The sequence below is a fragment of the Anomalospiza imberbis genome, chromosome 5 (assembly GCF_031753505.1).
Source record: "Anomalospiza imberbis isolate Cuckoo-Finch-1a 21T00152 chromosome 5, ASM3175350v1, whole genome shotgun sequence".
Taxonomy (NCBI): Eukaryota; Metazoa; Chordata; class Aves; order Passeriformes; family Viduidae; genus Anomalospiza; species Anomalospiza imberbis.
Window position 1 is genome coordinate 1,278,580 of NC_089685.1, and position 60,928 is coordinate 1,339,507.

The 60,928-nt window shown below is 45.6% G+C and overlaps 2 protein-coding genes and 1 long non-coding RNA gene across 3 annotated transcripts; 2 read left to right on the forward strand and 1 right to left on the reverse strand.

Annotated features, from left to right (window-relative positions):
- The first annotated feature begins 12,184 nt into the window (after window positions 1-12,184).
- On the forward strand, window positions 12,185-21,155 carry IL15RA (interleukin 15 receptor subunit alpha). Its single transcript, XM_068189392.1, has 6 exons — window positions 12,185-12,363; window positions 19,293-19,484; window positions 20,110-20,163; window positions 20,379-20,567; window positions 20,750-20,779; window positions 21,094-21,155. The coding sequence occupies exons 1-6, from the start codon at window positions 12,291-12,293 to the stop codon at window positions 21,153-21,155; spliced, it is 600 nt and encodes a 199-aa protein (XP_068045493.1). The 5' UTR covers window positions 12,185-12,290.
- Window positions 21,156-21,222: 67 nt separating this feature from the next.
- On the forward strand, window positions 21,223-22,168 carry LOC137473579 (uncharacterized). Its single transcript, XR_010998872.1, has 3 exons — window positions 21,223-21,516; window positions 21,804-22,057; window positions 22,088-22,168. It is a non-coding gene; the product is annotated as an uncharacterized lncRNA (long non-coding RNA).
- Window positions 22,169-23,402: 1,234 nt separating this feature from the next.
- Window positions 23,403-58,764, reverse strand: FBH1 (F-box DNA helicase 1). Its single transcript, XM_068189349.1, has 20 exons — window positions 58,597-58,764; window positions 55,610-56,097; window positions 53,333-53,463; window positions 49,380-49,509; window positions 48,183-48,373; window positions 46,061-46,156; window positions 45,540-45,634; window positions 43,063-43,231; window positions 42,194-42,422; window positions 41,279-41,366; window positions 40,602-40,688; window positions 39,161-39,297; window positions 37,791-37,890; window positions 34,909-35,030; window positions 32,411-32,486; window positions 29,743-29,940; window positions 28,111-28,236; window positions 25,866-25,972; window positions 25,207-25,347; window positions 23,403-23,967 (listed from the first exon to the last, which is right to left on the reverse strand). The coding sequence occupies exons 1-20, from the start codon at window positions 58,760-58,762 to the stop codon at window positions 23,848-23,850; spliced, it is 2,997 nt and encodes a 998-aa protein (XP_068045450.1). The 5' UTR covers window positions 58,763-58,764; the 3' UTR covers window positions 23,403-23,847.
- Between the last annotated feature and the right edge of the window lie 2,164 nt (window positions 58,765-60,928).

A 60,928-nucleotide genomic window follows, 5' to 3' on the forward strand; every position in this document is an offset into this window, starting at 1 on the left:
TGTCACCTGCGAGGAACTCCCACGTAATTCCCAGTCAATTCCAATGTCAATTCCCATGTAACTCACGTGTCACCTGCGAGGAACTCCCACGTAATTCCCAGTCAATTCCCATGTCATTCCCATGTAACTCATGTGTCACCTACGAGGAACTCCCACGTAACTCCCAGTCAATTCCGAATCAATTCCCATGTAACTGGTGTGTCACCTGCGAGGAACTCCCACGTAATTCCCAGTCAATTCCCATGTCATTCCCATGTAACTCGCGTGTCACCTGCGAGGAACTCCCACGTAATTCCCAGTCAATTCCCATGTCATTCCCATGTAACTCACGTGTCCCTTGCGAGGAACTCCCACGTAACTCCCAGTCAATTCCCATGTCATTCCCATGTAACTCACGTGTCACCTGCGAGGAACTCCCACGTAATTCCCAGTCAATTCCCATGTCATTCCCATGTAACTCGTGTGTCACCTGTGAGGAACTCCCACGTAATTCCCAGTCAATTCCCAATCAATTCCCATGTAACTTGTGTGTCACCTGCGAGGAACTCCCACGTAATTCCCAGTCAATTCCCATGTCATTCCCATGTAACTCGCGTGTCACCTGTGAGGAACTCCCACGTAATTCCCAGTCAATTCCCAATCAATTCCCATGTAACTTGTGTGTCACCTGCGAGGAACTCCCACGTAATTCCCAGTCAATTCCCATGTCATTCCCATGTAACTCGCGTGTCACCTGTGAGGAACTCCCACGTAATTCCCAGTCAATTCCCAATCAATTCCCATGTAACTCGCGTGTCACCTGCGAGGAACTCCCACGTAATTCCCAGTCAATTCCCATGTCATTCCCATGTAACTCACGTGTCACCTGTGAGGAACTCCCACGTAATTCCCAGTCAATTCCCATGTCATTCCCACGTAACTCACGTGTCACCTGCGAGGAACTCCCACGTAACTCCCAGTCAATTCCCATGTCATTCCCATGTAACTCACGTGTCACCTGCGAGGAACTCCCACGTAATTCCCAGTCAATTCCCATGTCATTCCCACGTAACTCACGTGTCACCTGCGAGGAACTCCCACGTAATTCCCAGTCAATTCCCATGTCATTCCCATGTAACTCACGTGTCACCTGCGAGGAACTCCCACGTAATTCCCAGTCAATTCCCATGTCATTCCCATGTAACTCACGTGTCACCTGCGAGGAACTCCCACGTAATTCCCAGTCAATTCCCATGTCATTACCATGTAACTCGTTAGTCTTTTAACTTGTGTGCTCACAAAAAGGTCTACAGAGAGAACAAGGGAAATTTAAAGTTCCAAAGAAAGGAATGCAGCCATTCCTAACTATTCCTAAACTAAAGAGAGGTAAGGAAAGGCCCCACCAACCCTGAAGCTGAAGCAAACAGAAAAACTAAATCTTGGTTGTACACCCCACAGTACAACTACGCGACTAAAAATCTGCACAGGCTCGCAACATTTGAAATTTAAAATTTTAAAAATTGATAAAATTGATAAAACCGTTTAATGCGCATGCATATACCTTTTATGCGTATTCAACAAAATTAGGGGATAAAGTAAACTTAAGAATTTTCAAAGCTGCCCGCGTCCTCGAGGAGCACGTGTCCCGCACTAAAATAAATCACACCACCTTTACAACTTTTACGAGTTGTAGAGAGTCTTTTTTCCACAAATCAGATACTTACCTGTTATCAAATACCAATTACTGGTAGATATTTACAATAGAGACTTGACAGGGCAAGGGCCGTGTTTAGCCTCTGAAGGGGAGAAATGATGCCTCAGGTCTGGATTTTATATTTTCAGACTCTGAGCTGCTTTAGTGTGTGGGTCTGAGCTTCACATTATGGGATGGTGAGCTCTCTGCACAGAACAGGAGACAAAACCATTCCTGCTCCAGCTGGGCACCAAGGACAAATGATCCAAACCTCAGGCCCCGGAGCACAAACATGGGCTGAACCTCAGGCGGATCCAAGTCTGGGGTTTTGTTGCGTCAGATCCCACGTGTGACTCTTGAGTCCACGGAATATCCGTGTGGGGTTGGCACAGCACCCCTGGCCCCAGGGACAATCCAGCTTTTGGGGCCAGGTTTGGCTTTGGTCCCACCTGGGTCCTTCTCCAGAGGGTGCCGGGAAGCTCCGTAGGGAACACGGCGTCCGTCTGCGGAGCTCCATGTCCAGGACAAGGGACAGGACAAGAGGGGACAGCCTCAGGCTGTGCCAGGGGAGCTTTGGGGCGGATGCTGGGGACAATTCCTGCGTGGAAAGGCTTTCCAGGCATGGCAATGGGCTGCCCAAGGCAGGGGTGGAATTCCCATTCCTGGAGGGATTTCAGAGCCCCGTGGATGCGGCACCCGGGGCCGTGAGTGCGAGGCCTCAGGTTTGGCTTTTATATTTTCAGACTCTGAGCTGCTTTAGTGTGCGGGTCTGGGCTTCATATTATGGGATGGTGAGCTCTCTGCACAGAGCAGGAGACAAAACAATTCCTGCTCCAGCTGGGCACCAAGGACAAATGATCCAAACCTCAGGCCCAGGAGCACAAACAACGTGGGCTGGGGAGAGAAAAACAAGCAGGATGGGACTGCATGGGCTAAAGCTGGAATGGGACAATGAACTCCAACGTGCCAATGGAGCAGAGCTGATCCCAGTGAGAGCCCCCGGGAGCGCTCGTGCATTTTGGGACCATTTGGGTTCATCTTGGGTGCAGCCCTGGCTGGGCTCTGGTGCTGCCCAAGGTGGATCCATGAGGAGATCCTTGCAATAAATCCCTGCTTTGTTCTTCAACTCCATCCAGCTGTGGGAAATGACTTTGTAGAGAATTTTCCCAGTTTCATGGAGGGCTTATATGGTATACACTTGTATGTAAATTTCGGGATGAGAAATGTTGATTTAGGAATGTTATGGAATAGGATAGATATTGTTGAGAGACAAATGGAATTAGAAATAAGTTTTCAAGGATGGTTTTGTAAATAAGATTAGATATTTTGGAGAAAGGTAATTATGAAAGATGTAGTGTAGTAGGATTTCTGAGGGGTAATTTAAAATGATTGTTTTTAATGTATTAAACCAGTAATAAAACCAATTAATTAAGGTATTAAATGAATACATTATAAACATTTCTTAACCTAGCAACTTTTACCTCACCAATACTACGGTATGGTAAAAATTATATATTATATTTACATATTATTATATTATATTTGTGTATATTTACCCCACTATGGTGTGGTAAAAATGAATAGGGAAAGAAATGTTTATAATGTAATGTAATTAAGAAATAGTTATTTTCTGATTGTAATGGTGTGAATTATAACATTAGTATTGTTTTAATTTTTATGTGAGATTGAAAAGGGAATAAAAGTTTTGAAGATGTTTTTTAGTTGTTTCACTTTGGGGTTGGAAAAGGGTATATTTTGATAGATTTATTTTGGAACTGTTCCTCTTCCTGCAGGTGGCTGAGATTACAAAACCATGGCGAGGTGTTTTGTGTGAGAAAAAAGGGTTTTTTTGGAGAATAATGATGTGTTTGGGGTTTTTTTTTTTGAAGAGTGTCAGTGATCGTTTAAAGGGTTTTTTTGAGTTTTAAATGTTAAAGTTCTGGGAGATTTGATGTTATAGGTTTTCCACTGGGAAACTGGGAAAGAAGACTGGCAATGCTGCAAGACCTCAGATAAGATTTTATGGGATGACCCAAGGGATTTAGGAACTTCCATCGAAAAGCTGCCCCACTTTTCCCTTGTTTTTCCAAGTGGGAATTTTTTGCTGCATTCCAAACCCCAGTGACCAGGAAATTCAGAGCAAACTGGGGTTTTTCCAAGGGAAAATTTGAACTGGTTTGTCCGAATTCCCCGATATCAGCCTTGTTTCCATGGAACAGCGGATTTGTGCCCTGTGTGGGGAAAAATTCCAGTGGTTTTTCCTTGGAGCACAGGGTTGTAAGGGAAGGCTTTCGTTTTACTCCTCTAATCACCAGCAACAAATGGGCTTCTGAAACAAGGCGGGTACAGGATGGGTTTATTTCCCAGAATAAAATGTGAGATACATTATCTATTATCTATTATTTTAAGATATATTTATATATAATATATACTATATAACATATAAAATAAAATTTTATATATAATATATGTTATACATCTTATGCATATAATATATAGAATATATACTATATATTTTATATATATATTATATATATATAAATATATATTTATATATATATAATATATATATTATATATTATATAATATAATATATATAATATATAATATTATATATTATATAAAAATATAATATAATATAATATAATATAATATAATAATATAATATAATATAATATATAAATTTTATATCTTTTACATAATATGCATAATTATACATTTTTATATTATTGCTCAAATTAGATGTACTATATATTATATTACATATATGTATAGCACTTATTACATGCATTATTATAATATATAATAGGTATTCTATATTACAATGCAGTAAATGTTATATTTATCTTATTGTTTAGTAGAAATTATATTTTATTATATAGTATTATGTATTAAATATGTTATATATTATATATTATGTATAACATTAGATATATTACATATTGCAATGTATGATATGATATAATATAATATAATATAATATAATATAATTGATATGATATGATATGATATGATATATTATAATATATTATAATATATAATATATATTATAATATATATTATATTATATATAATATAATATACATATATTATATATAATAAATAATTATATAATATATATTGTATATTATTAATATAATATAATATAATATAATATAATATAATATAATATGATATATTATAATATGTTATATATTTTTTATATAATATATTATAGATATTATATATATTATATATTACAATATATTGTAATATATAATATGTTATAATTATATTATATATATTATAATATATTATAAATGTATAATATATTATATATAGAATATATATTATAATTTATATTATATTATATATATTATACATATATTATATATATAATAACAAATAATTATATAATATATAATATATAATATAATATAATATAATATAATATAATATAGTATCTGTATGATATATTCTAGATTCTTTTAATGTATGCAGTTATATATTACATGTCACATGTGTTATATATTGCATTGTATTATATAATGTTACATGATGCCATTTTAATCATCCCTGGGGGTGACTGTTTATCCCATATTTGCTGCTCTGGGTCTGCTCAGGAGCCCCAGCTTCTCCTGGAATTCAGATTTCCTTCTTGTCTCCTGGCTGGAGTTGTCCCACCCTGAACGTGGCCGGGGTGAGGTTGTGGTGTCACCTCTGGTGACATCCCCTTAATCCTCTGCTGAAGAGCTTTCAATAAAAAAAATCTTATTTTATCCTTTTAACTGCTCTCTCCACTGAGGTTACTCTGTCCGTCCTCACATTTTACTACACCCCCAAAGACGTGGTGGGGACAGAACCACGGAAACCCCCAAGTTTGGAGCCCCAACCTCTTTTTAGCGTCTCCCAACGCCCAGGAGCCTTCAGGAGAGGCTTTTCTGTGGGCGGGCAGCACAAGCAGGACGTTTCTCCCCAGGATTTATCATCCCAGGGTGGAGAGGGAAAAACAGCCATCCCACAGGGACAGGCTGTGGATGCTTCCCAGCCTTCCTCCCACTTCCAGAAGCTAAAAGCTGTTGCTGCCACGCTCCCAACTCTGCGTTCTCCACCTACAACTCGAGGTTTTGTAATCTCGGCCACCTGCAGGCAGGGGAATTGTTCCAAAACAAACCCCTAAACAAATCTCACAAACAAGTTTTTCCTGCCGTTTTTCTTCCTCTTTAACACATTGTTCCCTTCAAGTGCTTGTAGAGGTCAAGGAGAACATCACAGCTTTAATTCCAAGGGGAATATTTGGGTTTATTTACAAGTTTTTCCAGTGATTTAGCACAGGCTTATATTCAAGATTCCCAGCCTATCGTAATTCACAGCTCTTGACAGCAGAGCCAAGTGGAATTTGATAATTACTGACTTTAAAGATAAACTTTAAAGAGGAAAGATAAACTTTAAAAGGAAAGGGTTTCCCCAGCTGTCTGGAATTAATTATAGAAGGGGAAAATGAACCAAACCCCACGTGATGGACATTTATTTATTCCTAGAAACTGAGCCTGGAAAATCTTCCCCCTTCCTTCTCACCCTCAGAGAACGAAAAAAGGTCTGAATTCACTTTGTTTCAGGAGAAACCCTCTGGGAATGTTATTTGCAGGGGAAAGGGGATGTGTCCAAGCCTCCAGCGGGAATTTTCACAACCTCATGTTTTGTTCAGTGCTCTTCCTTCCTTGAATAATTTAATTGGATTAAATAAAGGCTTGGGACCGAAATCTGCTCATTCTCTTTGGGAAATGGCTGGCTCTCAAAAGCAGCCTCACATCTGAGAACTGGAAGTCCCCAGACCAGAAGCTGAGACCTAGAGCAACCCCGTGGCCAAAATCCCCCGGGTGGTTTCACAGCTGCTTTCCCCTCACACGGAAAAGGAGCTGAAGTTCCAAAAAAATCCCACCGGAGATCCCCTGAGCCGAGCACAGCCCACCCTGCTGCTCCTCTGCCTCCTGCTGGATTCCTCAGCCGTAAGGTCACACTTCTGACGCTCCAGCAGGGAGAGGTTTCCCTTGGAAAGCTCTGGAAAGGCTGGAATCTCTTCAGCCCGAGGCCATAAATGCTGCAGTGGCTCCTTCCCACAGCCTGGGTGTTCTGTTGGGCAGCAAAGACACCTCGTTTTTACCAATTCTGCCAAATTCCAGCCAAAAGAGGAAAACTGCCGTTGTAAAACTGTAGCAAGTGTTACATGCGGTGTATTTTAGCTTTTATGAGAGCTTGACATTGACTGCAATGCTTAGCACTGTATCTCCTCCTTCTCCTTCTCCTTCTCCTTCTCCTTCTCCTTCTCCTTCTCCTTCTCCTTCTCCTTCTCCTTCTCCTTCTCCTTCTCCTTCTCCTTCTCCTTCTCCTTCTCCTCCTCCTTCTCCTTCTCCCTCTCATCCTCCTCCTTCTCCTCCTCCTCTCATTAAAAAAAAAAAATTCATAATTCCCATAACACAAAATGTTGCCACTGGAATTTTTTCCTTTCTCCATCCCTCTTCATTTCCAAGGCAATATTTTGGCTTTTCCAGGTGCCTCCAAGCGCAATGTGCAGCGCTGCTCTGGGACAGAATCCAGGCCCAGCAACTGCTTCTTGCTGGATTAATAGCAGGTAATTAAAATGGAAGTAATTAACCTGATGGGAAACCATCCCAGGCTGCCAACCTGAGCTTTACAAACTGTTTTTTGGGATCATTTTCCCTGAGCACATGGAATTATCAAGGATTAATCACAAATACTTCTGAGAGGATGAACTCACATCCTGAGCTTTTATGTTTTATGCACTCTGTGCAGGAACCTGTGAGAGCTGATAAGAAATTAAGTAAGCCCTGCTTAAATCCTCACAGGAAAACAAAAGCTGATTAATTACTGGAGTTTGGACCATTCTGCTCCTTGAGGCACAGTTCTGGTTTCTGTTTCTGGAAAATGAATGCAAAGGAATATTTTTGCCCTGGAAGAAGATGGATCCTCATCCCTGGTGCCTTGAAACAAGGCATTTGTCTCCCTTTGGACACTGGGCTAATCTCTACTCCTGACTTAAAATCCAGCTTTTTTTTTACCCAGAAATCTCCAGTTCAAGAGTCATATCCAAGACCACAACCCTTCCATGAGCAGCATCCACGGAGAAACCTGGAACTCCCCAACCACTTCCACTTGTGGTGCTGCATCCCCCCAGCTTCCCCTTCCTTGGAGCTGCTGGGGGGCCTCAGGAATTCCCACCGGGATGGTGAAGTGTCCCTTGACCAAACCAGCTGGGCAGGGAACATCCCTTGACCACACTAGGTACTTGTGCATGGAAAACGTGGGAGAATTGTCCTTATCAAGAGCCCCAGTTGCCTGAGCAAGGCGAGGAACGAATCCCTTATTTCCTGAAGGCTTTGGAATACCACAGCCTGGAATCATCCCAAGTGAAAAAGTACCATTGTTAGCAGAGCTTTGAAAAAAACCTCTCCTGTAATTCCCAGCTTGGGTGGTACGCAGTGTGGAAACTTCCTGCTTACTTATGGGAAATCATGGAGACACAGAATGACTTGGAAAGGATCTTAAGGATCATCCAGTGCCACCCCATCCACGGTCACCTCCCACTGTCCCAGGCTGCTCCAGCCCCAGGGTCCAGCCTGGCCTTGGACATTCCAGGGATCCAGGGGCAGCCCCAGCTGCTCTGGCAATTCCAGCCCAGCCAGGAATTCCTAATTCCCAAGATCCCATCCATCCCTGCCCTCTGGCAGTGGGAGCCATTCCCTGTGTCCTGTCCCTGCAGGCCTTGTCCCCAGTCCCTCTGCAGCTCTCCTGGAGCCCCTTTAGGGGCTGGAATGTGCTGGAAGCTCTCCCTGGATCTGTCCCTTCTCCAGGGGAGCACCTGGAGAACAAGGACACAGGGAATGCTTTCCACTGCCAGAGGGTAGGGATGGATGGGATCTTGAGAATTGGGAATTCCTGGCTGGGCTGGGATTGCCAGAGCAGCTGGGGCTGCCCTGGATCCCTGCAATGCCCAAGGCCAGGCTGGACCCTGGGGCTGGAGCAGCCTGGGACAGTGGGAGGTGTCCCTGCCATGGCAGGGGTGGAAAAAGCTGATTTTAAGATCCCTTCCCACCCAAACTTTTCCATAATTCTATAAAATTTACATTAAAACCTGGTTTTGCCAATACCACTGATGGTGGCAGTGACGAGACAGTGGTGATAACCCAGCCCAAAAATTGCTTCTCAGACCTTCAAAGCACTTCAAAAGAGACAACCCCTAATGCATGAGCTTGGATGTGGGGTGGTGAATTCCTTTGGAAATCCGGATGCTGTGTCCAGCCCTTGGTGTTCTCCCTGCCCCAAGGGAGGGATGCTTTAGGATCACATCCTTGTCCTGGTGCTGGATGGGAAGGATCCTTTGGTGCTGTGCCTCAGGGAGTGCACGAAGGGCTCCCTGAGACAGGGACCTGGCAAGGCTTGGTGGGATGATCCTACAGATCAGCCTGTCAGGGAAAATTCCCCGTCTGACCACCCCGGAGCTGCTCTGGAACTCACAATCCCTGAGCTGGGAATTCCTTCCCAGCTCCACCCCACACTCACAGGGTCAGACCACTCACTCCACGTTTCCCACGGCAGCGCCTCAGATGTCCCAGCCCTTAAAATAATTCAATCTCAGTGCAATAATTAAAAAATAAAACCACAGCTCGAGCTGGTGCCTCTCAGGAGGCAAAGGACACCCTGGGTTTGCACACCCTCACAGCCCAAGCATGGAAAATTCTGGATTCCTCAGCTCCCGCCATGGCTCCGAGTGTCCGGTCACTTGGCTGGACCACAGCTCCCTGTCCCTTTGCTGGTCAGTGCCAGCTCATGTCCTCTTGTCACCCCCCAGAGCTTGACCAGCCACGTGCACTGAGTGTATTCCTCAACAGCCAGTCGTTCCCTAGCTCAGGTTTTTCATGGAAAGGCTCGAGGATTTCCATGGAAAGGTATTGTGAAAATGTGCCCTTCCCAGGGATCACAACCCTCCAATCTGACTAGTGTAAACTCTCACCCAGGTTTGCTTATCTTCTGGAAGATTAGCAGCTGCAGGGCTCATTTCCATCAGCAGCACCAAACCCTCACCTGGAAATTTCAGATTGGATTTTTTACGTCTTTTGAAGGAATTCTTGAGAAGAAAGGCAAAGTCTTCCCAGACCGAGTTTTCTTTACCACAAGCTGAGAGGATCACGCCCGGCTCTTGCACAAACTGCTATGAACCCTGCCCTGCTGACTGTTTTTTATATCTCTCACCCTCTGGCGTTCCAGCCCATCCAGAGTACAGCCACAAGCATCACCAGGTAACTGTGGGGACCTGGGGTGGTCCTCAGCTGGAATGCAACTGTGGGGATGCTTTGTTTCTTCTTTCTTCAACATCTCAATGTTGAATTTTTACTCGTTTTGTTTTGTTTTTTTGTTAGGGTCGGGATTAAATGTGTGAGATGGTATTTCTTGTTTGGACTTAGATGTTTATTAGTTCTTATTTATATGACAGCTTCACAAATTGGGAGTTTTATAGTATTTCACGCTGAAAAACTAAAAAGTGCAGTTCTATCTCTTTCTTTAGAAGGTTTTTTAAGGATGAACTGTTTAATTAAGAAATGATACTTAAATTATTTTTACTTTTAACTTAATGACTAACTAGCTGTGCCCTGCAATGTGGACTTTTTTATCCAGTTACACAAAACCACCCAAACCCATGGAGAAGGAGGTGAAGAAGAAGGAGCAGCCTCTGCCCCAAAACCTCCATCTTGCTTTATAGATATTACTGTATTCTAAACCCTTAAACTCTGAGTTTCCCACCCTGTGATGTCACACACTTCCATTCAAACTCCACCCCCACAATCCCAGTTCTGCCATTCCATTTTGGAAGCTTCTGCATGGCCTCAGGTCAATGCAGTGTTCTCTTGGGGGTCAGTGCCTGGCAGCTCAGAGAGTCTCAAATTCCCAGCAGCCAGGGTTCCAAGGAATTAATTGCTGATTTCCTTTGGGATAATTAGGAATTGTGGGACAGCAGGTTGTCAAGTTTATTTTCTTTTTTGCCAGGGTCGGGATTAAATGTGTGAGATGGTATTTCTGGTTCGGACTCTGATGTTTATTAGTTCTTATCTACGTTACAGTCTCACAGACCCTCAGTTCTACAGCACTTCACTCTAACAAGCTAAAAATGGAGCCCCATCTCCCTCTCTACAAGGCCTTTTGAGGATAAACAAAACCACCCAAACCCATGGAGAAGGAGGTGAAGAAGAAGGAGCAGCCTCTGCCCCAAAACCTCCATCTTGCTTTATAGATATTACTGTATTCTAAACCCTTAAACTCTGAGTTTCCCACCCTGTGATGTCACACACTTCTATTCAAACTCCACCCCCACAATCCCAGTTCTGCCATTCCATTTTGGAAGCTTCTGCATGGCCTCAGGTCAATGCAGTGTTCTCTTGGGGGTCAGTGCCTGGCAGCACAGAGAGTCTCAAATTCCCAGAGCCAGGGTTCCAACAGAACTCCTGCAGCGTTTTCATGTGGGATGTTCCTCAGCACCACCCTCAGGCATCTCCTCCTGGTTCTCCAGGCTCACGCTGCTCTCTCTACACATTTGGCAGGGTCCAGAGGTTTGTTACAGGTGCAGCCTCTCTTCTGCTTCAGGGAGGTTAATTGAGGTTAATTCTCTTTCCTTCGTGGCAGAGGGAGAATTTATTCCCCTGACATGAAGACTTGGCGATTGGCCATGAAATGTTACCCAAGTTACCCTTTGTTTTTCCTTTTCTACACATGTGGGGCTATTTGCTGATGCTCACTGACAAAACAAAACAAAAAAACACCCACATGAGAATAAACAAAGAGGCCATGAGCAAGGAGCTGAGTTGGGGAGGATTTGTTGTGAGTCGAATCTGTGGGATCTGAGTCCTACAAATGCTGTGGGATGGAGACTGCCCGCAGGAGCTCTGCAGAACTCCCAGGGCTGGATCACAGCTTGTTTTCAATTTTTGAGATTTGTGTGGGGACCGGCGTGTTCCAGCTCCAGCACTGGAATTCATGGAATCCCCCCAGACCCACGGCCAGGCACAGGAGGGAGGAGCTGCACCCCCCAGGACACCGCGATTGCCTTGCATACCGCATTCCCCAGGGCAGGGAGCGCTGCCTCTTCTCCTGCCGGGATTGCATCCCTTCCCAAGATGTTGCATCCCAAGAGAACCACGACCCTCCTGCGTACTGCAGGGGCTCCCATATCGCATCCCCCCCGGCACGGCTTTCTCCAGGGGCATCCCATCCCCTCTCCCCCGTCCGATACTGCGCTCCCCGGGTCACGACCCAAACATTTCATCCTTTTCCTCCCGGGGCTGGATACTGACTGCATCCCTCTATTTCATCCCTTTCCGGGTACTGCGTCCCGGACTTCCCCGGGTACCGAAGCCCCGCCAGGCACTGCCACCCCCACTCGCCTCCCCCGGACACCGCATCCCGTCCCTGGCCCCGGCTGCCATTCCGGCAGGGCGGTGCGTCCCACCCGGTGGCCCCGGTTCGAAAGCGAAAGCGAAACCATTCGGGCCACACCGGGACGGCGACAGCGGCAGGGAAGCGCCACGGAGCTCCCGCTGGAGCCCGGAGCTGCCCCCGGGCCGGTCCCATGGCACCGCCGCTGCTGCAGCTGCTCTGCGGGACCGCCGCTCTCCTGCTGCTCCGCGCCGCCGCCGACACCGGTAAGCGGGGCTGCCCCGGGCTCCCCGCCTCGCCGCCGGCTTCTCCGAGCCCAGCCCGGGGCGCCCACACCCTCCCCGGGATCTCTGCACCTTCCCCGGGGTGCCCGCACCCTTTCCGGGCTCCCTCCGCCTTCCCCGGGCTGCGCGCTCCGTCCCCAAGGAGCTCGCTCCGCTTCCCGGGATGCCCGCGGTACTCCCGGGATCCCCGCCCCGCTCCCAGGTGAGCCTGCTCGACTTCCGGGGGGAATCGCGCCGCTCCCGGGGGTTTCCAAGCTCCCGGTGCCGTGCCCACGCTCTCCCTGGGGTGCCCGTGCCATCCCTAAGGTGCTTTCTCCGGTCACGAACGTGCTCGCTCCGCTTCCCGGGATGCCCGCGCTAATCCCCAAATGGCCCGCGCCGCTCCCTGGTGTGAAAAGCACCAATCACTTGGTTTTTAAAATCTTTAAAGTTTATTAGTAATAAAATAGTTACAAAAAATAGTAACAAAATTAGAGTAATAAAAATTTGGACAGTGAGGATTAGGACACTACGAGACAATAAAAGGCAAAGAATTACGGACGTCCGGCTGTTTTTGGGCACTGAGCTGCCAAAAACATGCCTTGTGAACAAAGAAATAACCCTTAAAAGCAATAGCCTGTTGAATATTCATATATCTTGTACATGATGCATAAATTCCTTGCAAATTAAGAATTTTTCTGTTTTTTGTCAACTTCTTCCCCTTAATCCTGGTGGTTCCATAAAGACGGAGAGAAGGTGGAAGAATGTTTGTATTTTCCGATAAGGAGGCAGTAACTCTTTATGTGTCCTGCCGCTGTTATCTCTGTGTGAAGAGTTTCTTGATTATCTCATCCCTTTCTTGAGCTAGTAAAAAATATCTTACACCGCAGAGTTTCTATTTTAACATTATGTTGTAACCTAAAACTGTATTTAACACACCACTTAACAAGGATGAATACAGTATTACAAAATAACCCTCCATAACACAGACAGTATTTAATTTCGTATTTGTGAAGAGCCAGTGATGAAATACACATTTTTCACACTGGGATGCCCGCTCTGCTTCCTGGAGGACTCACACTACTCCCCGGAGTACTTGCGCCCCACATGGGGTGCCCATGCCATCCCTGGGGTGCCCATGCCATCCCTAAGGTGTTTGCTCCAGTCTCTAAGATGCTTGCTCTGCTTCCTTGGATGCTTGCTCTGCTCCTTAGGGAGTAGCCCCCACTTGAGGTGCCCAGGCTGCTCCCTGGGGTGCCCAAGCCATCCCTGGGGTGCCCATGCCATCCCTGGGGTACCCATGCTGCTCCCTGGGGTGCCCAAGCCATCCCTGGGGTGCCCATGCCATCCCTGGGGTGCCCAGGCTGCTCCCTGGGGTGCCCATGCCATCCCTGGGGTGCCCAGGCTGCTCCCTGGGGTGCCCATGCCGCTCCCTGGGGTGCCCATGCTGCTCCCTGGGGTGCCCATGCCGTCCCTGGGGTGCCCAGGCTGCTCCCTGGGGTGCCCATGCCATCCCTGGGGTGCCCATGCTGCACCCAGGGGTGTCTTTGCCATCCCTGGGGTGCCCATGCTGCTCCCTGGGGTGCCCATGCTGCTGCCTGGGGTGCCCATGCTGCACCCTGGGGTGCCCAGGCTGCTCCCTGGGGTGCCCAGGCTGCTCCCTGGGGTACTCAAGCTCCCACTCAAGGTGTCCTTGCTGCACCCTGGGGTGCCCAGGCTGCTCCCTGCATTCCCAAACCTCTCCGTGGGTGCCTCATGACCCCCCCAGAGTGCCCAGGCTGCAGCCCTGCGTTCCCTGGGTACTCACCTCGCTCCTGGCATTCCCACACCACCTCCTCACAGCGTTCAGGGAGGCTGGGGGTGATTTTCAGGGTCTGTGTGATGGACCCATGGGAGCTGCGTCACTGTGGGATTTCGGCCTGGGTGCGCTCCGTGGCTTTTCCACGGCACTGGGAGTTGTCCGTGGCTGCTGAGCCTGGAATGTCACATCACTGTCTTGCTTCTGCAAAAGTCCGTAATCCTGGACTCACTGGGTCACGATGGCTGAAAGCCACCTTCAAGGTCACTGAGTCTAACAATCAACCCAGCACTGCCGAGGCCACCACTGCCCCCCACGTGTCCCCAAGTGCCACCTGCACAGGGCCTGAAATCCCTCCAGGAATGGGGACTCCACCCCTGCCCTGGGCAGCTCATTCCAATGCTTTACAGCCCTTTCCAGGAGGCAATTCCCCAAAATCCCCCTGAGGCCATTCCCTCTCCTCCTGTCCCTGTTCCCTGGAGCACAGCCTGACCCCCCCGGCTGTCCCCTCCTGTCAGGGACTCGTGCAGAGCCACAAGGTCCCCCTGAGCCTCCTTTGCTCCAGGCTGAGCCCCTTCCCAGCTCCCTCAGCCTCTCCTGGGGCTCCATTCCCTTCCCAGCTCCCTCAGCCTCTCCTGGAGCTCCATTCCCTTCCCAGCTCCCTCAGCCTCTCCTGGAGCTCCATTCCCTTCCCAGCTCCCTCAGCCTCTGCTGGGGCTCCATTCCCTTCCCAGCTCCCTCAGCCTCTGCTGGGGCTCCATTCCCTTCCCAGCTCCCTCAGCCTCTCCTGGGGCTCCATTCCCTTCCCAGCTCCCTCAGCCTCTCCTGGAGCTCCATTCCCTTCCCAGCTCCCTCAGCCTCTCCTGGGGCTCCATTCCCTTCCCAGCTCCCTCAGCCTCTCCTGGAGCTCCATTCCCTTCCCAGCTCCCTCAGCCTCTCCTGGAGCTCCATTCCCTTCCCAGCTCCCTCAGCCTCTCCTGGGGCTCCATTCCCTTCCCAGCTCCCTCAGCCTCTCCTGGAGCTCCATTCCCTTCCCAGCTCCCTCAGCCTCTCCTGGGGCTCCATTCCCTTCCCAGCTCCCTCAGCCTCTCCTGGGGCTCCATTCCCTTCCCAGCTCCCTCAGCCTCTCCTGGGGCTCCAGCCCCTTCCCCAGCTCTCTTGCTCTTGGAGCTTTGGGAAAAATCTCATCACAGCTCAGGCCTTGGAACTGCGCCTTGGCTCATCCTCCCCGGGAGCTGCTGGAAGCAGCAAGACCATTAGGAAATATTTCACTTGCTGATAATGTGGCAGCTGCGAAGGATTCTGTGAAATAAGGATGGAAGGAAATGCAAAGCGTTGGGACAGCTCCAGTGCTCACTCTTCTCCCAGCTCCTGTGTGCTCCTGAAGCCCTGGTAAAGGAATTTTTCCCTATTTATAACAGAATGACGTGAATGGCCAGGAACGTAAAAGTCTTGGGTAACAAAAAGAAGCCAGAAGAGCCCCATGTGCTGGGAAGACACCTAAAAGTAGCCCCCCCAAATCATTCCTCACTGACCACCGAGCCCAGACATCCAGACAACATTCCAGGCAGCAGTGCTGCCACCAGGATCCTTGTCTGGGGCAAAAACCGTGGGTTTAGGGGGTGTTAGAGAAAACGAATAATAGTTATTTCTTTTAGTTCATGTGATGGATAATTCGGGATGTGCTGCTGCATCCCACAATGTCCCCACTGTGCATCCTGTCCTCTCCTGCTCAACTGGAAATATTTTTGAGTTAAAACGTGAAAGTTTTATTTATTGACGCAATTTTGGCATTTCTCATGGATTTTTCTTGCATCAAGATTTGTGAAATTGCTCTTTTCTCCTCTTTTTTTTTTTTTTTCTTGGCTCGTGGCTTTTAAATTTTGAGCAGAAAAGCCCCACCTCTCTGGGCTTTTTCCTGATAATTTTTTAAGGAGAACAGCCAAGTTTTTCCCGGTGTGGATTTTCATCCTCAGGAAGCTGTATTTGGACATGGAATGACATCACATGGCAGCATCTCCATGCCTGGGAGCATCCTGGCTGCGTTGCCTGTTCTGCTTCCCACCGTGCCGGAATGAGCTCATCCTCCCCAGCTGGCATCGTTGGAGGTCGCTGGTGGAGAAAGACCAGAAAAAAGTGAAGTAAAAAATCCATGGAAATGCAAAATCCATGGGTATCGGGCACCTTTCAACCTGGATATTTTATCCCAACAGGATCCAGATGGAAATAAGGCAGCTAGAGGTGTTTTCCTGGGATGGTCGGCTCCCGGCACCGCAGCTCCTTTGGGAGGTTGGCCAAGAATGGGGTGAGCCTATGAGCATCTGGGATGATCCATCCATGGGAAATTCCAACTCACTGCTGAGGAATTAAAGCCTAAATCCTGCATCTCCAGCTGATTCCTCCCCTTTTCCCCCTTGGGATGTGCTTGGTCTCATCAAACAAGCTGAAATCCATGGATGGTGATCCTGGAGAGTGGCGCTGCTGGGATCTTGTCTGAACAACTTGGGCATTTTTTGGAAGAGAAGATTCCAACCAACTGGGAAAAACAAAACAAACCCTCTTTGGAGGGATAAGGAGAGCAGGAAGGCCTAAACAGAGCTTGCAGATCCCTGCTTTTCCTGAGTATTTTTGGTGTTTCCGGCTGGATTTCTTGCTGTGCTCCCTTCGGAGGCGCAGCTGGAATTGGAGTTGGGAACTGGGGCCATTCTCATTAGTCACTGAGAGACCGGGAGTGTTTCTCATTGACTGAAGGCACAGTGCCAGCCCTGGTGAGCTGTGACACTTGTGAAACATCCCCCAGGCAGGGCGGATTTCCTCGAATCCTGGTCCCAAGAGTTGCTGATGCCAGGAACGTCACCCACATCTTGAAAGAAGACCAACAGCTGCTGTGCTCAACACATGCGTGTCCCCAAGTCACTCGCGTCCTCCGGCCAAACCGGCCAGGATCACACCCGGATCCACCCGGGCACTGAAATGGAGCAGATTCCCCCTGGGATGTTCTGGGCATACACCAGAAATTGGGGCAGGAGTTTTTGAGGATGGAGATTTTTATCTCTGGATGTTTTGGGTGCTGTGGGAGCATGTTGTGTTCCTGTCCCCACTGCTGCTGTGCCACTGTCCCCTTCCCATCCTACTCCCATTCCCACAGCTTCCAGTTCCCCATCCTGTTGCCATCCCCACGGTTTCCAATTCCCCATTGTGCTCCCATTCCCACTATTTCCATTCCCATCCTGCTCCCATCCCTGCTGCCATCACACTCCTGTCCCTGGTGCCTGCTGTCCTTGTCACCGGCACGTTCCCATCCCTGTATGCTTCTGTCCTCACTGCCATGCCATTCCCATTCCCATTCCCATTCCCATTCCCATTCCCATTCCCATTCCCATTCCCACTGTGCTTCCATCTCTATTCCATAATGATCCCAGCCCAGCTGTGTGTTCCTCCTGGCTGGACACTGCTCCATCCCAGCTGGACATCGTTCCATCCATGGCAGGCATCAATTCATCCATCCAGCCCGGCCATGCCTCATTCCATCCTATCCATGCTTCCCATCCCAGATATCCATTGCTCCATCCTATTCCTACTTCCCATCCCAGTTATCATCATTCCATCCTATTCCTACTTCCCATTGCTCCATCCTAGCCATACAGCATATCCCAACCCTGCATGGATCCATCCCATCTGTGCATCCCATCCCAGATATCCATACTCCCTCCTGCTCATCCATCCCATCCCAGATATCCATACTCCCTCCTGCTCATCCATCCCAGATATCCATCACTCCCTCCTGCTCATCCATCCCATCCCAGATATCCATCACTCCCTCCTGCTCATCCATCCCATCCCAGATATCCATCACTCCCTCCCGCTCATCCATCCCATCCCAGATATCCATCACTCCCTCCTGCTCATCCATCCCATCCCAGATATCCATCACTCCCTCCTGCTCATCCATCCCAGATATCCATACTCCCTCCTGCTCACCCATCCCAGATATCCATCACTCCCTCCTGCTCATCCATCTCATCCCAGATATCCATCACTCCCTCCTGCTCATCCATCTCATCCCAGATATCCATCACTCCCTCCTGCTCATCCATCCCATCCCAGATATCCATCACTCCCTCCTGCTCATCCATCCCAGATATCCATCATTCCCTCCTGCTCATCCATCCCATCCTGGCCATCTGTGGCTCCATCCCAGCTGTATTTTGTGTTATTCCCATTGTATATCTCTCCATCTCTCCATGCTGGTTCCCACTGGGATACAGGAGCTTCCAGCAGCCAGGATCATGGATAAGCCATTCCCACACCACCGCAGGGATCCAGGTGCTGGCAGAGTTTTGGAGCAGCCAGATTTTGCCCCTTGCACCAAAAAAGATGGGAAATTTCATCACCCTGGCACGGAACCGAACTCATCCTGAGGCCGAAGGGGAAGCGGGAGCTCGTTTGGGGAAAAGCAAAGCCACAACTCAAAATCCATCGTCGTCCCTCTGTCTGGGATACTTGGATTTCAACTGCCACCTTCCAGAGGGGAAAAACCCCTGGGAAGTGGCTGGAGAACTCACCAGCAGCTGGAATTTTTCCTGTCCAGCTGTGAAATGAGTGGAGAAGGACAGGGGCGGTGACCGCAGCTGGAATTCAGCAGCTGGAGGCAGCTGGGACTTCTGCCCTGGGACAGTCACTGCAAGGGGATGGAATTCCATAAAAACGCCTTGCTGGCTGGAGGAGCTGCTACAAGTGACCACAAAAATGCCGGAAGTGTCTTCCCTTTCTCCAGCCTCTGGAGGAGCTGCTACAAGTGATCCCAAAAATGCTGGGAATATTTCCCCTTTCTCCATTCCCCGTGTCAGGCACGGGGTTCCTTTGTTTCTGCAGGATGAATGAATCCCTAGGCAGGATTTTATAGAATCGTGGAAAGGTTTGGGTTGGAAGGGAATGTAGGGATGGCCTCATTCCCTGTCCTACCACGGGCAGGGACACCTTCCACTATCCCAGGCTGCTCCAAGCCCCGTCCCACCCGGCCTTGGACACTTCCAGGGATGAGGAGTGGGGAATTCCCCAGCACAGCCAGAGGTTGTGTGATCTCCCTGTTGTGATTCCATCTGCTTTCTTCCCCATCCCATTCCCATTCCAGCGCACTGCAGCCGCCCCAGGGCCGTGGCCAACGCTCACATCGACGCTGGGAATCGCACGGAGCTGAATTCCCGCCTGCGCTACTCCTGCAACCCCGGATACAAACGGAAAGCCGGGACCTCCAGCCTCATCCAGTGCATCCTCTGGAATGGCTCCGAGCCCCGCTGGACTGACCCCACGCTCCAGTGCATCCGTAAGTGCTCAGTCTGGGAACCTGGGAGCTGGCACACCTCCGGAACCGGAGGATGGGAAGAAATGTGAGTGCCACCCACGTTCTGCTTCTTCCAAAAGAATCAGAAATGGGGGGAGAATTATGGAGAGGAATTTAATCCGTGGAATTCCTAATGGATCGTGGGTGATGTCCATGGGTTGGGAAAACGAAAGTGTAGGGCCTCGCATCCTTCAGTGTTCCCAGACCTGGGGGAGGAATTTATTGTTGAGGATGGAACGCCAGGAACGCGGAATTTATAAACCACAGAGACTTTGCATAAATCAGAAGTGCCCAGTCTGGGAAAACATAATTAAAAGGCTGAAAATGTGGATTAATTAGGATAATTAAAAAGAGACAAATTATTAATCAATAGAAGACAGAATGGTAATTAATAACTTGAAGCCAGTGGACATTAATTCCTTTTTTTTTTTTTGCTAAAATGAAAAAAATTGTTAAAATTTGACAATGAACATCCATTTTTTGGAATTTGTGGAATTTCCCCCAGACCTCAACGCTGGATAAAATAATTTGGACTCTTTAACTTTCCAAAACACTTAGAGAGTTCATTTCCCAGCTGACGGTGTCTCCCTGTTGTGTCTTCCCAAAGGAGATCCAGCTCTTTCCTGGGAAACCCCCGGCCCGGAGAGCACGACCCAGACAGGTGAGGAACAGGATTGGGATTGGGTTTGGAGCTGCCACGGCCACGGCAAAGCCACAGCTCCCAGGGTGTGGAAACCACAACGTTCCCGTGCTGGGATCAGATTCACCCCATGGGGTCAAATCCCAGCGTTCTGTAGCTGTTGGATGAGGGCATGGAAATAACGGCGCTGCCTCTTGATTTTGGGAATTTTTAAACATTTCCCACTGTTTTCCCAGCGGGTACCACCGGTGCCAGCCTGAATTCCAGCCCCTCTCCAGCTTCCAGTCAGTCACCCGTGCCACCAGCACCTGATGGGCTGTCACCAGACGGATCCAGGCCACCAGAGACGATTCCAACACTGGACACATCCACGCTGGGAGAGGGGACAACCCCGCAGCCCATCCCGCCCACGGATTATGCCGCAGGTTGGGCCGATTCCCAAGGGAATACAAACCTCCCCTGGGGCTTGTTTCATCCACAAAGGCTCTTTCGCTTTTCCAATGGAATTCTTCCTTCTCTCCAGCCTCCATTCCAGCGAGGTTCCTCCCAGCATCCACCCCTTTCCTACCTCTGCAGCTCAAAATTTCTTTTCTCTCCTCTTTTCCAGTTTCCATCCAGTCCGTGGCCTCTTCTGTTGGTAAGCTGAGGGGAAAAAAAAAAAACCTTATTTGGGAAACAGGAGCTTATTTTAATTTTTTTAAGCTTCAAATCCCTTTTGGGGGCTGTGGGGGCTTTATTCCATGGCCAATGGGAATGCCACTGAGTGGGGGAAGGATTTAGCACCCAAATTTCCTCCTGGAAAGAATAATTCCCAATTCCCTTCCTCCGGGGGTGGGGAGGGCACCTTGTGATGGTGCCCGGAGTGGTTTTGGCTCCTTATGGAGCTATTTTGGTGGAATTCATCAGCCATGGGTTGGGAGATGCTCCTCACCCCGAGTGTCCATCCCTCAGGACTCCTGGTGCTGCTGGCCATTGGAATTGCGGCCGTCTGCTGCTGGAGGAGGAGGAAGTAAGTGCCAAACCCCAGGAATGAGTTTTCCAAAGCTTCTGTGCTTTCCAAGGAAAAGCCTTGGAATGCCACTGATGCTCCTCTTCCCTCCACAGGCGCACCAGGCAGGGCTACGTGGTGACAGAGATGGACATTCCTATGGAGGCTCATCCTTCTGGGAATGAGGAGGTGGCACCTCCTGTCATTGTCCCCACGGGCTGAGCACCCACCCTGGGGACACTGGGCGCACCCACCATCCCGAGGGATGCCGGAGGATGGAATTCTGGATGCTTCCCTGAGGAGTGGCGGAGCACACGGAGCAGCCAGGGATGCACGGCTGCTCTTCCCGGCCTGAACACGGATGATTCCCATGGATGATCCCAAAGGTGGGTGGGTGTCTTGCACCGGGAGCTGGGATTTGGCGGAATTGGCCCTGGGGATGCTGGTGGTGGGTAGGGAGAGGGTTGGGATGTTGGGATGGGGTTTGGGATGAAGCTGAGCTGCCCTGCCCCAGGAAATTCCCATTCCCTGTCCAGGAGCATGGATAGAATTGGATTCGCTGGATCCCTGTCCCATCCCTTTCCTGGCTTTTCCCCAAATCCCAGAAAATGGATGGAGAGGGACCCAGCCAAGCATTTCCCCACATCCTCATCCCTTTCCTGCTCTCTTCCAGCCACTGAGCCAGAGCCAAAGGTGTTGGGACCATCCCACCCCACCCCACACACAGCTCAGGGATCCTTTGGAAGCACTTCCAGCACCGATCCCGGCTCTGGATCCCGACGCCCACCGGCTCACGGGGAATCCAAGCTGGAGCAGTCTCTCTACAGACACCATCAAGGACCAAGTAACACAATTCAGGGAATATTTTCCTTTGTGTGTTTTTCCTTTATCCATCAGCAGTTTTTAGCCGCTTGTTTCCTTATCCAGGTTTTATCCAGTTGTTGTTTCCCCATCCAGGTTTTATCCACTTGTTTGCTTACACTCTGGAAAAGACAGCTATTTATTTTTGTGTATAAATAAATATATTTTGCATAGAAAATAACAGAGCAGTGGATTCTTTAACTGGATGTCTCAGCTGGGAAGGACTGGACTGGGATGAATCCATCCCCACAGCACCAAGGGCATTCCCATCGGACACCATGGAAGTGAAGGGTTCATTCCCAATCCTCTGAAGCTGCCAGTTCTCAAAAAGCTTGGGAAGCAGTAGGGATCCAGCAGCTGGAATTCCATGGCTTTTCCTTGCTGCTCCTGTCCTGTTTGTGCCTCTGATCCCGGGATGTGTGACAGGCACAGCACTGGGCACATCCCTGTTCCCAAGGAACTTGGGATGCTCGGGAAACAGGAGAGGCTGGAAGGGAGCACTGGAGGTGCCCGATCCAATGCCCACTCCAGGCTTTGTGCTTCCATCCAGATCCAAGGGTTTGGGAGAATTCCTGCCCACGATGGGAATGCATTCCTGGAGTTGGCTTCGATAGCGAAAGGAGAGGGAGGGAAGCAGCTCCATGAATGGAAAAAAAACCAGGATGCCTGAGATTCCTGCAGCAGGCACGGCCCACAGCTCCAGTCTGTGTCCAAGGGCAGATCCCTAAAACCACTTTCAGTTTTGATTTCCCTTGGCACAGGCTCTGGAATTGTGGCACAGCGCACTGAGAGCGTGATCCACCTGAGCATTCCTGGGAAATGAAGGTTATTTAAGGGCAGGGAAGAGACACGAAGGAAGTGTTAAGGCTTTTTTTGGCTATAAATTTAATTTTAGGATTGGAAATCCCCCTCCAGTTTGTCCCTGAGTTTGGCTGGAACCAATCCAGAGGAATTTTTCTGCTGTTGCCTCATTTCTTCCTTCCTGGTTGGCTGCAGGAAGAAGGGAAAAAATCCAGGGAAACCCCTCAGCTGCAAGGACGGAAAATTAATGCACTGGGAGAGAGTCATGATTTCCTCCCATGGCTGGACAGGAGCAGTTCATTTCCAAGAAATAAACTTCCTTTGGATACTTTCCAGCGTTGTGTTTCCCCTTTTTCCAGCGGGTCAGAGGGATTTCCAGGAATGATGAGATATTCAGGAATATCCCCCTGGTGACAGGGGAAAGAGAGGGAATGTTCCAAAATTAACCCTGTTCTGTCTGATCCATTCCTAAAGTGCAGATTCCTCTGGATATCCCATTCCCAGCTCCTGGAGGATGAGGCAGGGCTGGAGGAAGGGCATCACATCATCCCCAGGGAGCCTGGAAGTTCCTCTGGAGCTGGAACATCTTGTTCCAACATCCACCTGATTCTGGAGCTGGCTGAAATCCTGCTCCAGCATTCACCTGGAATTTGGAGCTGGGCTGAAATCCTGTTCCAACATTCACCTGGCATTTGGAGCTGGGCTGAAATCCTGCTTCAGCATTCACCTGGAATTTGGAGCTGGGCTGAAATCCTGTTCCAACATTCACCTGGCATTTGGAGCTGGGCTGAAATCCTGCTTCAGCATTCACCTGGAATTTGGAGCTGGGCTGAAATCCTGTTCCAACATTCACCTGGCATTTGGAGCTGGGCTGAAATCCTGCTCCAACATTCACTTGGCATTTGGAGCTGGGCTGAAATCCTGCTCCAACATTCACCTGGCATTTGGAGCTGGGCTGAAATCCTGCTCCAACATTCACCTGGCATTTGGAGCTGGAATGTGCCAAGAGGATTTGTCCCACATCCAGGATAGCTCTGGGAAGCTGGAGGGCTTTGTTAGAGCTGGATGGGCTCCTGCTGGATTGTTGGGAAAGAGGTGAGTGGAGTCAGGGAGCCGAAGAACATCTGGGTGCAAGCCTGGCAAAGGAATCCCCCTGGATCCTGGCTGCCGTCGCTCTGTGGGAGGAAAAAGGAGATTTCAGGGAAGAGGAAGCTGCAGGAACACAACCTCAGCTTCCCAGCTCTGCCACAGTCCAGGGAAGGGAGCCATGATGTGCCCAAAGCAAGGAAATCCCACACAGAATCATGGAACGGTTGGAAAAGATCTTTAAGGACATCGAGTCCAACTACTCCAAGGTGAACTGATGCCTTGGGAAGGCTGAGCTGGAGCAGAGGCTGGGCAGAGCTAAAGAACAAAGCAGGGATTCATTGCAAGGATCTCCTCATGGATCCACCTTGGGCAGCACCAGAGCCCAGCCAGGGCTGCACCCAAGATGAACCCAAATGGTCCCAAAATGCACGAGCGCTCCCGGGGGCTCTCACTGGGATCAGCTCTGCTCCATTGGCACGTTGGAGTTCATTGTCCCATTCCAGCTTTAGCCCATGCAGTCCCATCCTGCTTGTTTTTCTCTCCTCAGCCCACGTTGTTTGTGCTCCTGGGCCTGAGGTTTGGATCATTTGTCCTTGGTGCCCAGCTGGAGCAGGAATGGTTTTGTCTCCTGCTCTGTGCAGAGAGCTCACCATCCCATAATATGAAGCCCAGACCCACACACTAAAGCAGCTCAGAATGTGAAAATACAAAAGCCAAACCTGAGGCCTCGCACCCACGGCCCCGGGTGCCACATCCACGGGGCTCTGAAATCCCTCCAGGAATGGGAATTCCACCCCTGCCTTGGGCAGCCCATTGCCATGCCTGGAAAGCCTTTCCACGCAGGAATTGTCCCCAGCATCCGCCCCAAAGCTCCCCTGGCACAGCCTGAGGCTGTCCCCTCTTGTCCTGTCCCTTGTCCTGGACATGGAGCTCCACAGACGGACGCCGTGTTCCCTACGGAGCTTCCCGGCACCCTCTGGAGAAGGACCCAGGTGGGACCAAAGCCAAACCTGGCCCCAAAAGCTGGATTGTCCCTGGGGCCAGGGGTGCTGTGCCAATCCCACACGGATATTCCGTGGACTCAAGAGTCACACGTGGGATCTGACGCAACAAAACCCCAGACTTGGATCCGCCTGAGGTCTCACATGGGATGTTCGGGATGGAGTGGATTTGTGGGAAGTGCAACACGACCTGGAATTACCCTTGGAATTCACCCCAGGTTGTGAGCACAAGAAAATGGATGGGGAGCTGAGAACCCTGCTCGGAACAGGGACTGGAATGGCTCGGGAAGGCTCCCAAATCCCAAATCCCAGGAATGGACGTACGCGAGTCAATGGGAGCTTCTTCACCACCAGCCCGGAGCTGAGTTCCAGGGATTTTGTACATCCTGACATGCAACAAGCAACAGGAGCTCCATCCTTGTCCTTCCCAGCCTCGCTCAGCAGCTCCACCCGGAGGAAACGCTCCTAGGAAACAGGAAAAAAGGGAATTTCACCCCTCAGGGGGAGCTGAGGGAAGCTGAAGGTTGTTCCATAAATTTTTTAACCCCTAAGGAAGAGACTTGGAACATGATGGGATTTAAAGAAGGAACAAAACCCCAAATTCCTGGAGATCAAAAAACTCCAGAAGCCAATGGAGGGAAGGGAAGAGGGAGGGAAGCGGGAGGAAGGGAGGAAGAGCTGGGAGTCCCTACAGGCAGGGAAAAGGGAACTTCCACACTTCCATGGAGATAAAAACCCAGGATCTGTGGGAAACAACATCCAAATGCAAGAACTATGGAAAAAGCCCACTGCAATCCTACTGGAATCTCTGATGGAGCAGCAAAATGCAGGAATAAAAGTGATTCCTGCTATTCTGGTGCATGCCAGCACAAGGAGCAGTCCATGGCCTGAATCCTAGGATTAGGGTGGATTTTAGGATTATCCTTTGGTGCCTTGAATCACCCCACAGCAGGATTCCCTTGCCCTGGGAAGGTTTCACTTACTCCAGCCAGAGATAAAAGGTTTTCCAGGGATTTGGACATCAGCAGGCACTTCTTGGCTCTGGTCACGGCCACGTAGAGCAGGTTCCACTCATCCTGAGGGGTCCTGTCTAGGAGGGAGGAGAGACAATCCATGGATTTAGGGAACGGGGATGAGCAGCTCTCTCTGTGGTCCTTCCAATGCTTCAACCAGTGTCCCCAGAATGAGCTCGGAGGTTCCCTCCCACCCAAACCATTCCAGGATTCCAATTGGGATGAATCTCTGGCATTTTGTGCTGCTGGATGTGCTTGGGGTGGGAATCTGATCCTGATTTTCTCCCCGCTGAGGATTTCAGGCTCTGTCTCCATGGAAAGCTGGGAAGAGACCTGGGACATTCCCACTCCTGCTTGTCCTGGCAGGAGAAGGAGGAAAACAAAGCCTGGAGGGATTTGGGATGGCTGGAGGCTCCTTTCCATGGAGAAATTCCCAAATAGCTAATCCAAACCTGCCCTGGCCCAGGCTGAGGCCGCTGCCTCTTCTCCCGGGGCTCATTCCCTGCATAACCTGGATGCACTGGGAATTCTCATGGGGCTATGAACACAGAATTCCCAAATTATTGAGGCTGGAAAAGAATGCTTCAACCAGGATGAGGCTTGGAGCACCCTGGGATAATGGAAGGTGTCACTGCCCATGGAAGTGGATGGGCTTTAAGGTCCCTTCCAAGCCAAACCATTCCAGGATCCAGTTCTGGAAGGATAGTGGGGGTTTCTCTGGGAAAGCAGGAATTTGCAGCTCCTGCCTCATCCCACATTTCTCCCTCCACTCTGCAAGGCTGGAGAAGCCACTCCCAAATTCCTGTTTTTCTGTTTGGAGCCCAGGCTTGGCTCTGGAGGAGCTTCCCAGTCCCTGGATTCCCTCTGGGAATTCATTGGGAAGGGAAAGCTCCAGAACAGGAGCCTCAGGGAAGCAGTGGCTTTCCCAAGGCTGGATTGAGCTTTGCTGCTGCACAGCTCCAGGATTGGCTGTGGGAATATTTATGGAATAGGAGAATCCATAGACTTGGAAAAGGTGTGCAGGAGAATGAGGAGGCAGAAGTTGTTTTAATGGGAAAAACCACAGGGAGGGCTCTAAAAATAGGTACCATAAAAAAAGGGAGTTGACCTTGCTTTTCCTTGTTCTGTTTGGACACAAGATTGTGGAATCAGGGAATCATGGAATTATTTAGGTTGGGAAAGGCCTCTAAGACATGGAGTCCACCCATCCCAGCACTGCCAAGGCTGCCGTGTCCCCAAGTGCCACATCCACAGGGCTTTAAATCCCCCCAGGAATGGGGACTCCACCCCGGCCCTGGGCAGTTCCAGTGCCTGACCACCTTTTCCATGGAGAAATGTTCCTAAAACCCAATCCAAACCTCCCCTGGCCCAGCTTGAGGGATCCAAACTGGGATCAGGGAACGCTGAGCTGCTCCAGAGCACGGAATGCCCAGCTGGAATCAGCCCTGGGCACCCCTGAGCCTGGCTCAGCCTCCCACAGCCATGGGTGGGATGAGCCTTCCACACAAACCCCACTGGGAATGGTTTCTCCAGCTCCCTTCCTTGCTGGGATGGGATTGCTGGAGCCAGGGAATCATGGGGGCTGGAAAAGACTTCCTAGGATGGAATCCACCCATCCCAGCACTGCCAAGGCTGCCGTGTCCCCAAGTGCCACATCCACAGGGCTTTAAATCCCCCCAGGAACGGGGACTCCACCCCTGTGCCAGGGCTGCACAGCCCTTTCCAGAAGGGAATTCCCCAAAATCCCCCCTGAGGCTCCCCTGGCCCAGCCTGAGGCCGTTCCCTCTCCTCCTGTCCCTGTTCCCTGGAGCACAGCCCGACCCCCCCGGCTGTCCCCTCCTGTCAGGGACTCGTGCAGAGCCACAAGGTCCCCCTGAGCCTCCTCTGCTCCAGGCTGAGCCCCTTCCCAGCTCCCTCAGCCTCTCCTGGGGCTCCATTCCCTTCCCAGCTCCCTCAGCCTCTCCTGGGGCTCCATTCCCTTCCCAGCTCCCTCAGCCTCTCCTGGGGCTCCATTCCCTTCCCAGCTCCCTCAGCCTCTCCTGGGGCTCCATTCCCTTCCCAGCTCCCTCAGCCTCTCCTGGGGCTCCATTCCCTTCCCAGCTCCCTCAGCCTCTCCTGGGGCTCCAGACCCTTCCCAGCTCCATTCTCACTCTCCAGCCCCTCACCCCGCTTTTCTTTCCCGCTTTTTGGGGTGTCCAGGGAGCTGTTCCCTCACCAAGAGCAATGTTCATTCTCCTCAGGAAAGCCCCACTGACAGAAGGGATTTGCACAAAATCATCCGCGATGCAAACGGTGTCGAATTCCAGGCCCTTGGCTTGGTGCACGGTCCCGATGAGAAAATCTGGGAAAAACAAGGAGAAAGGGCCAGTCTTGGCAGGAATTATGGCATTTCTGCATCCATTCCCCTTCTCCCAGAGTTAAATCAGGAGCAAAGCTCCTCTGTGGGGAATCCGGATGGATGAAGGGAATTTGTACCAAGCGAGATTCCTGGCTGGCATCCAGCCAGCTCCAGCCACATTCCCAAACAGGAATGCTCAATATTTGAGGAATTTCCTCTCCCCAAATTCCAACAGGAATCCTAAATGGGAAGGGCTCCACTTTCCACTGCTCCAGGCTCCAGCTTGGCCTTGGGATCACTGCCAGGGATCCAGGGGCAGCCCCAGCTGCTCTGGCAATTCCAGCCCAGCCAGGAATTCCTAATTCCCAAGATCCCACCCCAATCTCCCTTTCCTAGGGAATCCCCTCCATTCCCAGCTCTCCCAGCCTGGGATTGGATCCAGCCCGACCCTGACTCCGCTCCAGGAAGGAATTTTGGGATCCGGGGGTTTCGCTGGGAATCTCGGGACTCCAGGAAGGGTCTCTCCTCTCTTTTCCATCCCCAACTTCCATAAAAATCCCTCGGGATGGATTCTGAGCCCCCTTGATCCCAGAATGGTTTGGGTGGGAAGGGACCTCAAATCCCATCCCATTCCAATCCCACCATCCCGGGCTGCTCCAGCCTGGCCTTGGACATTCCAGGGATCCAGGGGCAGCCCCAGCTGCTCTGGCAATCCCAGCCCAGCCAGGAATTCCTAATTCCCAAGATCCCATCCATCCCTGCCCTCTGGCAGTGGGAGCCATTCCCTGTGTCCTGTCCCTGCAGGCCTTGTCCCCAGTCCCTCTGCAGCTCTCCTGGAGCCCCTTCAGGCCCTGGAATGTGCTGGAAGCTCTCCCTGGAGCCTTCTCCTCTCCAGGTGAGCACCCCCAGCTCTCCCAGCCTGACATTGGATCCATCTCCTCTCCAAGAAATTCATGGACCCAGGGGCTTCACTTGGAATCTCAGGAAACCATGAAGGGTCTCCCTTCCCTTTTCCTCTCTTTTCTGTCCCCATTTTCCATAAAGATCCCTGGGGATGGATCCTGAGTGTCCCAAATCCCAGAATCCCAGACCAGTTTGGGTGGGAAGGGACCTCAAAGCTCATTCCAGGGACACCTCCCCTATCCAGGGTGCTCCAATCCTTCCTTGGACATTGCAGGGATCCAGGGGCAGCCCCAGCTGCTCTGGCAATTCCAGCCCAGCCAGGAATTCCTAATTCCCAAGATTAGGAATTGCCTAATTCCAGGCAGGAATTCCTAAGTCCCCAGTCCCTCTGCAGCTCTCCTGGAGCCCCTTCAGGGCCCTGGAATGTACTGGAAGCTCTCCCTGGATCCCTCCCTTCTCCACAACATTCCCAACTCTCCAACCTGCCTCCAGAGCAGAGACATTCCAACCCCAAAACTTCCCATTCCACCTGTGTTCTCCCTAAAAAAAACCATCCCAAGCCAGCCCGAGCCTTTCCGCAGGATGGAAAGCGATCCCGATGTTCACCTGCCAGGGATTCCTGGGACACGTGGCTCCCTTGGATCCTCTCCACCAGCCCCGGGATCCTCTCCCTGTATTTCTCCACGATGGAGATCTTCCCCTCCAGGTCTCTGTCGTCCACGCGCGCCGCGTATTCCTTCAGCGCCACCAATCCCTGGGATTCCTCCCATTTTTTGATGAAGGGATCCTCAACCAGCAGGTTTGCTGCCAGGCAGGACGGATTCGTTTCACACATTTGAATTTTTATTCAAGGTTTCATTAGGGTTTTTCCATCCTGTATTGATTTCCCTCGCTTTCCAGCGGCGGAAGGAATTCTGCCGGGAGTTCACCTCGCAAAAAAGCGGGAATATTATTCATGGAATCAAATACTTGGGGGAAACTGGGGAATCTTTTGTTGTCTCCATTACAAAAAAATTCATCTGTTGCTGCTGGATTTTAAAGGGATGCTTTTTATCCTGAATTTTATCCTGAATTTTACTCCATATTTTAAAGGAAATAATGAATTTTATAATGATTTTTTTCCCTGAATTTTATCCCATATTTTAAAGGAAATCCTGAAATTTTATCCTGAATTTTATTCCCAATTTTAAAGGAAATCCTGAATTTTTATCCTGAATTTTATTCCCATATTTTAAAGGAAACCCTTCATTTTTAACCCAAATTTGATCCTGAATTTAAAGGAAATCCTGAATTTTTATCCTGAATTTTATTCCATATTTTACAAGAAATCCTGAAATTTTATCCATTATTTTAAAGGAAATCCTGAATTTTTAACCTGAATTTGATCCTGAATTTAAAGGAAATCCTGAATTTTTATCCTGAATTTTATTCCCAATTTTAAAAGAAATCCTGAATTTTTATCCTGAATTTTATCCTGAATTTTATCCTGAATTTTACTCCATATTTTAATGGAAATCTTGAATTTTATAATGATTTTTTTCCCTGAATTTTATCCCATATTTTAAAGGAAATCCTGAAATTTTATCCTGAATTTTATTCCCTATTTTAAAGGAATCCTGAATTTTTATCCTGAATTTTATCCCATATTTTAAAGGAAATCCTGAATTTTTATCCTGAATTTTATTCCCTATTTTAAAGGAAATCCTGAATTTTAACCTGAATTTTATTCCATACTTTAAAGGAAATCCTGAAATTTTATCCCATATTTTAAAGGAAATCCTGAATTTTTAACACGAATTTGATCCTGAATTTAAAGGAAATCCTGAATTTTTATCCTGAATTTTATTCCATACTTTAAAGGAAATCTTGAATTTTATCCCATATTTTAAAGAAACCCTTAATTTTTTCCTGAATTTGATCCTGAATTTAAAGGAAATCTTGAATTTTTATCCTGAATTTTATTCCATGTTTTAAAGGAAATCTTGAATTTTTATCCTGAATTTTATTCCCATATTTTAAAGGAAATCCTGAATTTTTTCCTGAATTTTATTCCATATTTTATAAAGGAAATCCTGATTTTTTACCTGAATTTTAAGCTGAATTTTATTCCATTTTTGAAAGGAAATCCGGAATTTTAACCTGAATTTTATCCCATATTTTAAAAGAAATCCAGAATCTTAACCTGAATTTTATTGTGCTTTTGAAAGGAATTCCTGATTTTTCTTCCTGAATTTTATTCCACATTTTAAAGGAAAACCTGAATTTCATTTGAATTTTATTCTAAATTGTATTCCTTATTTTAAAGGAAAAATTAAAAACTGGAGCTTTACACCCAAAACAATCCAGGGAACACTGAAAATAAATTGAAAATTGATCGAAAATTTGAAAAATTTTGGGAAAAATATAACCCAATTTTGAGTTTACTTACACTGAAAATAAGGAACCACTGCAGAAAGTTGGGAAAAGATGCCTGAAAAAATACTCCCAAATTTTGGGATTTCTGGAATTAAGCAGCCAAAATACTCCAGCCCGTGATAAAACCATTAAAAAATGAGGTTTCAACCAAAAAAATTAATTTGGGAAATATAAAATTAACCAGGGTTCATTGTTAAATTAGAACTGTATAATATTATATATATATATAATGTGTTATATTAAAATAATAATAATAATAATAATAATAATAATAATAATAATAATAATAATAATAATAACAATAATAAAAACATCATCAACCACAATAATAATATTAATAAAATTATAATATATTATAATTATAAAAATAATAATAAACTATTATTATAATTATATTATAATATATTATAATTAATATGATTAATATAATATAATATAATATAATATAATATATATTATAATGAAATATAATAATATATATTATATTATATTTATTATATTATATTATATTATATTATATTATATTATATTATATTTATTATTATAATATATTATATTATAATTTTATATTTTTATATATAATATATATAATTTTATATTTTTATATATATTTATTTATATATAATATATAATTTTATATTTTTATAATTATTACATTATTATAATATAATATAATATAATATAATATAATATAATATAATATATTATATTATATTATATTATATTATATTATATTATATTATATTATATTATATTATATTATATTTATTATTATTATTATGATTATTATTAATATTATTTTTGATTTCCAGCACAACCTAAAAACTCCTGGAAAAAAGAAGGGAAAGGGAATTCTCACAGTTTTTCCTGACGTCTGCAGGAAGGCTGAGCTTCCAAATGTCATAAATTCTGCCCAGGCCAAATCTCTCCAATCCCTAAAAGGAAGAAAAATGTATTTAGAAAACACATAAATTACATTTACTTATAAAAGAAATCTTATTTATGCGTTATTTTTAGATGCTACTTTATTTATTTTTAAATTTTTATTATTTTATATGTATTTATATATGCTTGCCTTATGCATTTCTTTTATTCACAAAATAAAATTTATTTATAGAATAGATAAAATACTTTAAAATAAAATAACATAAAATAAACAAAATGACATAATAAAGTTAAATAAAATAATATAACAACAAAAAAAAAGTAAAATACAATAATATAACACCAAATAAAAATATTAAATTTATTGTATTTATAAATTCAATTTATTCCAAACTGCAGAAGATTTTTGGCCCTGAGCACTTCAATCCCTCCTTGAATTGGAATTTAGGCGGAAAATTTGAAATATCAGCCTAAAATTCCCAAGGATCAGGCTCCAAACCTGTTAAAATTCCCAAAATCAGGCTCCCAAACCTGTTAAAATTCCCAAAATCAGGCTCCCAAACCTGTTAAAATTCCCAAAATCAGGCTCCAAACCTGTTAAAATTCCCAAAATCAGGCTCCCAACCTCTCCAATTTCCACCAATTTTGTTGTTTTCCTGCACCATCCCTGAAAAAATGGGAGAAATTATCCAAAAAATGGATTGAGGCGCGCACAAAGAAGCCTCAAAATGGAACGAGGCCTGCAGAGGTTGAGGAATAACAGCATTCCTGCGCACAAAAATTCCTGATTTTTCTGGGAATATTAATTGAAATCCTTGAAATTATTTATTCCAGCTGTCCATCCCTCGTTCCCAGCCCCATCCCTGATAAAAATGGGAGAAATTATCCAAAAAATGGATTGAGGCACGCACAAAGAAGCCTCAAAATGGAACAAGGCCTGCAGAGGTTGGAGAGGAACAGCTCCAAAAAACATCCCTGGCCACAAAATATTCCTGATTTTTCCTGGAATATTCACTGAAATCCTTGGGATTCTTTATTCCAGCTGTCCATCCCTCGTTCCCAGCCCGATCCATGATAAAAATGGGACAAATTATCCAAAAATGGATTGAGGCCTGCACAAAGAAGCCTCAAAATGGAACGAGGCCTGCAGAGGTTGGAGAGGAACAGCTCCAAAAAACATCCCTGGCCACAAAATATTCCTGATTTTTCCTGGAATATTCATTGAAATACTTGGGATTCTTTATTCCAGCTGTCCATCCCTCATTCCCAGCTCCATCCTGGATAAAAACGGGACAAAATACCCAAAAAATGGATTGAGGCGCGCACAAAGAAGCCTCAAAATGGAACGAGGCCTGCAGAGGTTGAGGAATAACAGCAATCCCAGGCACAAAAATTCCTGATTTTTCTGGGAATATTAATTGAAATCCTTGGGATTATTTATTCCAGCTGTCGTTCCCTCGTTCCCCGCCCCATCCCACATAAAAATGGGAGAAATCATCCAAAAATGGATTGAGGCGCGCACAAAGAAGCCTCAAAATGGAACGAGGCCTGCAGAGGTTGGACAGGAACAGCTCCAAAAAACATCCCTGGCCACAAAATATTCCTGATTTTTCCTGGAATATTCATTGAAATACTTGGGATTATTTATTCCAGCTGTCCTTCCCTCATTCCCAGCCCCATCCTGGATAAAAACGGGACAAAATACCCAAAAAATGGATTGAGGCGCGCACAAAGAAGCCTCAAAATGGAACGAGGCCTGCAGAGGTTGAGGAATAACAGCAATCCCAGGCACAAAAATTCCTGATTTTTCTGGGAATATTAATTGAAATCCTTGGGATTATTTATTCCAGCTGTCGTTCCCTCGTTCCCCGCCCCATCCCACATAAAAATGGGAGAAATCATCCAAAAATGGATTGAGGCGCGCACAAAGAAGCCTCAAAATGGAACGAGGCCTGCAGAGGTTGGAGAGGAACAGCTCCAAAAAACATCCCTGGCCACAAAATATTCCTGATTTTTCCTGGAATATTCACTGAAATCCTTGGGATTCTTTATTCCAGCTGTCCATCCCTCGTTCCCAGCCCGATCCATGATAAAAATGGGACAAATTATCCAAAAATGGATTGAGGCCTGCACAAAGAAGCCTCAAAATGGAATGAGGCCTGCAGAGGTTGGAGAGGAACAGCTCCAAAAAACATCCCTGGCCACAAAATATTCCTGATTTTTCCTGGAATATTCATTGAAACACTTGGGATTCTTTATTCCAGCTGTCCATCCCTCGTTCCCAGCCCCATCCCACATAAAAATGGGACAAATCATCCAAAAATGGATTGAGGCGCGCACAAAGAAGCCTCAAAATGGAATGAGGCCTGCAGAGGTTGAGGAATAACAGCATTCCCGGGCACAAAAATTCCTGATTTTTCCGGGAATATTCATTGAAATCCTTGGGATTTGACTGGGTGCAATGCTCCTCACCCCAATGATGTGGATTTTGGCCGGGGGGTCTCTCCCAGAGAATTCCACAGCGTCCTCAAACACGTTCCAGTTGCTCCGGGACAGCAGCGCCACCTTTCCCTCCCGGCCTCCCCTCACGTTCCCTGAGGGAGAAATTCCCGGTTATCCACAGCCATTCCCAGCAGGAATTCCCAGATATCCACAGCCATTCCTGCCAGGAATTCCCAGATATCCACAGCCATTCCTGCCGAGAATTCCCGGTTATCCACAGCCATTGCTGCCAGGAATTCCCAGTTATCCACAGCCATTCCTGCCGGGAATTCCCGGTTATCCACAGCCATTCCTGCCGGGAATTCCCGGTTATCCACAGCCATTCCCAGCAGGAATTCCCGGTTATCCACAGCCATTCCCAGCAGGAATTCCCGGTTATCCACAGCCATTGCTGCCGGGAATTCCCGGTTATCCACAGCCATTCCTGCCGGGAATTCCCGGTTATCCACAGCCATTCCTGCCAGGAATTCCCAGATATCCACAGCCATTCCCAGCAGGAATTCCCGGTTATCCACAGCCATTCCTGCCAGGAATTCCCAGATATCCACAGCCATTCCTGCCAGGAATTCCCGGTTATCCACAGCCATTCCTGCCGGGAATTCCCGGTTATCCACAGCCATTCCCAGCAGGAATTCCCGGTTATCCACAGCCATTCCTGCCAGGAATTCCCGGTTATCCACAGCCATTCCTGCCAGGAATTCCCGGTTATCCACAGCCATTCCCAGCAGGAATTCCCGGTTATCCACAGCCATTCCTGCCGGGAATTCCCGGTTATCCACAGCCATTGCTGCCAGCAATTCCCGGTTATCCACAGCCATTCTCAGCAGGAATTCCCGGTTATCCACAGCCATTCCTGCCGGGAATTCCCGGTTATCCACAGCCATTCCCAGCAGGAATTCCCGGTTATCCACAGCCATTCCTGCCGGGAATTCCCGGTTATCCACAGCCATTCCCAGTTATCCACAGCCATTCCCAGTTACCCACAGCCATTCCTGCCAGGAATTCCCAGTTAATTAATAATTAATTTTATCAATGGTTCATTATTAATTTTATTTATTATATTTTATTACTAAATGTAACTGTATCTTTTATTATTAATTTAATTTTAACAAATTAATTACTATATACATTTCACTATTAATTTAATTTTATATGTTTAATTTTATATTTGGCTCTTAATTTATTATTTCTATTTTATTATAAATTTACATATAGAAAATTATTTAATTACAGCTTATTCCTAATTTAATTTAATATTTTCTTATTTTACATTTCATCGTTATCTATATTTATATTTCTGGATTAATTTAATTTTAGGGAATTAATTATTATTAATATTTTATTATTAACTTGTTTTATTATTTGATTATAATACTATATTTTATTATTTTACATTTATATTTTATAATTAATTCATTTTAGTAAATTAACTATTATTTGCATTTTAATATCAATTTAATTTTATATTTTGTATTAACTTAATATCAATATTTCATTATATTATCTCTTACTACTAATTTAATATTTAGCTGTTATTATTAACTTAATATTTTATTTTATTATTGATTTAATTTAGGACAAAATTTATTATTTATATTTTAATATAAATTTAGTTTTATATTTTATTGTAAATTCAATATTGACATTTCATTATTTTATCTGCTACTATTTAAAATATCAATTTATTAATCTGTTAATAGACAATTTACACCTGTTATTATTAATTTATTATTTCTCCATTATTAATTGAATTTTAGGAAATTAACTAAATCGTGTTTTTTTTTTAAGGAAATTAATTAAATCTCTATAGTCAGGAAATGAATGAAATATTTATTTCCACACACAAAATTTTAAAATTTAAAAACTGAATTCAACCATATCAATTTAATTCTTTAATATTTACCATAATTGTTATTGGTTAATACAAGGAATAAATTATTACTGATTGAATTAATGAATATATTTATAATTTATAATTAATATATTTATAATTAATTAACTATATAGTTAATATAACTATATATTAATTAAACTGATATATAATTTTATAATTATATAAAGTATAATTATTATAAAATTTTATAAATGTATAACCATATAATCATACATTAATATCATTTTATAAATATATATTAATATAAATAATATTTTATTAATTAAATATTATTATATTAGTGTTACTATTATTAATATTATATTAATTACAATTATAATTTATAATTAAATGTATAATGTAATTGATATAATTAATATAAATAATAATATAAGAAATATAAGAAATATAATGTAATATAATATAATATAATGTAATATAATGTACTATAATGTAATATAATGTAATATAATGTAATATAATGTAATATAAGATAATATAATGTAATAAAATGTAATGTAATATAATGTGATGTTATATAATGTAATATAATGTAATATAATGTAATATAATGTAATATAATGTAATATAATTAATATAATATAATATAATATAAGTAATATAATATAATGTAATATAATATAATATAAGTAATATAATATAATGTAATGTAATATAATATAATGTAATATAATATAATGTGATATAATATAATGTGATATAATATAATATAATAAATATAATATAATATAATATAATTAATATAATATAATATAATATAATATAATATAATATAAAAATAGTATCTTATGATTAATATAATAACACAATATAATCTAATATTCTCGATGTAATTAATTAATGTTGTTACTGACTATAACAAATTCATTAGCGGTTCCCTATTTCATTCGTTATTAGTAGATCGACATGCCTGGGGAATTCTTTGGGAATCTCAGGGGAATTCCCAATCCCCGCTCACCCTTTTGCTTTCCTCCCACCAGGGTTTTGCTGCGGATCCCTTTGCACACATCCAGGATCGTGGATCCCACGTAGGCGATCTCGGGGCCGAAGCGGAAACTCTGGAAAAACCCCGCCATCGGCAGGAAAACGAGAAGGAATTCTTGGAATGTATAATATTCTATCTACATGGAATTATGGGATGCCCAGCAATCTTCTGGACAATTTTTTCCATGGAAAAATCATCGAAATTTCTCTAAAATACTCCCAGAAATCCTGGTTGTTCTTAAGACCTTCTGGAGAACTTCTCTCTTGGAAAAAGCACCAAGATCCCTCCAAAATATTCCTAGAAATCCCGGTCATTCTTAAATCCAAATGACGTGAGTCCTACCAACCTCCTGGACAATTTATTTCCATGGAAAAAGCATGAAAATTTCTCCAAAATACTCCCAGAAATCCTGGCCATGGGCAGGGACACCTCCCACTGTCCCAGGAGCTCCAGCCCCAGGCTCCAGCCTGGCCTTGGACATTCCAGGGATCCAGGGGCAGCCCCAGCTGCTCTGGCAATCCCAGCCCAGCCAGGAATTCCCAATTCCCAAGATCCCACCCCAATCTCCCTTTCCCAGGGAATCCCCTCCATTCCCAGCTCTCCCAGCCTGGGATTGGATCCATCCCCACCTTGACTCCACTCCAGGAAGGAATTTTGGGATCCAGGGGTTTCACTGGGAATCTCGGGACTCCAGGAAAGGTCTCCCCTCCCTTTTCCATCCCCAACTTCCATAAAAATCCCCCGGGGTGGATTCTGAGCCCCCTTGATCCCAGAAGGGTTTGGGTGGGAAGGGACCTCAAATCCCATCCCATTCCAATCCCACCATCCCGGGCTGCTCCAGCCTGGCCTTGGACATTCCAGGGATCCAGGGGCAGCCCCAGCTGCTCTGGCAATCCCAGCCCAGCCAGGAATTCCTAATTCCCAAGATCCCATCCATCCCTGCCCTCTGGCAGTGGGAGCCATTCCCTGTGTCCTGTCCCTGCAGGCCTTGTCCCCAGTCCCTCTGCAGCTCTCCTGGAGCCCCTTCAGGCCCTGGAATGTGCTGGAAGCTCTCCCTGGAGCCTTCCCTTCTCCAGGGGAACATTCCCAGTTTTCCCAGCATCTCCAGGTCAGTTGGATCCCACAGCTGGATCCAGCATTCCAGATGTGATCCCCTCAAAAAGAGGAATCTCCCTGCACCAAGGCCTCAATCCCAACTCCCACTTTTCCATCAACAGGATGGGATCCTTCCACTAAAGCCCCACAGCTGCTGGATTCCCCAGCAATCCAGGGAAAAGCAAGCCCTCCACGGTGCCAAATTTTCCATGGGTTTGGGATTTATCCATGGAAAATGCTGCCCTTACCTGGGTCAGGTAGTACATGTGGGTGTGAGGCACCAAGTAGAGGGTGTTGACGGCCCCTCGGAAGGTGTAGATCTGCTGGTGAGGGTCTCCCACCAGGATCTTCCCACATTTTTGGGATTGCACAATATCCACGATGGCTGTGGGGGAAAAACAATTGGATCATGAGGGAAGAACCTGCCCCAAACCCAAGGGAAAGCTCAGTTGGGATCATGAGGGAAGAACTTTTGCCAGTGAGGGTCTCCCAGCAGGACTGTCCCACATTTTTGGGATTGCACAATATCCATGCTGGCTGAGGGGAAAAAAAATGGATCATGAGGGAAGAATCTCCTCCAAACCCAAGAGAAAGCTCAATTTGGAAGAACCTGCACCAAACCCAAGGAAAGCTCAGTTTGGATCAGGAGGGAAAAACCTGCTCCAAACCCAAGGGAAAGCTCAGTTTGGATCATGAGGGTCCAAACCCAAGGGAAAGCTCAGTTTGGATCAGGAGGGAAAAAACTGCTCCAAACCCAAGGGAAAGCTCAGTTGGGATCATGAGGGAAGAACTTGCTCCAAACCCAAGGGAAAGCTCAGTTGGGATCATGAGAGTCCAAAACCAAGGGAAAGCTCAGTTTGGACCATGAGGGTCCAAACCCAAGGGAAAGCTCAGTTGGGATCATGAGGGAAGAACCTGCTCCAAATCGAAGGAAAGCTCAGTTTGGACCATGAGAGTCGAAAACCAAGGGAAAGCTCGGTTCGGACCATGAGGGTCCAAATCCAAGGAAAGCTCAGTTGGGATCATGAGGGAAGAACCTGCTCCAAACCCAAGAGAAAGCTCAATTTGGAAGAACCTGCTCCAAACCCAAGGAAAAGCTCAGTTTGGAAGAACCTGCTCCAAACCCAAGGAAAGCTCAATTTGGATCATGAGGGAAGAACCTGCTCCAAACCCAAGGAAAGCTCAGTTGGGATCATGAGGGAAGAACCTGCTCCAAACCCAAGGAAAGCTCAATTTGGAAGAACCTGCTCCAAACCCAAGGAAAAGCCCAGTTTGGAAAAACCTGCTCCAAACCCAAGGAAAAGCTCAGTTTGGAAGAACCTCCTCCAAACCCAAGGAAAGTTAAATTGGGATCATGAGGGAAGAACCTGCTCCAAACCCAAGAGAAAGCTCAATTTGGAAGAACCTGCTCCAAACCCAAGGAAAAGCCCAGTTTGGAAAAACCTCCTCCAAACCCAAGGAAAAGCTCAGTTTGGAAGAACCTCCTCCAAACCCAAGGAAAGCTCAATTTGGATCATGAGGGAAGAACCTGCTCCAAACCCAAGGAAAGCTTGGTTTAAACATGAAACCTGAGGGGAAAATTTGTTTAAATTCCAAGTATTTCGGTGAAGATACTTCCACCACATTCCTGAGCACAAGGAAATCCCCTCTGGAAGCGGGATTGGAGCTCCAGCTCCTGGAATAACTCACCCGGAGTGCAATCCTGGGCTTCATCCACAAAAATGGCATCATATCCTGAGAGCTGGGGCTTGCTGAGCTGCCAAAGTTTCAAATATCCTGAGGGAAAAAATCAGGAATTTCAAGGAGAGGGAAGATCTACCAGGATCTTTAACACAAATCCCTTTTTTTTGTTTGTTTGTTTTTGTGTTTTTTGTTTGTTTGTTTTTTTTTTTTTTTTTTGACATTTCTGGCTTCACTTCCTGCTTGGAATTGCCACGTTTGGAAGGGTTGCAAAAACATCTCTTGGCAGCCCAAATTTGATGATTTCAAGTTTCTTAATGCCCACCAAAAATTCCAAGAAAAAGGCTTTTCCTTTTTTTTCCAGTTATATCCAGCACTATCCAGAGGAAAGGATGTGCTGGAAGCAACTTCCAACTTTGGGCCTGATTTGTAGCCACTAAAAAATGGGAATATCCTTAAAATCTGCACATTTTTATCCTAGTGGGAGCACAAATTCATTTTATGTATTTCATAAATACATATAAAATGAACAATTGAGCCAGAGGGATATTCCCTGATGAGCCAGTGGCAGGAAAAAGAAGGATTTTCTCCTTCTGGATGCTCAGCCAAAAGCAGGAATAATAAATCCATTGATTTTTCCACCATTAAATCCCTTTTTTCCGCAAGGGATTTTCCATCTCTTTTACCATCACAAGTCATCTTGTATTTCTTCTGTGCATCTCCATCCAGCTTCTTCATGTTGTGCCAAATCTCTTTGGCCTCTTCCACGTTGATCTAAAATGGGAAAACAGGAGGATTGGGATAAAATCATGGAATAAAAACTAAATTATGGAATGGTTTGGGCTGGAAAGGGCCTCAAAGCCCATCCAGTTCCATCCCATCCATGGGCAGGGACATTTTCCTCTATCCCAGGCTGCTCCAACCTGGCCTTGGACATTCCAGGGATCCAGGGGCAGCCCCAGCTGCTCTGGCAATTCCAGCCCAGCCAGGAATTCCTAATTCCCAAGATCCCATCCATCCCTGCCCTCTGGCAGTGGGAAGCCATTCCCAAAAAGCCCCAGACCCCTTTTTCCCATCCCAAGCAGCTCCTCAGATCCACATGGATTTGGTGAGGAGATTGGCTGGAAGTATTTTTTAGAGAAAACAGGGATTGCCCCTTTTTTCCCAAACATCATCTTCTTCCCAATCCTTTGGTTCCTCCTCCCAATCTTTTGATTTTCTTCCTCCCAATCTTCTGATTCTTCCTTCCAATCTTTGATTCCTCCTCCCAATTCCTTCGGAATGTTGCTTCCAGCCTCTGATTTCTTCCAAAGCTCAGGATTTACCCCAACCCCTTCTCTGGCTGAAGGATTCCCCAAGACCAAATTTCCTCAATCCCAAATTTCAGTTGAACACGGGAAGATCCCTGCCGATCAACATTTTGGGAAGGGGGATGAACATGAATTATTTTATAAAATCATAGAATGATTTGGGTTGGAAGAGACCTCAAAGCCCATCCAGTGCCACCCCACCCATGAGCAGGGACATCTCCCACTATCCCAGACTTCTCCAAACCCCACCCAACCTCAGAAAATTCCAGAGGCTCCATCCCAAAAACTCACTCTCTTTTCCTCTCGGCTCACGAGCTGCATCTGTCCGTGAGTGTTTTTGAACCACACGGGCGTGTGCTCCTCACAGATCTCCTCATCTGAGGAGGAGAAGAAGTTTTCCAAGGTTTGCGACACCGTTTTCCCTCTTACAAACAGGGATTGGCCCTCCCTGTTCCGGAGGAGGAAGCTGACGGAATAAACGGACAACTTGGAGAAGTTCAGCTTGCCTTTCTCTTTGTAGCTGTGCCAGAGGTACAAAAAATACAAAAAAAACCCAAAAAAAAACAACAGAAAAGAAGACAAAAAGAAGACAAAAAAAAAGGGACAAAAAGAAGTTAAAACATACAGAAATCCCTTTTTTTTGGTGCACTGTCCCTGGAAAAAGCTCGGCTTTACATCCCAATTCGCCCTAATAATGGAATATCTTTAAATCCTTGTCCTGGTGGAAGCACAAAGGTGTTGATTTTATACATTTTAGAGATGGAAAACTGAGCTCATCCCCGGAATTCCAGTGTGTTTGCAGAGGCAAGGAATGGGATTTCCCTCCATTTCTAGGTCATGGCTCATTTTCCTTCCTACCCTCAGCTTAAATGTGCCAGAACTGAACATGAAAAAAGCTCAGGGCAAGGAAACTGATCCTCTGGAAAAGGAATTGATCCTCAGGAAAAGCAGCACTTGGAGCACTTGTAGCATTCCAGAGGGAATGGGAAGTGGGAAAACCTCACTAAAATCCCTGGAAACTGCATCCATCTGGAAACCATAAATGACAAATTTCCCCCAGTTATTTGTGCTGCCTCAAATCCTGGAGGTTTCCCTCAAAACCACTTCCCCTTCCTCATCCTTTCCCTGCTTCCACAAAGGAGTTGGAATTCCCCACTCACTGTCTCCCAATGCTTCCAAAAGCCAGGGAGTGGAAGGTCTTGCAGGTGACATTTCTTGGAAAAACCTTTTTCCCCTTCTCTGCCACAGCTTTGTTAAAAGCCAGGTAAAGGAATTTCAGCTCTGAGAATTTCTCCGCGTACTTGACCAAGGTTGAGGTTTTCCCTGTGCCTGGAGAGGAGAGGAAAAGAAGGAACAAAATAAAAATAAGGAATAAAATATCCACTGTCAGGAATTAATGATTACTTTTTTTTTTTACACCTCCTTCTCCTGCTGTCCCAACTCCAATGTTCCACTTCACTCCTGATTTCAGAGAATCAGGGAATTATTTAGGTTGGCAAAGCTCTTTAAGGTCAAGCCCAACCATTTCCAGCACTCCCAGAGCATCCACATCCCCAAGTGCCACATCCATAGGGTTTTCAAATCCCTCCAGGAATGGGGACTCCATCCCTGCCTGGCCAGCTGTGCCAAGGCTGGATAAGCCTTTGCATGGAGGAGTTGTCCCAGTGTCCAACCTAAACCTTTCTGGCACAGCTTTAGGACTGCCTCCTTCAGCCTGGATCCCTTTTCCATGGGCTCAGTCCTTCAGGAACTGCTCCAGCCTGGATCCCTTCTCCATGGGCTCAGTCCTTCAGGAACTGCTCCAGCCTGGATCCCTTCTCCATGGGCTCAGTCCTTCAGGAACTGCTCCAGCCTGGATCCCTTTTCCATGGGCTCAGTCCTTCAGGAACTGCTCCAGCCTGGATCCCTTTTCCATGGGCTCAGTCCTTCAGGAACTGCTCCAGCCTGGATCCCTTCTCCATGGGCTCAGTCCTTCAGGAACTGCTCCAGCCTGGATCCCTTCTCCATGGGCTCAGTCCTTCAGGAACTGCTCCAGCCTGGATCCCTTCTCCATGGGCTCAGTCCTTCAGGAACTGCTCCAGCCTGGATCCCTTCTCCATGGGCTCAGTCCTTCAGGAACTGCTCCAGCCTGGATCCCTTTTCCAAGGGCTCAGTCCTTCAGGAACTGCTCCAGCCTGGATCCCTTCTCCATGGGCTCAGTCCTTCAGGAACTGCTCCAGCCTGGATCCCTTCTCCATGGGCTCAGTCCTTCAGGAACTGCTCCAGCCTGGATCCCTTCTCCATGGGCTCAGTCCTTCAGGAACTGCTCCAGCCTGGATCACATCTCCATGGGCTCAGTCCTTCAGGAACTGCTCCAGCCTGGATCCCTTTTCCAAGGGCTCAGTCCTTCAGGAACTGCTCCAGCCTGGATCCCTTCTCCATGGGCTCAGTCCTTCAGGAACTGCTCCAGCCTGGATCCCTTCTCCATGGGCTCAGTCCTTCAGGAACTGCTCCAGCCTGGATCCCTTTTTCCATGCGCTCAGTCCTTCAGGAACTGCTCCAGCCTGGATCCCTTCTCCATGCGCTCAGTCCTTCAGGAACTGCTCCAGCCTGGATCCCTTCTCCATGGGCTCAGTCCTTCAGGAACTGCTCCAGCCTGGATCCCTTCTCCATGGGCTCAGTCCTTCAGGAACTGCTCCAGCCTGGATCCCTTCTCCATGGGCTCAGTCCTTCAGGAACTGCTCCAGCCTGGATCACATCTCCATGGGCTCAGTCCTTCAGGAACTGCTCCAGCCTGGATCACATCTCCATGGGCTCAGTCCTTCAGGAACTGCTCCAGCCTGGATCCCTTTTCCAAGGGCTCAGTCCTTCAGGAACTGCTCCAGCCTGGATCCCTTCTCCATGGGCTCAGTCCTTCAGGAACTGCTCCAGCCTGGATCCCTTCTCCATGGGCTCAGTCCTTCAGGAACTGCTCCAGCCTGGATCCCTTCTCCATGGGCTCAGTCCTTCAGGAACTGCTCCAGCCTGGATCACATCTCCATGGGCTCAGTCCTTCAGGAACTGCTCCAGCCTGGATCCCTTTTCCAAGGGCTCAGTCCTTCAGGAACTGCTCCAGCCTGGATCCCTTCTCCATGGGCTCAGTCCTTCAGGAACTGCTCCAGCCTGGATCCCTTCTCCATGGGCTCAGTCCTTCAGGAACTGCTCCAGCCTGGATCCCTTCTCCATGGGCTCAGTCCTTCAGGAACTGCTCCAGCCTGGATCCCTTTTCCAAGGGCTCAGTCCTTCAGGAACTGCTCCAGCCTGCATCCCTTTTCCATTGGGTCAATTCTTCAGGAACTGCTCCATTTTCCATGGGGTCAATTCTTCAGGAACTGCTCCTCCAGGGCTTCCAGGGAAATCTCTGCTCCAGCACCTGGAGCATCTTCTCTTCCTCCTTTCCCAAATTTGGGATCTGTAGGGCTGATCCACATTTTCCCACTCCTCTCTCCCCCGTTTTTATTCTGCCTCCATTTTTTGGTAACTTTTCCCTTAAATTTGTTATCCCAGAGGCACAAATTGATCCCCTTGGGATGTCACAATCCTTCAGACAGAGGGATCAGGGAGGGAAGCAGAAGACTGGGAATTGTCCAGACATTTTTCCAACATTTTGGGCTCTTACCTGCAAATGCCATTATTTTCACTGTTTGGCCAGGCTCAATTTTGTGACTCAAAATCCTCTGCTGTTCATGGGTCAGTTTGACATCAGCCCATCCACTAAAAACAGGGAAAAAATTCCAATCAACAAGTGGGAAAGGAATGAATCCTTTAAAAATCCCTAAAATAATTCTCCCACATAAAAGACATTAACAGGGAAGCCAGGGATTGATTGATCCCATCCCATCTTGGTTATTGGGAAAAGGAGAAAAGCATGGAATAAGAAAATACTGGAGATAAAATAAAAAAATCTTGGGAACGATTTTTTAGGGAATATAGGAAAACATCGCACACCAACAAAGGAAAATATCTTTTTAAGGGACCATTCTGTGCTTTAAGAATGAATTTGGTACCTCAAGCTCGTTAAAACCAGTTTTATCTTTGTTAGACCTCAGTGACGGATGAATTCATCCCATTCCCTTTCTCCCCATTTGCTCCCCACTCAATGGAATGCTCAGCATTCCCTCAGGGCACTGCTTGGATCACCTGGAACACAAATCCACTCTTCCCTCTTCCAGAGGCTGCGCAATTCCAGAGGCATTTTCCATCAGATACAAACAGTAGAAAACATTGTAGTGAATCCTTAAAAAAAAAAAGAAAAAAAGGGATAAGACAGGAATTATCACTGAGAAATCATTAATAACAAATTAAACTTCTGTAGCCACTTAAACACCACCAGTATCTTGGATAATAATAATAAAAAAAAAAGCCTCAAGCTCTGCAGGAAATGATGAATAATTTAAAATGTTCTTTAAATAAATTCTGACTTGAGAAGTGACAGCAAAGGCACTGTGGGGTCAACTCTGAGTGTGGCCTCCCCCTCAGCCCTGCCAGCGCTGTATTCCAGGGTTTTCCAAGCAAACATGACCTGGGATCAGAGTCCAGGGGATAATCCTGCTCTCCTGAGCCACAATTAACAGCAGAGCTGGGGCTGGGGGAGCTGAGAGGGGATTTGGGGCTGCTTTGGGCTTTTACAGTGAAGCAGTTTTTGGCTTGGAATGGTCTTAGGGGAGGTTTTTAACTCTGATAATAATTCTTGGTGGTTTTTCACTGCAGAGGGAAAAGAGATTCTTTGGTTTTAACTGTGTTGACAACAATTGGTTTGAAATTAACCGGGATTCTCCAGCAGGGTTTTCCCACTGTGGTTTTCCCTCTTTTAGGGCAGTTTTGTTCCTTTCTTCCACCCCTCCAGGACAGATTTTGTGTCTCTCATCACAATTTAGACCCTCGGAGTCATTAATTACTGCAAACAGCAGTCAGGCAATTCCTCCAGGACACATTTCCTCCTTATTCCCAGGAGGAATTCCCACTTTTTCTTGTCTGGGTTGTCCAGGGAGATGGAAATTCTAAAATCCCTGGATTTTGACCCGGATCACAGCTCTCGTTGCTGGCCAGGGCCATCCTGCCACATTTCCTGCAGGTTAAAGAGTTTATCCAGCAATTAATCAATCATTAACATTCCAAACAACCATCCCAGTTTCCCTCAGGATGAACCTTTCCCTGTCCTACAGTCCCTCAGAACTCACAGCTTCCAGAGCCATCTAATTCCTGGATATTTTAATTTTCCACTCCAGTTCCTTCCCGATTTTCTCCCAAGAAGGATTTCCCTGTGCCCTTCATCCTTATCCTCACTGCAATCCTGAAGGAATCTCAAGGAATCTCTGCTCGGATCCTTTTTTTTTGGGGAACAAAAGGATCATGAGGGAAGGAGCTCCTAGGACTTGGAATGAAGTAAAATAAATCAATTTTGGGGAGGTAATAAAAACATTAAATTACAGGAGCTGAGCAGGAAGATTCTTCAAATCCTGCTTTTATTTTGGGGAAAAAATGGAGTTTTTTGAATATTGTATCCTGAAAGGAGTGACAGGATAAGGGGGAATGCCAGAGGGATGGGATAGGTGGGAAACTGGGAAGGAATTCCAGGCTGGGAGGGTGGGGAAGCACTGCAATGGAATTCCTAGAGGAGCTGTAGCTGCCTCATCCCTGGAAAAATCCAAGGCCACGTTGGGGATCCAGATCCCCTGGGAATAGGAGGGATTTGAAGCTCAGAGCTGGAGAGAGCTCAGAGCCTCTTCCAGGACCTAAAGGGGCTCCAGGAGAGAGACTTTGGGATAAAGGATGGACAGGACACAGGGAATGGCTTCAGACTGGAAAAAAGGGAAGATTTGGGATGGGATATTGAGAAGGAATTCCCAGAGAAGCTGCAGCTGCCTCATCCCTGGAACCATCCAAGGCCAGACTGGAGCAACTGGGGATGGTGGGAAGCGTGCAGGGATGGAATGGGACGCTCCCGACCTGCTGGAGATGGGAATGCTCCTGTCCTGCTGGGATTTGGAGGGATTTGAAGCTCAGAGTTGGAGAGAGCTCAGAGGCCCTTGCAGGGCCTGAAGGGGCTCCAGGAGAGCTGCAGAGGGACTGGGGACAAGGCCTGCAGGGACAGGACACAGGGAATGGCTCCCACTGCCAGAGGGCAGGGGTGGATGGGATCTTGGGAATTAGGAATTCCCAGAGAAGCTGCAGCTGCCTCATCCCTGGAACATCCAAGGCCGGATTGGAACAACCTGGGGATGGTGGGAAGCGTGCAGGGCTGGAAGGGGAAGCTCCTGACCTGTTGGAGATGGGAATGCTCTTGTTCCTCATGGCCAGGAGCAGCGTGGCCATGCAGTGGAGCACCTCGGTGACCTCCAGCACGGCCAGCTGCGAGCGGGGGCTCCGGGAATATTCCAGGAGCCTCTGGATGTCACTGACGCCGTCGGAGAACAGCACCACGACAGCAAAGATCGCCCACATCTTCTCTGGCTGGGAAAGGACAAGGAAAACACAGCAAAAAAGCTTGGAGTTTCCAGGAAAATCCTGCTTGAAGGTGGAAAAATTCCATGAGGAGCTGTTAAATCCTAAATTGATGCCTTGGGAAGGCTGAGCTGGAGCAGAGGCTGGGCAGAGCTAAAGAACAAAGCAGGGATTCATTGCAAGGATCTCCTCATGGATCCACCTTGGGCAGCACCAGAGCCCAGCCAGGGCTGCACCCAAGATGAACCCAAATGGTCCCAAAATGCACGAGCGCTCCCGGGGGCTCTCACTGGGATCAGCTCTGCTCCATTGGCACCTTGGAGTTCATTGTCCCATTCCAGCTTTAGCCCATGCAGTCCCATCCTGCTTGTTTTTCTCTCCCCAGCCCACGCTGTTTGTGCTCCTGGGCCTGAGGTTTGGATCATTTGTCCTTGGTGCCCAGCTGGAGCAGGAATGGTTTTGTCTCCCTGCTCTGTGCAGAGAGCTCACCATCCCATAATGTGAAGCCCAGACCCACACACTAAAGCAGCTCAGAATCTCAAAAATACAAAAGCCAAACCTGAGGCATCCTTATCAGCCGAAATGATCCCAAATAACGCCACAGAGGGAGGAGTTTGGGATACAGGAGGGCAGAGTGACCTCCAACAAGCAGAGTTTTAGGACGTGTTAGGGAGGGAGAAGCACATCCCATATTTGCATCCTGCCCAGCCTTATCCATCCAAATTTATGGGAATGGCAAGGAGGAAAGCCTGGATCTGCCCAGGAATGTGGGTCTGAGGTCAGTTCCCAGGGGAATGGAGAGGTGCTGGCTGTTCCCAAGGCACATTTTGTGGGATTTAGGGATCATTCCTCCCAGTTGTTTGCCTTGATTCCAGAGAAACCAAAATCCATCAAAACAGAGCTCCAGGGTTTTCCTCTAAGCCCATTTAGTGACAAGAGGCACCACAAACACAGCCAGAGGCTTGGGGACACTGCAGGAATTTGTTAAAAAAACAGAAATAAGAGTGAAACTCACCCCAGGCTTGCTCTGTAAGTCTGGGAATTTGCTGAGGACACAGACTTGAGCCTTTGGGAAGAGGGGATGACTTCCCAAAATCTGGAGAAGCGCGCTGGGATCCACCTTGGGTCCTGTGGATGACACCAACCTGTGCAGGAGGAACAAGGAGGGATTTACTCCCCAAGGAATCTGCGGCTCCTCCCAAGCACATGCTGCTAGTGCCCACAGCTCATTCTTAATGCAGCACGGACCCTTTGAGAGTCACTGGACTAATCACAAATAGTGCTAATAACTGTCAGCACGGCACGCAAATTAGTGTTCACCCAACTTTGTATATGGGTAAATCACCAAATACCCATCTCTCAGAAAATTTTAAAACATTCATGTGTCTGTAGATACTTTTTCAGGCGCAGTTTTGGCTTCTGCACTCACAGAGGAAACAATCAATCATACTTGCTGTCACAGTTTTACATGAGAGACATTTTAGAAAGCGATACAAAGCTCCCAACCATGAAAAAACTGGACATGCTTCTGTGAAAAACACATGTTAAAAGAGAAAAGAAACCTGGAAACTATTAATAAAATTTTCCTTATACCGTTTTAAAATTTTAAACCTACTTTACCTTTCTCCTAATCCTATCTCACAACAAAAAATAAACACATGAATAATTAACCAACACCAAAACCCACCACACTCTTTGATACATCAACCAAAAATTATTTTAAAAAAATCTTCAATTAACAAACCAAAACCACTACGCTTGCCAGCATTTTTTACAAGGTTTTGCTTCGTTTAGTGCACTCCAGGAAGTAAAAACAATGCCCCACATACACAACTCCGAGGCCACCAACAAACGTAGATTTTCCCAAACACAGATTTTTGGTATCTCTCCTGGTTTGGGTTTTTGGTTTGTTTGTTGTCAGATCACGCTGGATAAAGTGACACCGAGAAAGCCCATGAACAAATCCAGAGCTGGAAAAAGCTTCAGAAATTCAAATATTGGTGGAGTGGAAACAGCTGAGCCTTAACTGCTGATTAATATTTTGAGGTGTTTGGTGATACCTCACTATTCCAGGTCCTGAACACGCTGATGTCCCAATAATAATTATTTTTAAATCTCCTCTCCACCTGAACACACCCATATTAATAGGAATTATACTCAATTCCTCCTTTTACTAGGAGGAATTCACTATGCTACCTCCAAAGCATCCCCAGTGTGGCTGCAGAAGCTTTCATTAATCCCTGCAGTGTTCTTCCATGGAATCTGAGCAGCTGGAACTTGGATTTCCAGCCCACTCCTATGCCAGGAGCCACTTGGACAAAAAAAAAAGAAAAGTGTCCAAGTGGGCACTTTTGTGTCCCAGTGACCCAGTTTTGTGACCCAGAAGAGCTGGAATAAATTCCTGCATCTAGCTCTCAGCCTGTCTCCAAGTCTCCTTTAGTGGAATTCCATGCCCAGGAGGTGGAACCAGAGGATTTTAAGGTTCCTTCCAATCCAAACCATTCCACGATTCTAGAAGCTGGATCCACCTTGCTCCAAACCCAGCTGCAGCACACAGGATTCCCCTCTGAACTACAGGGATGAGAGCAAAGCACTCGTGGTTATCAAGGTTTTCCCCTGGGATTGGGGTTTGTTGAGAGCTGTGGGGGATAAATCAGTGCAGATCCAGGAAAACTGCATGCCAGGAATGGGAAAAGAGGAAAATCCATAGGAATCATGGTCCCTACAGATTCTCATCAGGCAGAGCAGGACAGGAATTCCAGCCTCTTTCCACCTTCCCAGATTTCATCCTGGGATGAAATCGTGTGAATATGAGTCATGGGATCAGTCTTGGGCTTGGGAATGGAGCTGGGAAGGGAATGGAGAGCCAGGGAAAGCTGAGGGAGCTGGGAAGGGAATGGAGCCCCAGGAGAGGCTGAGGGAGCTGGGAAGGGAATGGAGCCCCAGGAGAGGCTGAGGGAGCTGGGAAGGGAATGGAGCCCCAGGAGAGGCTGAGGGAGCTGGGAAGGGAATGGAGCCCCAGGAGAGGCTGAGGGAGCTGGGAAGGGGCTGGAGCCCCAGGAGAGGCTGAGGGAGCTGGGAAGGGAATGGAGCCCCAGGAGAGGCTGAGGGAGCTGGGAAGGGAATGGAGCCCCAGGAGAGGCTGAGGGAGCTGGGAAGGGAATGGAGCTCCAGGAGAGGCTGAGGGAGCTGGGAAGGGAATGGAGCCCCAGGAGAGGCTGAGGGAGCTGGGAAGGGAATGGAGCTCCAGGAGAGGCTGAGGGAGCTGGGAAGGGAATGGAGCCCCAGGAGAGGCTGAGGGAGCTGGGAAGGGGCTGGAGCCCCAGGAGAGGCTGAGGGAGCTGGGAAGGGAATGGAGCCCCAGGAGAGGCTGAGGGAGCTGGGAAGGGAATGGAGCCCCAGGAGAGGCTGAGGGAGCTGGGAAGGGAATGGAGCCCCAGGAGAGGCTGAGGGAGCTGGGAAGGGGCTCAGCCTGGAGCAGAGGAGGCTCAGGGGGACCTTGTGGCTCTGCACGAGTCCCTGACAGGAGGGGACAGCCGGGGGGGTCGGGCTGTGCTCCAGGAACAGGGACAGGAGGAGAGGGAACGGCCTCAGGCTGGGCTCAGGGGGATTTTGGGGAATTCCCTCCTGGAAAGGGCTGTGCAGCCCTGGCACAGGGGTGGAGTCCCCATTCCTGGGGGGATTTAAAGCCCTGTGGATGTGGCACTTGGGGACACGGCAGCCTTGGCAGTGCTGGGATGGGTGGATTCCATCCTAGGAAGTCTTTTCCAGCCCCCATGATTCCCTGGCTCCAGCAATCCCATCCCAGCAAGGAAGGGAGCTGGAGAAACCATTCCCAGTGGGGTTTGTGTGGAAGGCTCATCCCACCCATGGCTGTGGGAGGCTGAGCCAGGCTCAGGGGTGCCCAGGGCTGATTCCAGCTGGGCATTCCGTGCTCTGGAGCAGCTCAGCATTCCCTGATCCCAGTTTGGATCCCTCAAGCTGGGCCAGGGGAGGTTTGGATTGGGTTTTAGGAACATTTCTCCATGGAAAAGGTGGTCAGGCACTGGAACTGCCGAGGGCAGGGGCGGAGTCCCCACTCCTGGGGGGATTTCAGAGCCCTGCGAGTAACCATTTTTTTGCGGGGAATTTTGGAAGGAATTTGCGACGGGATTTTTGAGTTATTTTTGATGATGTAGCTCATTTCTCCTAGTTTTTGTATAGGTAGGAAGGGCGAGTTCAGCTCTCATTGTTATGGTGTGGCTTAGAAGGTCACACGACCCTTAGTTTTATGATTTTTTAAAGGAGTTACTGACTAATAAAACACTGCTAAGAAGGATATTTATGTTTTTGACCCAATCCTTAAATTTTTTGCCTAAAGGACTTACGTTCCAGTGTAGGTTTCCTAGCCAATCACGTTATGACACACAAACTTACAATACTGTATTCTATTTCTTTTTGTTGACTTTTGTAGCTACTTTACTTTTCCCGTATCTTAAAGCTCTAAACCTTACTTAAGTTTAACGTGTCTGTGCTTTAAGTTATAAATCCACATTCCTGCTTCCAGCACTTGAGTCTGGAAGATTCCTCTAAGGTCTCAGATCAAATCTTGTGTTTAATTCTAAGCTTTGGCTTACAGGCCCAAAGTTCTGAGAGCTCTTTGCGTTTCAGGTTCCAGCACCTGTGGATGCGGCACCTGGGGACATGGGTGGCCTTGGCAGTGCTGGGAATGGTTGAACTCCTTATCTTAGGAGCCTTTTCCAACCTAAATAACTCCGTGATTCCAGGCTCTTGTGTCCAAACAGAATAAGGAAAAGTTTTTTGTACCTCTTTTTAGTGTTTTTTTTCCTCTTAAAATCACTTCTCCTCCCCATTTTCCTGCACGTCTCCCACCTGTTTAGAAGACAAACCTGGCAATTCCCAGGATCCAACAGAAGAAATCCCAAAGCAAGGAAAATCTGAGGATCTGCAGGTGCAAACTGGGCTCACCTGACCAGCCCCAGCACACATCCCCGCTGCTCCTTGGTTATGGAAAATTCCTGCAGGATCAGCTCAACTCTCTGCAGGGCTGAGTCCTCCCTCTTCAGGTACTGGTGGTAGAGCTTTTTCCAAGGGATAAACTGGAATGGGAAGCACAAAGCAGCAGGTTTCACCTCGTGGCATTCCAAAAGGGCAGTCCAGGGGAAAAAGAGACAAGTCAGGGGGCTCCAAAAGTCCTGGGGTTCCAAAAGGAGCTGGATGGGAAAGGGAGATGGGGAAGGAAAGGGGAGAAAGGGGGGAAAAAGGGAGGGGAAAAAAAAGAGAGAGGGGAGAAAAAGAGAGAGGGAGGAAAAAAAGAGGGAAAAAAGAGGAAGGAAAAAAAGAGGAAGGGAAAAAAAAAAAAGAGAGGGAGGGGAAAAAACTCAAAGCCTGTAAATAGGGCTGGATTTTTGGGAATGGTGAGTGACTGGAGAGGTGCTGGCTGCTCCCAAGCCACTTTTTGTGGGATATGGGGATCATTCCTCCCAGTTGTTTGCCTTGATTCCAGAGAAACCAAAATCCATCAAAACAGAGCTCCAGGGTTTTCCTCCAAATCCATCTGGTGACAAGAGGCACCACAAACACAGCCAGAGGCTTGGGGACACTGCAGGAATTCCCTGGATAATTCCTGTCAGGGAAAAAGGCTCCAGGGAAAACCGTGCAAGGGGGATTTTATGGAATCTTCCAGATTTTTTTTCCATGGATGGGAAGGAATGTTGCTCCAACATGGATTTTGGATATAGAGCGGCAACTTTTGGTCCAGAAGACCAAAAAAAAAAAAGGCAGGAGACCTAAAAATTCATGGATTGTGGGAAGAATGATGGGATTTAAAGGAACAAAGAGGCAGCCAGAGCATGGATGATCCCATGGGATCATCCCAGAGCGCTCCTTACCCATGGGTCCCAGATTTTGGATATAGGGCAGCAACTTTTGGTCCAAAAAAAGGGCAGGAGACCTAAAAATTCATGGATTGTGGGAACAATAATGGGATTTAAAGGAACAAAAAGAGGCATGGGTGATCCCACGGGATCATCCCAGAGCGTTCCTTACCCATGAATCCCAGATTTTGGATAGAGGGCAGTAACTTTTGGTCCAGAAGACAAAAAAAAAAAAAAATAATGGCAGGAAACCTAAAAATTCATGGATTATGGGAAGAATGATGGGATTTACAGGAACAAAGAGGCAGCCCGAGCATGGATGATCCCATGGGAAGAATGATGGGATTTAAAGGAACAAAGAGAGAAAGCCAGAGCATGGATGATCCCATGGGATCATCCCAGAGCATCCCTTACTCATGGATCTCAGATTTTGGATATAGGGCAGCAACTTTTGGTCCAAAAAAATGGCAGGAAATCTAAAAATTTATGGATTGTGGGAAGAATGATGGAATTTACAGGAACAAAGAGGCAGCCAGAGCATGGATGATCCCACGGGATCATCCCAGAGCGTTCCTTACCCATGGATCCCAGATTTTGGATAGAGGGCAGTAACTTTTGGTCCAGAAGACAAAAAAAAAAAAAAAAAAATAATGGCAGGAAACCTAAAAATTCATGGATTGTGGGAAGAATGATGGGATTTACAGGAACAAAGAGGCAGTCAGAGCATGGATGATCCCATGGGAAGAATGATGGGATTTAAAGGAACAAAGAGAGAAAGCCAGAGCATGGATGATCCCATGGGATCATCCCAGAGCATCCCTTACTCATGGATCTCAGATTTTGGATATAGGGCAGCAACTTTTGGTCCAAAAAAATGGCAGGAAACCTAAAAATTAATGGATTGTGGGAAGAATGATGGGATTTAAAGGAACAAACAGAGGCAGCCAGAGCATGGATGATCCCATGGGAAGAATGATGGGATTTAAAGGAACAAAGAGAGGCATGGATGATCCCATGGGATGATCCCAGAGCGTTCCTTACCCGTGGATCCCAGATTTTGGATATAGGGCAGCAACTTTTGGTCCAAAAAAAAGGCAGGAAATCTGAAAATTCATGGATTGTGGGAAGAATGATGGAATTTACAGGAACAAAGAGGCAGCCAGAGCATGGATGATCCCATGGGATCATCCCAGAGCATCCCTTACTCATGGATCTCAGATTTTGGATATAAGGCAGCAACTTTTGGTCCAAAATAATGGCAGGAAACCTAAAAATTCATGGATTATGGGAACAATAATGGGATTTAAAGGAACAAAGAGGTAGCCAGAGCATGGATGATCCCACGGGATCATCCCAGAGCGTTCCTTACCCGTGGATCCCGAATTATCTCCCTCCAGCAGCGACACACCAGGCTCAGGTTCTGGTACAGATCCAGCACTGGCAGGAAAGCAAAAATATTCCTGAGGATTTCAGGAGGAAGATCATCCATGGATCCCTGAGGAACTTGCCAGCTCTGAGTGCCCAGGAGCCCGTAGTGGGAATCGGGAAGGGGCTCCACCTCCAGCTCTTCCCATTCCTGCTTGATCCCGCTGAGCTCCGGGATCTTCTCCTCAGGCTCCTCCCAGAGATCCTGCTCTGGGTTGGGAACTCCTCTTTTCCTGGAATGTCCCCGGGCAGGTGGCACCAAGTGCGGGGGACGCAGGGCAAGGGAGGGGCTGCCGAAGGAACCGGGAGGCGCGGGGGAGAAGGGATCCAGCGGCTCCTCCTGGATCCCACAGCTCTGCATGGCAGCAGCTCCCGCCCGCGGTGCCTTGGGGAGCCCAAAGAAATCCAGGATCTTCCTCTGCCGGCCCGCTGCTGCACAAAGGGGAAAAGCGGGAATGAATTCCGTGGAGATCGGGGAATGAGGAAGAATTCCGGATTTCCCAGGCTGGACACGGAATGTTCTCAGGGAAGGGAGCCAAGTACAGGCAGAATTCCCAGGAAAATGGCTCTGAATCCCACGTTTCGGGAGTCATTCCGGGTGGGATCTCTTGGGTTTCGGCTCAGCCACAGGTGTGGAGGCAGCAGGATGTGGGGAATAAAATGAAATAAATTCAAAGAATAAAAAAGAACATTAAAAAAATCAAATTAAAATCCTGCATAAATAGAAGAAAATATCAGAGAATAAAAAAGAAAATGAAAAGATGCAATCAAAATCGGGTATGAAATAAAAATCAAAAAGAAAAACAAAATAAATAAATGAAAATCTGATTAAAATTAAAATAAACATCAAATAACAAAAAAGAAAATAAAAATTTAAAATCGGATATAAAGTAAATAAAACAATAAAAATATAAGAATAAAGAACAAATTAAAAGTACAAATGAAATGAAAATCTGATATAAAAATGAAAAAAATATAAAAATAAAATAAAAACAAAAAAAAAGTAAAATAACAAAAAATAAAAACAAAAATAATGTAAAATAACATAAAAATAACAAAATTAAATAAAAACATTAAAAATAATTTAAAAATTCAATGAAAACATGATATAAATAAAAATAGTTAAAATAAAATAAATACATATAAATATATAAAACAATACTAAAAAATAAAAATGAATCAATGAAATAGAAAATAAAACCAATACAATTAATAAACTAAGGAAACAATTAAACCAATGAAATAAAACAATGAAAAATAAAACACAATAAATAAAACCTAGAGAAAGGAGAAATAAAAAAGAAACAAAATACAAAATCACGAAATAAAATAGCAAAACCAAAAACCACAAAAATGAATAATGTCAAATAACATGAAAAAGAAAGAAAATAAAGCAAAATAAAAAAAATTAAGTTGAAACAAATAGAATGTTTTAAAATAAACCAAAATGAAATAAAAGAAATATAAGAAAAATAAACGAAGTGGATAAAGCCACAACCTCTCACAGAGAGGAAATTGGTTACGGAAAGGGTTTTCCATGGAATCCTGGAATGTTTGGGTGGGAAGGGACCCCAAAGCCCCTGCAGTGCCACCCCTGCCATGGCAGGGACACCTCCCACTGTCCCAGGGGCTCCAAGCCCCAGGGTCCAGCCTGGCCTTGGGCATTCCAGGGATCCAGGACAGCCCCAGCTGCTCTGGCAATCCCAGCCCAGCCAGGAATTCCTAATTCCCAAGATCCCATCCATCCCTGCCCTCTGGCAGTGGGAGCCATTCCCTGTGTCCTGTCCCTGCAGGCCTTGTCCCCAGTCCCTCTGCAGCTCTCCTGGAGCCCCTTCAGGCCCTGGAATGTGCTGGAAGCTCTCCCTGGAGCCTTCTCCTCTCCAGGGGAACATTCCCAGCTCCCCCAGCCTGACATTGGATCCATCTCCTCTCCAAGAAATTCATGGACCCAGGGGCTTCACTTGGAATCTCAGGAAACCATGAAGGGTCTCCCTTCCCTTTTCCTCTCTTTTCTGTCCCCATTTTCCATAAAAATCCCTCGGGATGGATTCTGAGTGTCCCAAATCCCAGAATCCCGGACCAGTTTGGGTGGGAAGGGACCTCAAAGCTCATTCCAGGGACACCTCCCCTATCCAGGGTGCTCCAATCCTTCCTTGGACATTCCAGGGATCCAGGGGCAGCCCCAGCTGCTCTGGCAATTCCAGCCCAGCCAGGAATTCCCAATTCCCAAGATCCCATCCATCCCTGCCCTCTGGCAGTGGGAGCCATTCCCTGTGTCCTGTCCCTGCAGGCCTTGTCCCTAGTCCCTCTGCAGCTCTCCTGGAGCCCCTTCAGGCCCTGGAATGTGCTGGAAGCTCTCCCTGGAGCCTTCTCCTCTCCAGGGGAACATTCCCAGCTCTCCCAGCCTGACATTGGATCCATCTCCTCTCCAAGAAATTCATGGACCCAGGGGCTTCACTTGGAATCTCAGGAAACCATGAAGGGTCTCCCTTCCCTTTTCCTCTCTTTTCTGTCCCCATTTTCCATAAAAGTCCCTTGGGATGGATTCTGAGTGTCCCAAATCCCAGAATCCCGGACCAGTTTGGGTGGGAAGGGACCTCAAAGCTCATTCCAGGGACACCTCCCCTATCCAGGGTGCTCCAATCCTTCCTTGGACATTGCAGGGATCCAGGGGCAGCCCCAGCTGCTCTGGCAATTCCAGCCCAGCCAGGAATTCCTAATTCCCAAGATCCCACCCATCCCTGCCCTCTGGCAGTGGGAGCCATTCCCTGTATCGTGTCCCTGCAGGCCTTGTCCCCAGTCCCTCTGCAGCTCTCCTGGAGCCCCTTCAGGCTCTGAAATGTGCTGGAAGCTCTCCCTGGAGCCCTCTCCTCTCTCTCCAGGGGAGCATTCCCAGCTGTGCCAGGCTGGCTCCAGGATTCCCAGCAGTACCTCTGGGATGTCTCCGTGTCCCGTGGACGGGAAGAAGGCCCCGGGTTCCCTCTCGTCCTCGTCCGGCCAGGCCCAGGGGCTGCCGCAGCGGGGCCGAACCCGCGGGGCTCCGGGCCAGCGCCGCGCACTCGGGGGCCGTGAGCCGCCTCCGCCGGGAGCTGCTCATCCCTGGGGAGCAGAAAGCAGGAATGTTATAAACATTCTATGATATCTTGATAGAATATACAGGTAAAATTAGGGAATATAATAAATATTTTATTATATCGTAATAGAATATATAGTTAAAATTCGGGACTATAATAAATATTCTATTATATCGTAATAGAATATACAGTTAAAATTAAAGAATATAATAAATATTCTATTATATAGAAATAGAATATATAGTTAAAATTAAAGAATATAATAAATATTCTATTATATAGTAATAGAATATATAGTTAAAATTAAAGAATATAATAAATATTCTATTATATTGTAACAGAATAGATAGTTAAAATTTAAGAATATATTAAATATTCTATTATATAGTAATAGAATATATAGTTAAAATTAAAGAATATAATAAATATTCTATTATATCGTAACACAATAGATAGATAAAATTAAAGAATATAATAAATATTCTATTATATAGTAATAGAATATATAGTTAAAATTAAAGAATATAATAAATATTCTATTATATCTTAATAGAATATACAGTTAAAATTAAAGAATATAATAAATATTCTATTATATCGTAATAGAATATATAGTTAAAATTTAAGAATATAATAAATATTCTATTATATCGTAACACAATAGATAGATAAAATTAAAGAATATAATAAATATTCTATTATATCTTAATAGAATATACAGTTAAAATTTAAGAATATAATAAATATTCTATTATATCTTAATAGAATATACAGTTAAAATTTAAGAATATAATAAATATTCTATGATATCTTAATAGAATATACAGTTAAAATTAGGGAATATAATAAATATTCTATTATATAGTAATAGAATATACAGTTAAAATTAAAGAATATAATAAATATTCTATTATATCGTAACACAATAGATAGATAAAATTAAAGAATATAATAAATATTCTATTATATAGTAATAGAATATATAGTTAAAATTAAAGAATATAATAAATATTCTATTATATCTTAATAGAATATACAGTTAAAATTAAAGAATATAATAAATATTCTATTATATAGTAATAGAATATATAGTTAAAATTTTAGAATATAATAAATATTCTATCATATCGTAATAGAATATATAGTTAAAATTTAAGAATATAATAAATATTCTATTATATAGTAATAGAATATATAGTTAAAATTAAAGATTATAATAAATATTCTATTACATCATAATAGAATATATATACCATTATGCATTATTTATATATATTATATTTTTATATGTTACATTATACTACATTATATTACAAGCTATATTATTACATATAAGTACTATAGATATCATAAATATTATATATTTTTAATTTAGCAAATTTATATTATATTATAAATGTAATATAATATAATATAATATAATTAGTATAGTATAACATAATTAGTATTATATAACATAATATAATATAATATAATATGATATATGACAGTATATGATATTATATATTATATAATATAACATAACATAATAAAATATAATATAATACAATATAATACAATACAATACAATATAATATAATATAATATAATATAATATAATATAATATAATATAATATTTTAAAATTATAATTATGTATTATTATATTATAGAATAATATTATATTAGCAATATTATAATGATATTAATATAATATAATATAATATAATATAATATAACATAATATAAAGTAATATTATATAATATAATATAGTATAATATAATGCAACATAACATATTATATCATATTAATTACATTACATTATATTAATTATATTATATTACATTAACTATATTACATTATATTACATTACATTAATTATATTATATAAATTGCATTATATTATATTAATTATATTATATTATATTAATTATATTATATTATATTATATTATATTATATAATATTATATTAATTGTATTATATTATGTTAGTTATGTTATATTATATTATATTATATTATATTATATTATATTATATATAATTATAATATAATATAATATAGTATATAATATATAATATATATATATATAAGTATATAATATAATATAATATATAATATATATAATTATAATATAATAATAATATAATATAATATAATTATATTATATTATACTATACTATATTCTAATATGGTTATGGGACAGATAA

What these genes read in the sequence shown, in the direction of transcription:
- FBH1 (XM_068189349.1), bottom strand. Translation starts at nt 58,762, where the DNA reads ATGAGCAGCTCCCGGCGGAGGCGGCTCACGGCCCCCGAGTGCGCGGCG. An exon ending in TGTGTGCTGGGGCTGGTCAG is followed by an intron (nt 49,510 to 53,332) that starts GTGAGCCCAGTT and finishes CCTCCTGCACAG; the next exon opens with GTTGGTGTCATCCACAGGAC. An exon ending in GTCCCAGGAATCCCTGGCAG is followed by an intron (nt 28,237 to 29,742) that starts GTGAACATCGGG and finishes TGTTTTTCCCAG; the next exon opens with ATTTTCTCATCGGGACCGTG.
- IL15RA (XM_068189392.1), top strand. Translation starts at nt 12,291, where the DNA reads ATGGCACCGCCGCTGCTGCAGCTGCTCTGCGGGACCGCCGCTCTCCTG. An exon ending in CCCCACGCTCCAGTGCATCC is followed by an intron (nt 19,485 to 20,109) that starts GTAAGTGCTCAG and finishes GTCTTCCCAAAG; the next exon opens with GAGATCCAGCTCTTTCCTGG. An exon ending in GCCCACGGATTATGCCGCAG is followed by an intron (nt 20,568 to 20,749) that starts GTTGGGCCGATT and finishes CCTCTTTTCCAG; the next exon opens with TTTCCATCCAGTCCGTGGCC.